General features: G+C 49.5%; 4 protein-coding genes across 4 annotated transcripts; 1 reads left to right on the top strand and 3 right to left on the bottom strand.

Annotated features, from left to right (window-relative positions):
* Positions 1-23,540: 23,540 nt before the first annotated feature.
* LOC132477001 (uncharacterized) lies at positions 23,541-25,534 on the bottom strand. Its single transcript, XM_060079261.1, has 5 exons — positions 25,486-25,534; positions 24,404-24,735; positions 24,232-24,303; positions 23,928-24,134; positions 23,541-23,735 (listed from the first exon to the last, which is right to left on the bottom strand). The coding sequence occupies exons 1-5, from the start codon at positions 25,532-25,534 to the stop codon at positions 23,541-23,543; spliced, it is 855 nt and encodes a 284-aa protein (XP_059935244.1).
* Positions 25,535-45,495: 19,961 nt separating this feature from the next.
* On the bottom strand, positions 45,496-49,042 carry LOC132477124 (probable cystatin-15). Its single transcript, XM_060079482.1, has 3 exons — positions 48,845-49,042; positions 46,572-46,682; positions 45,496-45,642 (listed from the first exon to the last, which is right to left on the bottom strand). The coding sequence occupies exons 1-3, from the start codon at positions 49,037-49,039 to the stop codon at positions 45,496-45,498; spliced, it is 453 nt and encodes a 150-aa protein (XP_059935465.1). The 5' UTR covers positions 49,040-49,042.
* A 10,131-nt stretch (positions 49,043-59,173) lies between these two features.
* CST11 (cystatin 11) lies at positions 59,174-61,748 on the top strand. Its single transcript, XM_060079330.1, has 3 exons — positions 59,174-59,398; positions 59,972-60,076; positions 61,665-61,748. Exons 1-3 carry the CDS (start codon positions 59,174-59,176, stop codon positions 61,746-61,748), a joined length of 414 nt encoding a protein of 137 aa, XP_059935313.1.
* A 4,649-nt stretch (positions 61,749-66,397) lies between these two features.
* Positions 66,398-69,688, bottom strand: CSTL1 (cystatin like 1). Its single transcript, XM_060079260.1, is given in 3 exon segments — positions 66,398-66,505; positions 67,164-67,277; positions 69,473-69,688. Coding segments are annotated over 3 exon segments (438 nt in total).
* Positions 69,689-69,939: the final 251 nt, after the last annotated feature.

Here is a 69,939-nt window from a genome sequence, read left to right as displayed (position 1 = left end):
GACACAGATGACACCACAGGAAGCAAAAAGTCAAACTCAGAGTAAGGAACATTCTGGGAGCCATTCGATCCACCCTCTTGAGGAAATCAATGGCATTAAATCAAAAAGAGAGATACGATTGCCATAGACTACATGGGACTTAAGATACATACAACCAAATGCAATGCGTGAATTTTTTAATCCTGATTCCAACAACCCAACTACAAAGACAACTTTGATAATCAGGAAAATGAATATCGACAGATATTAGATGATGTTAAAGGAGTTGTTATTAACTTTATTGCATGTTTAATGGCATGTTTTTCTTTTTTAAAATATTTTTATCAGTTAGAGAAGCATGCCAGAGTAGAAGAGAAATGCCATAGTATCTTGGATTTTATTTAAAACAATTCAGTACAGATAGAAGGGGGAACGGATAAAACAATACTGGCAAAATGTTGATAACGGTGATAATTTTTGTAGCTGAATGATGGGTATATATGGAATCATTCTAGTATTCTGTCTACTTTTGTATGTGTTTGTAATTTTCTGTAACAAGAAGCTAAAAGAGGAGGCAGAAAAGGGGTAAGTGTTCTAGTTCTGATTCTGTCACCACCCGTTTTAAGCTTCAGTCTTCTTATCAGCAAATCGATTAATCAAAATGACAAGCTTGCAGTCTGACCTCTGTGGTTCTTTATCCTCTCTTCGACTTGGAAGGCGCTTTTAAAATGCCTTCCCAGTTATGTCCATAACAGGAGGCATCCATAGTACAGGTTGTTTGGGAAGGGGAGGGAGGTTCCAGAGGAAAGTGGAATGCAGAACTAACCCAGGGTTAAGTGGTGAAAATCAAGTCTGTGTTTTGGTTCAGTTAACCAAGGAGCCACAAAAGGGAAGACAGATTCATCTGATACAATGTCCCTCTTTTTTGCTTTTCTTTCCCTCCCTCCCTCCCTCCCTCCCCCCTCCCTCCCTTCCTCTCTCGCTCCCTCCTTCTCTTTCTCTCTCTCTCTCTCTTTCTCTTCTGTATGCTCTTGGTTAATTACTGTGCAGAAAGCTCTGTGCTAAGGGTCTGGACAGGAGAACTGCTCATTCACCAGTTGGCCTAATGCAGAGGGAATGGCTTTTTTCAGCTGGAGTGACATGGCTGGTTGAATTCAAAAGGCTCTTACCCAGCATTTTACTTTTTGTAACAAAATTTTATGTATGCAGGGAAATATTTGCAACGAGGCAGGAGCAACTTGTGAGCAGGGTGAGCAGTGGTTAGAAAGTTCTCGATGAGTTGATGGTGATAGGTTCTCTGTTATGAAATGTAGAAACACCAGTCTGGCTTCTAGACCCTTGTACTCTCTATTAGCTGGTAGGTGTTCAGGGTAATAAAAGATTGAGCTAAATGTCAACAGGAAGATACATCGGCGGAAAAATCACCCTAAAAAATGAATTGGCTATTATTTATACCATAGTTATTCAGCAAACTATTGGGAAATAACTGGATTGATCTAGAATTTTTTGACCTCAGAATTCACATTCCATCGCTTTAAATACCATCTAGATGCTGAAGACTCTCAGGTTGATATGTATAGCCTCATCTCTCCTGTGAACTTCAGATTCCTACCACCAAGTGCCTCAAGATCTCTGTTTGGAAGTCTAAGAGGATCTTTGAACCTAACGTGTCCCAGTGTGAATTCATGCCATCCATCACCTCCACCCCAGCTTTGACTTGCAGTCTTCCCTTTTCGATAAAAGGCAACTCCATCCTTCCAGTTGCTCATGCCAAATCTTGGAGTCACCCCTGACCCCTCGTTTACTTCCATGTCTCGAAAAATATGCTTCCTTCAAAATATTTCTGTTTTCCCTGCCTCCTTTGGCAGAGTGAATTGGGGCCCCTGACTAGAACTGAATAGCCTTCTTCTCTCCAAAGAGTCACAGTTTCACCACCAGTTCCTGCCTTGAGAAAATCAGGACTTAACTCTTTAAGATGTTTGTCTCTGCTTTCTCCAGGCACCACATGAGGCCCAGGACTCCTTGGAGATCCCTCAGTCCCAAGACACCCATCCCCACATGATTGTGCTTCTGCCTCTCTGACCCCTTCTGGCAGCCCCAGCCAACCCCAGAAGTCTTTCTTTCTTTCTTTTTTTTTTTTTGCGGTACGCGGGCCTCTCACTGTTGTGGCCTCTCCCGTTGCGGAGCACAGGCTCCGGACGCGCAGGCTCAGCGGCCATGGCTCACGGGTCCAGCCGCTCCGCGGCATGTGGGATCTTCCCGGACCGGGGCATGAACCCGTGTCCCCTGCATCGGCAGGTGGACTCTCAACCACTGCGCCACCAGGGGAGCCCCCCCAGAAGTCTTTCTACTGTGTCTCCTGGAATACTTAGCCAGTTGTCATCTAAGTGTCCTATGTTCCCCATCTATTATCTAGGAGTTTCCTTCATCTTTCTCTAAGTTGGCACTGCTCAATAGAAATGTAATGTGAGCCGTATATGTAATTCTAAATTTTCTAGTAGTCACATTAAAATAGGTACAAAGAAGCAGGTAAAACTAATTTTAATAACAGATTTTCTCACACAACAGATCCAACATGCTAAAACATATTTATGTAACCCAACATACTCCATCATGCAAAAAGTATAAAAATATTAGTAAGCTATTTTACATATTTTAAATACTGACTTTGAAATCTGGCGTGTATTTTGCACTTAGAGCATCTTTCAGTTTGGGTTTTCAACAGTTAAACTGAAATGTAGTCCTACCAAAACAATAAAGCTGTATTTAACAGAAAAATATTTTATACTGCTTCAGCTTTTAACCAAATTGGAATTATTATTTTTTAACATCTTTATTGGAGTATAATTGCTTTACAATGGTTTGTTAGTTTCTGCTTTATAACAAAGTGAATCAGCTATACATATATCGCCATAGCTCTTCCCTCATGCATCTCCCTCCCTCCCACGCTCCCTATCCCACCCCTCTAGGTGGTCACAAAGCACTGAGCTAATCTCCCTGTGCTATGCGGCTGCTTCCCTCTAGCTATCTATTTTACATTTGGTAGTGTATATATGTCCACACCACTCTCTTACTTTGTCCCAGTTTACCCTTCCCCCTCCCCGTGTCCTCAAGTCCATTCTCTTGTAGGTCTGCGTCTTTACTCCCATCTTGCCCCTAGGTTCTTCATGACCAATTTTTTTTGAGTCCATATTTATGTGTTGGCGTACGGTATTTGTTTTTCTCTTCCTGACTTACTTCACTCTGTATGACAGACTCTAAGTCCATCCACCTCACTACAAATAACTCAATTTCGTTTCTTTTTATGGCTGAGTAATATTCCATTGTATATATGTGCCACATCTTCTTTATCCATTCACCTGTCAATGGACACTTAGGTTGTTTCCATGTCCTGACTATTGTAAATAGAGCTGCAATGAACATTGTGGTACATGACTCTTTTTGAATTATGGTTTTCTCAGGGTATATGCCCAGTAGTGGGATTGCTGGGTCCTAGGGTAGTTCTATGTGTAGTTTTTTAAGGAACCTCCATACTGTTCTCCATAGTGGCTGTATCAGTTTACATTCCCACCAGCAGTGCAGGAGGGTTCCCTTTTCTCCACACCCTCTCCAGCATTTATTGTCTGTAGATTTTCTGATGATGGCCATTCTGACTGGTGTGAGGTGATACCTCATTGTAGTTTTGATGTGCATTTCTCTAATGGTTAGTGATGTTGAGCATCCTTTCATTTGTTGGCCGTCTGTATGTCTTCTTTGGAGACATGTCTATTTAAGTGCAGGAATTTCCAGGATGGCAGGGGTGTTACCGGAGGACGATTTAATTGCAAAGTTCTCTGGGTGGAGGAGCATTGAATACTCTGTGCATGTGCTGCCATCTGGTGTTTTCTGGTTTTAGTTTTTAGGTTTTTTTTTTTGCAGTACGCGGGCCTCTTCCCGGACGAGGGCACGAACCCGTGTCCGCTGCATTAGCAGGCAGACTCTCAACCACTGCGCCACCAGGGAAGCCCCATCTAGTGGTTTTTTGAGGAACATTTCTCTGTTGTGTTCTGGCGCCGTTAGCTCACTTGGTGAGGTCTGCCCTTTCTGAGCATTGCATACCGCATACTACATACACATACATCTTACATAAACACCCATAAATCCACACACAAAAATTGTGCTCCGCTAAGTGGGCCAGTTTGCCCATGAAGTTATTCACAGGTTGTTCTAAATGTAGGAGAACAGATGACAAGGCACATCTCTTCCAAAGAAGGAAAACCACATGTCCCTCCATAGGCCTAGGAGGCAGCCCTATTGAGTCTCTGTTTCCTAAGTGCTTTGGACTGAAGCAGATCTGGGAAACCTAAGGCCTTAGAGATGTAGTTCAATATTTACTAATTATAGACTGAAGTATTCAGTTCTGCTAGTGTGTCATCATTGTTCTTTCCCAGCCTCCCAGCACACACCCTAACTCTGCCCCAGTCATGTACTCATTCTCTGGAAAGTCACAAACAATCCAAGTCTAAACTTCTGCCGTATCTGCCCTCAAACTTCTCTGGACATCCACCCACTGATGGACATCTAGATTGTGTTATTAGGTTGGGGCTATTATGAATGAAGTTGCTATCAACATCTGTGTACATAAGCTCTCATTTCTTTTGGGTACCGTAGCTTTGTAGTAAAGTCTGAAGTCAGGGAATATGAACCTCCAGCTTTGTTCTTTTTTCTCAAGTTTGCTTTGGCTATTTGGGGTCTCTTGTTCCATATAAATTTTAGGATTATTTATTTTAGTTCTGTGAAAAATGTCATGGGTATTTTGATAAGGATTACATTAAATCTCTAGATTTCTTTGGGAAGTATGGTCATTTTAACACTATTAATTGTTCCAGTCCATGAACACAGGATATCTTTCCATTTTTTTTGTATCATCTTCAATTTCCTTCATCAATGTTTTATAGTTTTCAGATTATAGGTTTTTCACCTCTCTTGTTAAGTTTATTCCTAGGTATTTTATTCTTTTTGATGTGATTTTAAATGAAATTGTTTTCTTGCTTTCTGTTTCTGATAGCTCATTACTAGTGTATAAAAAAGCAAAAGATTCCTGTATATTAATCTTTTATCCCGTGGCTTTACTGAATTCATTTATTAGTTCTAATAGTTTTTAGTTTACAGACTTTAGGGTTTTCTATGTATAGTATTGTGTTATCTGCAAATAGTGACAGTTTTACTTCTTCCCTTCCAATTTGAGTGCCTTTTATTTCTTCTTGTCTAATTGCTGGCTAGGAATTCCAACACTATGTTAAATAGAAGTGGTGAGAGTGGGTATCCTTGTCTTGTTTCTAACTTTGAAGGAAAAGCTTTCACCTTTGCACATTGAGTATGATGTCAGCTTGGGTTTGTCATATATAATTTTCATTATATTGAGATATGTTCTCTCTATAACCACTTTGATGAGAGTTTCTTTTATCATGAATGGATGCTGACTTTTTAAATGCTTTTTATGCATCTGTTGAGATGATCATGTGAGTTTATCCTTCCTTTTATTAATATGATGGATCACGTTGATTGATCTGCAGATATCAAACCATTCTTGCATCCCTGGAATAAATCCCACTTGATCGTGGTTCAAGATCTTTTAATATATTGTCTAATTTGGTTTCCTAATGTTTTGTTGAGGATTTTTGTGTCTATATTTATCAGAGGTATTGGCCTATAACTTCCTTTTTTTTTTTTTTGTAGTGTCTTTGGTTTTCATATCAGGGTAATGGTGGCCTCATAGAATGAATTTGGGAGTGTTCCCTCCTCTTCAGTTTTTTCTGGAATAGTTTGAGAAGAATAGACATTAGCTCTTCTCTATATGTTTGGTAAACTTTCTCTGTGAAGCCTTTCAGTCCTGGACTTTTGTTTGCTGGCAGGTTTTATTATTACTAATTCAATATCACTACTAGTGATTGGTATCTTCAGATTGTCTATTTCTTCCAATTCAGTCTTGGAAGAGTGTATGTTTCTAGAAATTTATCCATTTCTTCTAGGCTGTCCAATTTGTTGGCATATAATTGTAGTAGTATTCTTTCATGATTTTTTCTTTCCCTGTGATGTTGGTTGTAATTTCTCCTCTTTAATTTCTTATTTTGTTTATTTGTGTTCTCTCTCTTTTTTTTCTTTTCTTTCTTTTTTAAAATATGGAATGCTTCATGAATTTGCATGTCATCCTTGTGCAGTGGCCAAAGTGGTCTTAAATTACACATCAGACCAGTTGAACTTAATAGATATCTACAGAACATTCCATCCAAAACAGCAGAATACACATTCTTTTCAAATGCACATGGAAAATCATTCCAATTTTAGTATATGTGTTGCCAAAGCAAGTACTGTCTTTTTTGTTTTCTTAATGAGCCTTGCTAAAACTATCTTTTCAAAAGAACAGCTCTTTGTTTCATTGATATTTTCTTTTCTTTTCTTTTCTTTTCTTTGGTCTCTATATTATTTATTTCCTCCCTTTTGCTGATTTTGGAGTTTGTTCTTCTTTTTCTAATTCCTTTAGATAGCTGGTTAGGTTGTTTATTTGAGATTTTACTTGTTTCTTGAGGTAGGCCTGCAAACTTCCCTCTTAGAATTGCTTTTGCTGCATCCCATAGATTTTGGAAAGTTGTGTTGTTATTTTCACTTGTCTCGAGGTATTTTCTGACTTCTTCATTGACCCATTGTTGTTGTTGTTTTAGTAGCATGTTGTTTAGTCTCCACGTGTTTGTGTTTTCCCCATTTTTCTTCTTGTAATTGATTTCCAGTTTCATACCCTTGTGGTTAGAAAAACTGCTTGATATAATTTCTATCCCTTTAAATTTATTGGGACTTGTTTTGTGGCCTAGCATGTGATCTATCCTGGAGACTGTTCTATATGCATTTGAAAAGAATGTGTATTCTGCACTTTTTGATTGAATGTTCTGTAGATATCTATTAAGTTCAACTGGTCTGATGTGTTATTTAAGACCACTCTTTCCTTATTCATTTCCATCTGGATGGTTTGTCCATTGATGTAAGTGGGGTGTTAAAGTCCCCTATTTTTATTGTATTATTGTCAATTTCTCCTTTTATGTCTATTAATATTTGCTTTATATATTTAGGTGTCCATATATTAGGTGCAAATATGTTAATGCATGTTATATTCTCTTCTTGTATTGATCTTTCAATCATTACACAATGTCCTTCTTTGTCTTTTGTTGTATTTTAAAGTCTACTTTGTCTGATATGAGTATTGCTACCTTAGCTTTCTTGTCATTTTTATTTGCATGAATTTTTTTTTCCATCTCCCTCACTTTCAGTCTGTGTGTGTCTTTACCTCTGAGGTGAGTCTCTTGTAAGCAGCATATAGATGGGTCTTTTTTTTTATTGAGATATAGTTGATGTACAATATTATATAAGTTACAAGTATACAACATAGTAATTCACAATTTTTAAAGGTTATACTCCATTTATAGTTATTATAAAATATTGGCTATATTTCCTACATTGTACAGTATAACCCTGTAGCTTATTTTTTACATAATATTTTGTACCTCTTAATTCCCTACCTCTGTCTTCCCCTCCCCTATTCCCTCTCCCTACTGGTAAACACTAGTTTTTTCTCTACATTTGTGAGTCTATTTCATTTTTGTATTCACTAGTTTGCTTTATTTTTAGATTCCATATATAAGTGATATCATATAGTATTTGTTTTTCTCCAACTTATTTCATTTAGCATAATACCCTCTAAGTCCATCCATGTTACAAATGGCAAAATTTCATTATTTTTTATGACTGAGTAGTATTCCATTTAGAGTGTGTGTGTGTGTGTGTGTGTGTGTGTATCTTTATCTGTATAATTTGTTGGTGGACACTTGGATTGTTTTTATATCTTGGCAATTATAAATAATGCTGTTATGAACACTGGTGCACATGTATCTTTTCAAATTAGCATTTTTGTTTTTTTCTAATATGTTCCCAGGAGTGGAATTTCTGGGTCATATTGTACTTCTGTTTTTAGTGTTTTGAGGAAACTCCATACTGTTTCCACAGTGACTGCACCAATGAACATTCCCACCAACAGTGTACAAGGGTTCCCTTTTTTACACATTCTTGACAACATTTGTTACTTGTGTTCTTTTTGATGGTAGCAGTTCTGACAGGTGTGAGGTGATATCTTGTGGTTTTGATTTGCATTTCTCTAATGATTAGCGATGATGAGCATCATTTCATGTGTCTGTTGGCCATATGTATGTCTTCCTTGGAAAAATGTCTATTCAGGTCTTCTGATCATTTTTAAATTGGGTTGTTTGTTTTTTGCTGTTGAATTATATGAGCTGTTTGTATATTTTGGGTATTAACCCCTTATTGGTCATATCATTAGCAAATATCTTCTTCCATTTTGTAGGTTGTCTTTTTGTTTTGTCAATGGTTTCCTTTGCTGTGCAAAACTTTTAACTCTAATTAGGTCCAATTTGTTTATTTTTGCTTTTGTTTCCCTTGCTTTAGGAGGCAGATCCAAAAATATATTGCTATTATTTATGTCAAAGAATGTCCTGCCTATGTTTTCTTCTAGTAATTTTATGGTTTCTGATCTTACATTTAGGTGTTTAATCTATTTGAGTTTATTTTTGTATATGGTGTTAGAGAATGTTCTAATTTCATTCTTTTACATGTCGCTGTCAAGTTTTTCCAGCACCACTTATTGAAGAGATTGTCTTTTCTCCATTGTGTTCTTGCTTCCTTTGTCATAGATTAATTGGCCGTAAGTGTGTGGGTTTATTTCTGGACTCTCTATTCTGTTCCATTGATGTATGTGTCTATTTTTGTGCCAGTACTCAGTCTTGTTCTTTTAAATTTGATCAGCCACCCTAATCTTTGGATTGGAGCATTTAGTCCATTGGCATTTAAAGGGATTATTGATAGGTATGTACTTACTGCCATTTTGCTACTTGTTTTCTGGTTGTTTTTGTAGTTCTTCTCCTTTTCATTTTTTCCCTGTAGTTCGATGACTTTCTTTAGTGGTATGCTTGTGTTCCTCTGTCTCTAGTTTTTGTGTATCTATTGTAGGTTTTTGTGGGTTTTTTGGTTTTTTTTGTGGTACGTGGGCCTCTCACTGTTGTGGCCTCTCCTGTCGCGGAGCACAGGCTCTGGACGCGCAGGCCCAGCGGCCATGGCCCACGGGCCCAGCCGCTCCGCGGCATGTGGGATCCTCCCGGACCGGGGCATGAACCCGTGTTCCCTGCATCAACAGGCGGACTCTCAACCACTGTGCCACTAGGGAAGCCCCTATTGTAGGTTTTTGATTTGTAGTTACCATGGGGTTCATATATGTTGACTATATCTACTTGTTTTAAACTGATAATCATTTAAGTTCAAACACATTCTAAAAGATCTACATTTTTAATCCCCTTCTTCATGTTTTGTGTTTTTAATGTCATATTTTACTTCTTCATGTTTATCCCTTAACTGTTTATTGTAATTATAGTTGATTTTACAATTTTTATTTTTTAGTCTTTGTACTAGCTTATTCAAGTGGTTGATCCACAGCCTTTACTATATAGTTGCCTTTACTAGTGGGATTTCTCATTTCCTCTAAATTCTTACTTCTTGTAGCCTTTTCCACTTAGAGAAGCCCCTATAACACTTCTTTTAGGCTCAGTTTAATATTGACAAACTATTTTAGTTTTTGCTTGTCTGAGGAATTCGGTGTCTCCCTTTCAATTCTGAATTATAATCTTTCTGGATACAGTATCCTAGATTGTATGTTTTTCCCTTTCAGCACTTAAAATATATCATGCCACTCCTTTCTGGCTACAAAGTTTCTACAGAAAAATCAGCTGATAGCCTTATGGGAATTCCATTGTATGTGACTCTGTTTTTCTTTTGTTGCCTTTAGAATTCTTTATCTTTAACTTTTGCTATTTTAATTTTGTTATGTCTTGGTGTGGGTCTCTTAGTTTCATCTTGTTTTGGACTCTTTGTTCTTACTGTACCTGGGTATCTGTTTCTTCAGGTTCAGGAAATTTTCAGTCAAAATTTCATCAAATAGATTTTTGACCCCTTTCTCTCATCTCCTGTGACCCCCTATAATGTGAATGTTAGTACACTTGATTTTGTCCTAGAAGTCCCTTAAAGTATTCTCATTTTTAAAATTTGTTTTTCTTCTTGCTGTTCTGATTAGATGATTTCCACTATTCTATATTCCAGATCACTTATGCATTCTTCTGTATCACCTTGTCTGCTGTTAATTCTTTCTACTGTATTTTTCATCTAAGTTATTGTATTCTTCAGCTCTGACTGGTTCTTTTTATATTTTCTAGTTCCTTGTTAAAATTTCCACTGTGCTCACCTGTTCTTTCCCCAAGTTAAGTTAGCATTCTTATTACTAATGCTTTGAACTCTTTATCCGGTAAATTATTTATCTCTGTATCATCAGCTGTTTTTTCAAGTTTTTTTCCTTGTTCTTTCATTTGAAACAAATACCCTGTCTTCTCATTTTGTTTAACTTTCTCTGTCTCTATAAAATTAGGTGAAACAGTTACCGATTTTGGTCTTGAAGGGGTGTCTTTGTGTGGGAGTGTCCCTATGTAGTCTACAAGTGCCCAGTGGTTTTGGTGGGAGAGCTTGATGTGAAGTGAGCATGGGTTTCATCTTCCCCCAGAGTGTGTTGGCAGCTATCACCTTGGTGAGCAGTGGGCTAGAGAAGGAGGAGCTAGAGCCAGAGCCAGGTGGGAGCCAGGGCTTCTCCTATGCTCAGCAGCATCACCACCCTATTGGGGGCAGGGGTGGGTTCCAAGGTATTGGAGCAGAAGCCCTGAGGGTCAGGCTTGAGCTAGTTCCATTCTCTCTAAGTGTACACTCTCCCCCCTTCCAGCAATAGCACCTTTGCCTAAGGGGGGAGCAGTGCTGGATCAAAAGGGGCAAGAGTGTGTGCCCACTGTGCATTGGGATGGTCCCAGAATTCCAGTCAGAACTTGGGACAGCTCCCTTTCCACCACCTCTGTGAGCACCAGCAATGGCCCCTTGCTCCATTCAGATGCAGCCCCTGCTCTGTCCCCTCCAGTCCCAGCTCTGTCCACTTGAACTGTGTACTCTCCTCAGCAATGGCAGCCACCCTAGCAGGGAGCTGTGCTGGAGCCAGAGTGCCTTGAACGGATGCTCATCATGGGCTGGGGACACACTGGGGTGGTGGCAGGAAACCAGCTAGAGCCCTGGGCAGTTTCATCTGTTTCTTGGGAGTAAGCAAGCAGGTGCATGAACTTCATGAGAAAAATCTAGGTTTCTTACAGCCCTCCTCTCTAAGTCCCACTGGTTTTCAAACCAGCAAAGGGGACTCGTCTTCTATGTGTTGGACCCCAGGACTGGGGTTCCCAGTATGTGGTTCTAAATACTGACTCCCCAGGGAGGATTATCAAGCCTGTGTATTCCCCTTCCTCTTCTGTGTCTGCTGCTAGGGACTCAGGTCCTGGCTGATCACTTCTCCTCCCTTCCTACCCAACTCTGTGTGGGAGCCTTTTTCTTTTTCTTTTCTTCTTTTTCTTCTTTTCTTTTTTTTTTTTTTTTTGTACAGTCTTTATCTGGCTTTGGTATGAGGGTGATACTGGCTTCCTATAATGAGTTGGGAAATGTTCACTCCTCTTATTCTATTTTGGAAGAGATTTTGTAGAGTTAATTTTAATTCTTTAAATGTTTGCTAGAATTCTCCAGTGAAACCATCTGGGTTGAAGATTTCTTTTTCAGGAGGTTAATTATAAATTTCTTTTTCAGGAGGTTAATTATAAATTCAATGCATTTAGTAGTTATGTGGCTATTCAAATTATCTATTTCAATTGGGTGAGTCGTGGTAGTTTGTGCGTTTGTAGTAGTAGTTGTTAAATTTATGTGTGTAGAGTTGCTTATAGTATTCCATTATTATCTTTTGATGTCTGCATGGTCTGTAGTGATGTAATAGGGGCAGGGCAGGTGCATGGCTGTTAGCGAGTGACCAGTAGAGGTCCCGCTAAGCCATTGTTAGTGTCACAGTGGGCCCCTCCCCCAAGCTAGCAACCGTCAGGGAGCAACTGTTAGTGATCAAACGTTAGCAGTCCTGCTCAGCCATTGGTTGGAATCACAGTGGGCCCCTTACCCTCCCCTTCCTCTGTATAAAAGGAGCCTGAATTTGGATGAAGGGAAGATGTGTTACTGAGCCCAAGCTCACTCTTGTCCCCAAAACTATCTTGTCCCAGTCTGAATTCAGGCTTCTTTTATACAGAGGAGGGGGAGTGGAAGGGGCCCACTGCAGTGCCAACCAATGGCTCAGTGGGACCACTAATCGTTGCTTGTTGACAGTTGCTCACTTGGGGGAGGGGCCCACTGTGACACTGACCAATGCCTGAGTGGGGATGCTACAGGTTGTGCCTGCCCCGCCCTTATTACAGATAGTTTTTTTGAGACACTAGTCTGCCATCTTCTCCGTCTGCTAACTTTCTGGCTAAAGTCATTATTCCTTGCCCCAACAACTCGTCTGCCGATTTATTGGGCTGTCATGCAGTGAGAAGAGTGAGCCTGGGCTTGGTAACAGTTTTGGCAAAGCCAGCCAGGAGCCTTGCTGCTTGTGGCCAATTGCCCTGGCTGGAGAATTTGGGGGTGAGGCCCTAGCAGCTGCCTGAACCACTTGTCCTGAGGCTCTTCCCTTCAAAATTCCCTGAAGTGGCACCGGCTGCCCCAGTGCTTGGCAGTTGGAGCAAGGAATCAACATTTGGGAGCCAATGGGCTCCATATATTAGGGTATTCAGCTTTTTCGTTAGGAGAAAAGCCAATTTGTTTTGCATTCGATTGGGGTACCCTGTTGGAGAGGGGAATTGTTGTTGGACTCTACCTGATTTGCGAACTTGTTTATTTGCTTTTGTTTTGCATTCATTCATGATGGGATCTGTGCTTTTGGTATTGGAATTTGTTTGTGCTTTTTGTGTTTTGCTGTTTTTGAATTCATAAATTTGGGAAATAATCCATATGTCCCTAAGGAAAGGCCTTTGGGACATATCTTAAACAAGTGGGCAAAATATTGCTGTGGGCCTGTGACTAAGAAAGAGATGATATTCTATTGTAAGAGTGTGTGGTCCAGGATCAGGAGAGTGATGGACCTTGAATGGCTCACTTAATTATTATATGATCTTGAAATTAGAATTGTTTTGTGAAAGAGCAGGTTAAAATGAGATTCCAATATGTAGAAGCATTTATGCTATTGCATCAGGAGGAAAAGAAGTCAGATGGCTGTTGTCTTATGGTACAGCAGTCTAAAGAGAAAACCTGTTCTACAAGAGGGAGAGGGAGAAAATGAGACTGAGGACATGTTATTTCAAAACTTAAACCCCCCTCCAGCAAACCCAGCTCTCCCACTGGCTGAGCAGGCTGCATTCGCAGTTGTTCCAACTGCCCTCATGCCACCAATATATTCATTCCTTTCACCATCTCCTGTTTCCCCTACTTATGGGGATCAATTAGAAGTTTCTGTGTTAACCTCCAGGGCACAGGGGCCTAGTTTGGTGTCACCATCTAAGACATGACAGGGCACCCAATTTGGACTGGGAACCACTTCCAGAGCAGGCCAATTTCCCTTGTGCCAATATCCTGTAAGAGGTCTTAATGCAGATGGCCAACCAGCTGGGTTTCTATGGGTGCACAAGCCATTCTCAATTTCAGATTGGTTTAATTATAAAAATCATAAACCTACATACCAAGAGGACCCCCTCTGCATGACTGAACTTTTCACTTCTATCTTTGCCACTCAACATCCCTCTTGGGCAGACATTGTAATGGGTTGCCCAGTAATGGCACCCAGTGATGGCCACGTGCTAAGGGCTACTCACTACCCTGCTCTATTACACTGAGAGGCCTAGACAGCAATGGGTTTGTGAACCCTTAGAAGAGTTAAGGTTGCTCTTCGAAAAGGATAAGTATTGAGATTAAAATTTCATTGTAGAAGGAATTTCATCAGGTTCAAATAGTTGTAGATAAAGAAAGAATTGTATTACTTACTAAAAATTTTAAGGAATATTCCCAACACAAAGTTGATCAATTCCATTTCACAATCATCCCCTCCTCACCCCTGTTCAGCAGGAAGTAGCCAGAAAGATCATTGCCCCTTTCCCCACAAGATTGTGAAATGGACATTGACAGTGGGGAATTGTAATAGGGGCGGGACAGGTGCATGGCTGTTAGTAAGCAACCAGTAGCAGTCCTGCTCAGCCAGTGGTTGGAGTTGCAGTGGACCCCTCCCCCAAGCAAGTGACCATTAGTGAGCTACCATTAGGGAGCAGCTGTTAGTGAGTAACTATTAACAGTCCTGCTCAGCCATTGGTTGGAATCACAGTGGGCCCCTCCTCCTCCCCTTCCTCTATATAAATGGAGCCCAAATTTGGACTGAGGGAAGATGGTTTTTCTGAGACACTAGTCTGCCATCTTCTCGGTCTGCTAGCTTTCTGATTAAAGTTGTTATTCCTTGCCACAACAACTCATCTCCCAATTTATTGGCCTGTCATGCGGTGAGCAGAACAAGCTTGGTAACAGTGATATCCTCTGTTTCACTCCAGTTTTAGAAATTTATGTATTATAATCTCTAAGAAATATTATCAGAGAGATATTAGTAGTCTTTATTTCCCTTTGTCACTCTTGCTAGAGGTCTGTCAATTTTACCAATCTTGTCAAAGAGCAAACTTTTTGCTCCATTGATCTTCTCTATTTTTATGTTTTCAATTTCATTGATTTCTGTTTTTTATTATTTCCTTCCTTGTGCTAGTTTTTGGCTTATTTTGCTCTTGTTTTCCTAGGTTCTTGAGGGAGTGATTAGGTAAATGATTTGAGATATTTTCTTTTCTCTAATGTAAACATTTAGTGCTGTAAATTCCCCTCTTAGCACCACTTTAACTGTGCCCCATAAATTTTGATATGTCATGTTACCATTTTTATTTATTTCACTCTATTTAAAATTTTTTCCTTGAGACTTCCTTTTTGATCCATGGATTATTTAGAATGTATGGTTTAGTTTCCAAGTACTTTGGAGATCTTCTTGTTATTTGTTATGAATTTCTAGTTTGATAGCTGGGCAAATGTCTTTCATTCCCTTCTATGCCCTCCTGGCCATTCCTAGCTCCCCTCCTGGTGTGTGGGTAGGTGTCACAATGGGACCTTCATGACATCACTGCCCCTACCCCAGTTACTGTATTCTGGGAATTGCCTCCCAACCTGCCCCAGCCCAACTCCCAGTCTCAGAGGTACCAATCCAGCAACAGTGCTTCCCTTTCTCTAGCTCCTGTTTCCATCTTACCCCATCCCACCCCCATCTGTCCAGAGTGGTTGATTACACATCCCAAATTTGCAGAAGAAAAAAGTAACTGAGGTCCAAAGAGTATAATATTGACACAGGTTTATAGCCCAGATGCACAGATATGATGAGCAGGAACACAAAGAAATGGATCCTCCAGGAGAGTGCCAAGCCTTGAGGACTCAGACAAGGAAAGGAGAGGTACTGAAACCTGGGGCTCTGGACTTGAGTATCAGGGTGGCAGTGACAGGGAACACAGGAAATCAGGGTCTCAGCAGCTTTGGGGAACATGGGTGAGGTTTGACTGAGGGAGCCCATATATTCCTGGGTCCTTGGTGGCCAGCACTAGAACCAGTCTGAGGAAGATACACTGGGAGAGGTTGGGGGGGGGTGCTCTGTCTTTGGAAGACCTTGGTGCTTGATGGGGTTGTCCTGGAAGGGACCAGGCAGGTGGGGCGATGGTTGCTCTGGCTGTGTGAACAGAGTTCTGAGACTCCTCCTGCAGGGGACACCATCTGTGAGTCATCACTGGGTGATGGCCAGGAAATAGGCTCCTTTCTTCTTCTTTTTTTTGGACCATGCCATCTGGCTTGTGGGATCTTAGTTCCCCACTAGGGAATGAAACTGAGCCCTTAGCAGTGAAAGTACAGAGTCCTAACCACTGGATTGCCAGGGAATTCCCAGAGGTTCCTTTCTATTATTTTCTATTTTTTACATCAAACTTATTCATTCAACATAGATTGAACAAATAACCTTTAAAAGGTTTTATTTCAGGAAATAGGCACTTCCTCCCCTGGCCTGTCCCCATTGCCTGCCCCCTTAGAAAGCCATTTTCTCCTGTTTGAGCTGAGCCACAAAGATACTCTCTCATATTCCCTCCCTCTCCCCACGCCCCAGCATGGCCAGCTCTAGTTCAAGGCATCCTGCTGTCTCCAGTCTGCTGTGTGTGAGCACTTAGATCTCACAGTTGCTACACTGCCATTCGTTCCAACATTTTGGGTCATAGTATCTTTGCTCTAAAGCAGTGTTTTTCTGGTGAGTGTTTTCAGTAAGCCTCGCTTTGCCTTTTCTTTCCACTTCTTTTTATAGTTTTTTATATTTCTCCCCAGCTGCTTTTTACTTATTTTTGAATGAGGTTTTTTTCCCAGATTGGATTTTAGCAGGAAGTTCATCCAACGGAGGATTGAATGCTGTGGCCTAGGTTCTCATAAATGACTAGAAGCCAAGGTTTTTGTGCGTGGGTGTTTTTCTCTGTTTGAAGACATAAGATGCAGTAGCTAACAAGAAAAAACAAACAGAAAAATAACTAATTACAGAAGCTTTCCCAATGTAGCTATCCCTCAGCTCTGGAAACAGACCCTGTGTTAATTCTGCAGGCCCCATGCACCCTCCATGAGTCACAGTCTTGGAAACCACTATCTGGAATTTTATGGTTCTCAACTGATCGCCTTGTATATTTTTGAGTCTGTGAAGTATTCCAGTGCAATGTCTTCACCACAATTTATTTCTCCATTCTTCTGTTAACGTACACTTGGACTGTTTTCAGTTTTGCTTCTTTGAACAAGATTTACCTGTGTTCTGGGACACACATGCAAAGTTTTATCTAGTAGTGGAATTGCAGAGCCAAAGTTCACATTCAGCTTCATTGGATAAAGCCAAACTCTTTTCCAAACTCTTTTCCAGAGAATGAATTCCCTCTATTCTACTTCCCAGCAAATACATTAATTTTTGCATTACTATTAATCCTTCACTTTTCATCCAGCTGACAGTGACAGGTAACTGTAAGTCTGTTCACAAGAATAAGTCTCCCCTTCCTCCTCCATCAAAATGTTTTTAGTCATGGCTTCCCTGGTGGCACAGTGGTTAGGAATCTGCTTGCCAATGCAGGAGACATGGGTTCGAGACCTGGTCCAAGAAGATCCCGCATGCTGCAGAGCAAATAAGCCCATGCACCACAACTACTGAGCCTGCGCTCTAGAGCCTGCAGGCCACAACTACTGAGCCAGTGTGCCACAGCTACCGAAGCCCGCGTGCCTAGAGCCCATGCTCCGCAACAAGAGAAGCCACCGCAATGAGAAGCCTGTGCACTGCAACAAAGAGGAGCTCCTGCTCACCGCAACAAGAGAAAGCCCACATGCAGCAACAAAGACCCAATGCAGCCTAAATAAATAAATAAATTTATTTATTTAAAAAAATGTTTTTAGTCATAGCAGTTTTCACCACCCAATATCACTGTCTACATATATTTATTGTTGTTTTCCCCTCCCTCTTGAAATGTAAGTTCCAGGAGACAGAGATTTCCTCTGCCTTTTCAAAGTTGTTCTTCGGGTCCAGAACTGTGTAAGGCACATAGTCAGTGATCAGTAAATACTTGTTAAATGATTGAATAAATACATGAAATAAATCAGAGTTATTAAGATAAAAACACTAAAATATGTACAACCTTAAAATTAACATGGATGCTTGTGAAGAGACCCAACATCAAAAAGAAGTTTGCGTAATAACCTGGAAAGTGTTCTATTTCCCTCTCTCTCTCATATGGGCTGTGTTCTCTGTTTAGGACTCTTTTCTGGCCATGGATGGATAGTTTTTTGTCATCTGATTTTTTTCATCCCTCTCTACCCACTTTTCATTCCCTCTTCCATTCACAGGCAAACTTCTTGAGATGACAACGGCACATTTTGAACAGTTTTAGCCCAATCCTATCTGATCTCACAACCCACCACTCCATCCCAAGCCTGGTATCCCCATGGCTACCAAGTCTCCCATCCTCGTCTGACTCTTCACTTGTGGACAGGACCCCTGGATCTGCTACTCTGACCTTCTTGATCCCTCTTTGCCCTAGCCCTCAGTGGCACCACATTCCCAAAGCTCCAGCTTAACACATCGCTTTTCCACCACTGGATTCTATTCCCTCAATGTCTTTGTTTAGGATCCTGAAAGCAGAGCCTGGGTGCAGGACTTATGAGCATGTGCCTCACTGTGGGCTCCCCGGAGAAACTGTAAAGGAGTGAGCAGGTGGGGTCCCTGCTTGTGGCTGCGGTGAAATCTAGCTTCCACCTAACCCTGGGGTGTTGGGATTGTGAATTGCATAGTCTGTCCTGTCTCCAGACTTTTTCCCCCATCAACCCAGGCAGGCCTTTGCCACAGGCTTTGCCTTAGGCATTGGGGGAGGTGGCTGGCACAACTCCCTGGCCTGGCAGAAAGGAGGATTCAAGAATGATCCTTCAGAGGATGGAGGAGGAATGATCCACTAAGCTAAGCCCCCTTAGTCCCTGGGGGGAGACACACTGACCAAGACTGATAAACAGGACATCAGAGGTTCTGGGAGGGCACAACGAACTCTCTTTTACATGAATTTATATGGGAATATCTCCAGGACCAGCCCTGGGTTTTCTCCTTGCCTCCTTTTCTACTCTCCCACTCAACAAGCATGTCCCTACCATGGCTTCGGTTGCCATCTCTACACTGGCCACTCCCCAGCATATTCCCCTAGTCTACGACCTGAACAGTGGCCTGCTCCTGACCATCTCCTCTTGGTTTATTGAGCATGTCAAACTCAACCTCTCAAATATCTGATGTGTAGTGTGTGTGTGTGTGTGTGCGTGTGTGCGTGTGTGTATACATATTATATATATATATATATATATATATATATATATAGATAGATAGATGCTTTTTTTTCAATTTTTTTATGTGGACCATTTTTAAAGTCTTTATTGAATCTGTTACAATATTGCTTCTGTTTTATGTTTTGTTTTTTTGGCCGAGAGGCATGTGAGATCTTAGATCCCACACCAGGGATCGAACCCACAACCCCTGCATTGGAAGGTGACGTCTCAACCACTGGACTTCCAGGGAAGTCCCTATATAGGCTTTTTTAAGGTCCGTGAAAGGGCACAGTGGGCCCCGTTTGTGGCTGTATCTCAAGGTTGAGTGTAGTGGTTAAGTGCATGGTAGGCATTGAGCATATACGTGTACAGGGGGTGGTGGGGATGAGTGAAAGAGCTGAAAGGATGGAGAGGGAAAGCCAGGCCCCAGCGAAGGGAAAAACAAGCACCTGTGAGAGAGCAGTGTGCGGGCCTTCAGGGGGACTCAAGGAAGTCACTACAGGAAATGTGGTAAATGCACTGAAAAAATCTCTTCAATTTGAGTGGGGTCTCTGGGATTAGAGATGGGACATCTATAGGGGGTTTAGGGAAAAAATGGAGCTTGGGATTTGGAATTGGGATGTGGTTGATAAGGAAGTAGGGGATTGAGAAGGATACATGGGGGGATTGGTGGAAGAATCTTTAGACTTTGGTGCAAGGAACCAGGCTGGGCTTCTTGAGAGATTTCAAGTGGGGAGGCGGTAGCAGGCGAGTGGGTTGTGGGATGAGGTCTTTGGGGAAAGGGCTGGAGCTGTGGCCCTCGAGTATAGCTGCTCCGTAGAGACCTGTGTCTATACGATAGCTGATAGAATTGCTATAAGTGGGTTACAAGAAAAAAGGGGGCTTGAGTGTTGGGGTTACAATTAGGAGCCAGTGAGGATAAGTTGCTGGCCTGGAGGAGGAAGCGTGAGGCCCTGGTTCAGGGGAAGGTGAGGCTGAGACTTGGGATTTGTGTGTGGCAACTCGAGTGATGAGCCATCCTGATTTGCCCGGGCCTGAGCTGGTGTTAGCACTGGAAGGCCCACAGCATCGGAACCTCCCACAGCCCCAGGCAAACCAGGACACTTGGTGACCATAGTGGCAGCAGGTGTTCTGATGGGGGAGGTGCCAAGTGGAGCAGAAGGTTTCAACCACGTCTGCTCCTTGCAATAACCCGGGGGGCTTTAGAACTCCTGATATTCACTCAGCACCACAAAACAATTATCGCTGGAGCCGGGGAAGTGAGGTCCTGGTGGCAGTAACTTTGGGAGCAATCCCAGGTGGGCCTCATGTGCAGACAGGATGACAACCATGTGGCTACAGCAGGGTTCAAACCTTAAATTCCAGTCCAGAGACCCAAGGAAGTGAGCTTCTCATCAGTACTGCCAGTCAGCATGGGAGGGACTCTTCTGTGGAGTCGCCACCCTGCAGCCTTGTGAGAATCTCTGGGGGTTGTGATTTCGGAGGACCTGCTTGTTAGCAGAACACCCAGCACCTGTCCCTCCTGGCACATTAATGATCATGGGCAGTGTGCCAGACAGAGCCCCATGGAGCTTTCAGAAAGGAGGGTGGTGGGGGTCTATGGCTCCACTTCAGTGTGCAGACACTGCAGGTTCTCAGGGGTCCCTAGGGACATGAACACGCAGCGGTATCAGCTGTGTCGTGTGTGTGTGTGTGTGTACCTCCAGAGACACATGGGCCTGGATACATCGTGCTCTCTCCCTGTGTGCACACAGGTGCAGAGCCCTGCCCACCCCAGACAGCAGGGCCAGGTCTCTGGGTTCAGAATATGGGGTCTTGGCCCTGAACGGAGGTGGGAGTTCTCCGCTCTACTGGGTGTCGCAGACCCACAGTAAAGAGACACTTCCCTCTTCACAGCAGTGCCCCCCAGGCACAGGGACCACTCTGGAGAGATTGCCGAGCAGATGGCCTTCAGACTTCACCTACATTATTGGTCCTCCTGGGTCTCCAGCCTGCCCAACTTTGAACTGGAACTGACACAAAAGCTTTCCTGAGTCTGCCTGCTGGACTTCAGACTGGAAATACACCATCAGCTCTTGGCCTTCAAACTGAACCGGAAGATTAGCTCTCCTGGTCTTAAATCTGCTGGCCCAGACTGCAGATTTTGTACTCACCATCCTCCTAATCATGTGATCCAACTCCTTATAATAAATATCTCTCTCTTGCTTATATATATATATATATATATATATATATATATATATATATATATATAATATTCTGTTTCTCTGGTGAATATGCATTTTAACTTGAAAAATATGCATTGCTTTATATGCAGCATTAAATGCCGCTTCATCTATAAATAGCTCCTATTTGGACTCAATCTGGTACCACATTAAACTGCTCAAAACTGTTCCGTGATCCTGAAGACACTTGCTTGTCTGGGTCCAGGGTGGGCCAATTAAACCCCACATGTTAACGGGGGCTGGTGGGGCTGTGGAAGCCGCCGTCTCCCACCCAGCGACCCTCTTCCCTGCCTCCTGCCCTCCGTCTCCGGAGGAGAGCTCTCTGGCCAGAGTTGGGACTGATAATTCAAGCACTGAGTGTAGACAGGGGGGTGGGGAGGGGGATGAACGGGGGACCACACTGAGGTCCAGGCAGCCGGGCCCGCACCCCACAGCCCCGTCAGGTTAACACTGTCACACAAAACCTGGAGTTACACGATTTCACGTAACACTCCCGAGGGCAAGTGACACAGATTCTGAGCACCATGGCCTTCTGCATCGTTCTGGGCAAATAGCCATCAGGTGAGGCTCCTTCACAGGTGGCCAGAGGAACAGATTTCTTCCAGGTGTTTCCTTAAGCTCACTTCTCCCAGCCCCACATTGAGGCAAACCCGAAAGACAGAAAGCCCTGTATCCCCAGGGTCCTACCTGGGTCAGAGAAAGGAGAGACCGGTTATTCCACACAAAATCCTGATGGAGCTTGCGCCCCAAGCAGCCCGGGTACAGGGCCAGCCCAAGGGGAGGGCGCTGCCGGGTCGTCGTCAGCAGTGTTTGGTCTGGTGGTCTGGGCAGCGTCTCTTTTCACGGAAGACTGGGGCCAGAGTTGCATATATGCCAGTCACGCGTTTCAAGAATGCTGACTTGCCTTTCTCAAAACTAGAGGTTCGAATCTGAGGTATCAGTACAGTAGCAAAGCCTAAAAGCTTGGGAATGAACCAAAAAAATCACTTGGATGCATGTTGGAGAGTCCTGGGTGCAGACCCCTGTGCAGTCTGGTGTGACTTAGCGCTACAAGGTCAACTGCCCCGAGGCCAAGGGCCCACAGCCGTTCAGTCTCAGCATCGAGGCAGCTCCCGGGAGCGGTTCCTTCTGCTCTTTACATCCCCACGTAAGTGCGTACAGCCTGCGGTTGTCATTCTCGGACTCTGCTTTTGCACAGGGGAGGTGATGACCTCTCAAGTGTGCAAACGGAGGGAGTGCTTTTGCGGCTGGGACAGGGAAAGCAGGTGCTGCAGGGGAGAGACCCTCCACCGGAACAGCCCCTGTGGGCAAGGGGGTCCTGTGTAGTACATGCGGGGGTCCTGGCAGCGGAAATAAAGCTCCTAATAAAAAGGCATCTGTCACCAGCCCCGAATGTCCCAGCACCCAGTGCCTCTCGGCCGGCCCCCCTGTGCACCCTTGGGCCAGTTCTGCGACGTGCTGGGGCCCAGCTCCAGCCTGCCCTCAGCGCACAACTGAGCACCTCTCATTCAGCCACCAGCAACCTGACAACCTCCTGGTCGGCGATCTTCAGCAGTCCCACCACCAGTGCACATTTGGGGTTTTAAACTATTTACAGAAAAGCCTAAGCGCTCCACTTCTTCATCCCCCACCCCCCGCCTGCGCTTTTCCCTCCCCATAATGGAAGATCAAATCTCTGAAAACATGGAATAAGGTTATCCCTGTCTCCTTATATGTCTACTCATTTCGTTAAGAAATCTGGTCAAATTATTCTAAGCATTCGTTTTGCCAAGAAGTTTTAAGTAGTGAAGACAGTGGTCACAGCTGGTCTGAACCACGTGTTCAGCTGGACCACAGGACACTGCTGTCTGTGGGAGTCATAAACGGTCAAGCATGAGCACTTTCATGTGGTCCAACGTACACACTGTCTATCCTGGGGTTCAGAAGTTACAGGACGAACGCCCCAAACCGAAATTTATATTTTAACAATTCGCCTCTTTAGAAAGTATCTGTGGGACCACAAAGTCTGAGCTGAACGGTCCCAGAGGACTGGACTCCGCCCTGCCCCGCCCAGTGCTGGTCATCAAGGACACGTGCGCCTCCCTCCACCAGGAGCTCCCCTGGACGCCCCCCCCCGGAGGGGGCGCCCCCCCAGCCCCCCGGGGGCTGCATACGTGTACACATGTAATTGTTCTCAGTGCACAGTATATTCTTGTGTCCAGAAGTTAAATTTATAGCTGCCATTCTAAAAATACTACTGCTAGAGAGAGAGTATCTTTCATTAACATTTGAGAATATAAAAAGGCATATAAAAGCAATAATCCTATATATCTGAGAAAAAAAACTCAGTAAAAAACTGGTAGCTTTTCCTTTCCTGTTATGATACAAAACAGCGGCTTCCAGAACGGCGAACAGCGCCACAAAGGAGCACGTGTGACCCCGCGTCTGCCACGCGGATTTTCACGGCTGAACCACCAGGCGCAGCTGCTGGACGAGACTTCGAGAAGGATGCGCTCGGCGCCGGGAGGGCGGCGGGAAGGGACGACGTGAGGCCCCTCGAGTCCAGCTCCCTAAGGAGCCAGGCCGGGGGTCCAGGGTGTCGCGGGGAGGCCCCCAGTCACTCTTTGCTGCGGGGTTTGAGTTTACTTTTACCTGCTGCTCAGGCCAGGAAAAAGCTCTTATTTCTTATTGGCAATCCTCCTTTTCCTCGTGGCCAGCATGTCATAGAAAGGATCCCTGCTGATACTCGCTCTGGGGGAAAAATGAGAAAGAAACTCGGTTAGGCGAGGAGGGCCGGTCCTCTCCCGCGCGGCCCCGCCCCCTCTGCCCCCACCCCATATGACCCACCCAGAGCCCCGGGCCCCGCCCTCCAGCCCCGCCCCCGCGGGCCCGGGCGCAGCGGATGGACTTCATCCACTCCGCCTTCTCCTCGGGGCTGGGCGCCGAGATGCGGTGCACCACGTGGTTGCCCTCCACCACCCGGCCGTCCGCCTCCGTCTTACAGGCTTTGATGACCTGCCCTTTGTGGCTCGGGTTATAAAGCTCGAAACAGTTCTGGTGGAGACAGACACGACAGTCACCCGGCGCCGGGGGAAGGGAAGGGGAGGAGATGGGAGGGGAGGGAGGGCGGGCGGCAGGGAAGCCAGCTTACGGGTTTCCGCGGGTCTTCCACCTCCCGGATGCTCAGGTTCTCCAGCGGGATGATTCCCCGGGGCTCCTTATCCTGCGGGAGGAGAGCGCTCAGCCAGCCTCCCCCGGCACCCGCGGAGGGTCCTGCGACGCGACGCGGAAGACGGGCAGCCCCGCACTTGCCCTGCACTTACCGTCGTGTATTCAAAGTAATAGAGGCAGTTGTCGGTGAGGATGAACCAGCGCCGCTTCCAGGTCTTCACGCGCCCCCCTAAGAGCAGAGGGACCCCGTGAGTCAGGGCGGCGCGGGCCCTACACAAGTTAGTGCGCTTTTCAGAAATGCCACAGGGGCCGAGCTGGGTTTTAAGTTTCCTTCCTCGTGGAAAATGTTTCACATTCTGCACCCCACCCCCCGATTCCGCCCGACACTCAGCCAAATGCTGGCCGTGCTGTGCTGCCTGGCCTGCCCCGCATGCACCCCGCCCGCCTGCGCGGCACCCAGATGAGCGCTTCCCAAATCTATTTCCTGGAAGAGTTAGTCGTGATGAATGGTCTTACTTTCCCCACATGGAAATGACAACAGGATGAAGTCAGCGCCGCTGCAGGTCTGTCCAGGACTCAATCCCGCTACGTCTGGGCCATCGTCACATTACTGAGGACTGCAGCTGGCCCTGGGATCCATCCAAATCGATCACGCCTTGGCCCGGGGAATTATTAGATTGAATTAATCTCTTAAGATCTGGGACACACACGTGTACACACACACAGCACACACAGAGCTCATCTGCACTTACTCTCTTTACACTATGGAAAAGAAAACCTTTTACCCTCAAATATACAGCAGAAACAAACTGGTTTCCGTTTCCAGTTTTGCTCCTGATACAAAGTTTAAAAACAAAAACTGAAAGAGAAAACATGAGCCTGGCGACAGATGCCCACAATCCGCGGGCACAAGGTAAGCAGCGGCTCCCCTGACCCACTTCTTCCCAGGGGACGTGCAGGCAGGCAAGACCCTCATGGCCAAGGGTCATAAACCCGGTCCCTGCTGTGAGGAGCTTGGGGAGCCCAGACAGGGACACGGGGGGACATGAAGGGACATGAAGGTCACCCTGAGGGCCGAGGCACGAGAGCCCGACGTTTGTGGAGATCTGGTGTGGGGGGGGAAGAGACACGCATGAGGACACCCAGCTGCAGGGAGGGAACCCCGCCTGCAGGTTCAGTGCCACTGAGGGGTCCTCAGGGACTGAGACCCTCACCCCTGCGTCACTGATGATACGTCTGTCCTCGTGACGGCCGCAGGCAGGCTGGGTATACGGGGCGGCCATGCGGGGAGGCAGCCTCAGCCATGCCCTGAAGGAAGGTCCTCAGATTCCCCAGCTCCCCCCATCTCGCTTCCCATCCCCGTCAGCAGCCTTCATCCCCCCAAGGCCTCCATCCCCTTGAGGCACCACCCAACCCGTGTCTCTCAGACCCATGGTCTGGGTTCTCACTCCCCGAACCCTGCGTGCAGGCTCATCAGGGCTCTCTGTTCCCTGGAAGGCCTCTCGGATCTTCGTACCCGGGCTTCCACCCCACTGCGCCCAAGTTCAGTGGCAAGTCTGGAGGAGCCCTCCGTGGTCCAGCTCTTGAGACCAGGGGAGCCTCTCGGGCCGGGGGCTGTGGGCATCAAGATGGAGGTGTGTGGTCGGCGTTGACCCCTGAGCCCAGCCCAGCCCCGGGCCCCTTTTCAGGGTGGCTGGTGGTGACACTCTTGGTCTCCGAACCCCAGCAGGTTTTGATGCGGGAGACCGAGCGGCTCCGCTCATGCACGTGTTTGCGGCTGGACTTCAGGACGCGGAGACACATACACACCTATAGGAAGGAGCCTGGCAACACCTGACTAGTATAAGCACCCACTTTCTCTTTGTAAACACCCTGCTGCTGGCACGGCTGTTAGCAGCACGCGCTCTCGTGCACACTGCGCACACCTCTCCTCCACACCAGCCCCACTCTGACCGCACTCCTGTCTGCGTTAACACAACTGACTCGTTCTCAAAACGTAGTGACTACGTGGTACTTACTGTACCAGCGTTAAGCGACATCACCAAACTCTGCTCTGGCGGGGCACCCTGGCCTCCTCAAAGTGCAGTGTCCTCTAACTTTACGATGAGAAACCACCAAGCAAGGTCACACTGCGATCTCCATTCCTATCCCAGCACGTGCGTGGCCACAATTCTGACTTCTCTGCCCGTGTGTCCAGGCCATGCAGGGGCCCAGGGCTGCGTGTCCTCACCGAGTATAGGCGCTGCACCCAGGCCCAACCCAACGCGGCCTCCGCATCTGCTTCCTGCAGACAGACCGCCTCCTCGGTCCCTCGGGGACTGACACCCAGTGACCCTTCCCAGCAGCCTGGCCAGCGTCAGAACTGTTGGCAGAAGTCTGGAGTGCAGATGGGCCACCAGTGTGCTGGGATCCCCCTGGGGATGCTAACAGCCCTGAGAGCAGAGTGGCCTCGGGAGCCGAGGCTCCAGGCTCCAGGTGTGAGCTGTGCCATCACCAGCTCTGCAGCCTTAACGAGGACACAAGCGTGTGGCCTCGGGAGCAGGGAAGCAGCAGATTCTGGGTGCCAGCCAGCACTGTGGCTCGTGACGGTGCTCTGTGCACTGGCGCTGTGGCCCACTTATCTGCTCAACCAGGTCTCAGGCCTGTTGTCACTCATTTTGTTCAGTCTCCAGAGCCAGCCACATCCCCAGTGGCACTGGGGCACACTGGCTGCCAGGCCCGCATGTGCTCTCACCATCCCGAGGGGGGCACTTGCTGGCAACACAGCGACAGGAAGGGCCCAAGTGCTCTTCTGGGCACCTTCCTCTGCCCTCACCCCAGGACCACAGGCTGCATGGGATCTCAAAGTCTGGTGCCTCTGGAAGGTTACTCAGGCATTCAAGTCCAAGGCTACAGTTCTGGCTTTTTAGGCAAAGATCCAGAACTCTTCCAAACCCTGGCACAGCCAGAGAAAGGTCAGAACAAGACCCCAAATCAGAACAGCTGACTGGTGTTGCGCACCCCTACGCCTGCCACACTGTCACACTGTCACCAGGCCCATGTTTATCCTCTCTCAGTTAAAGGCACAAAATCACCAGAACTCTGTAGGCCCCAGTGTTTGCACAGTGCCTGGATGATATGTCAGATCTCTCAGGCTCCAATGTCACAGGAAGGTGGAAATCCCAACCCCGACCAGAGTAAAAAACCCCTACCAATTCCTAAAATTGCCCAGAAAATAAAAATGCTATTCTACTTGTTTGTCAGTGGTTATGAAGTCCTTTAAACGCTGCTGGACTCTACACAGGTGGTGCAAACATTCACCGCCCAGTAAGTGGGCGGCGGGTGATTTGCCGGTCCCGCGCTCAGGCCCTGAGAATGCGGAGGCGTGAGCTTGTTTCCCCTGGGCATCCCCACGTGCCTCCGGTCCCTCACTCCTCACCCAGCCCTGGGTGGGTGTCATGGCCACCACACCCTGCAAGGAGGATGAGGTGACCCCAGCACGTCCAAAGCCACAAGGGCCAGATGGATGACAGCCAAGTCAGAGCTTCACACAAACCGACAGAGAGAAAGGAGAGGAAAGAGCAGCTGGGAAGGGGCAGGAAGCCACCGGGTACGTACCTCCTAACACAGAACAAGCAGGGACCACGTTTTTTTCTTCCTTCTTGATGTTCCAGGGTTCCTTTTTTTAAAAAATTACTTCCTTTTTGTTTAGAGAACTTCCTTAAGTCATTCTTTTAGGGTAAGTCTACTGGTAACAAATTCTCCGTGTTTTGCTTCATCTGAGGATGTCTTAATTTCACCTTGATTCCTGAAGGACATTTCCACTGGGTATAGGATTCCGGGTTGACAGTCCTTTTCTTTCAGCAGTTGAAAATTATTCTGCTACTTCCTTTGTCTTCCATAGTTTTTGATGTGAAATCCATTGCCATTCAAATAGTTTTTCTCTTATAGGTAAGGTGTTTTTTTTTTTCACTACTTCCAAGATTTTTTTGATGTCTTTAGTTTTCATAAGTTTAATTATGATGTTTCTTGGCATAAGTATCTTTGTTCTTTTTCCTGTTTGATGTTTGCTGTGCTTCTTGAATCTATAGAATCATATCTTTTGCCAAATTGGGGAAAATTTCAGCCTTCATTTCTTATAATACTTTCAACCCAGCCTTCTCTCTCCTCTCCTTCTGGGATTCTGATAGCATGTGTTTAGATATTTTGTTAAAGTCCTGAAGGTCACTGAGGCTCTGTTCATTTCTCTTTCCCAGTCTGTTCTTTCTGTATTGTTCAGAGTAGGTAATTTCTGTTGTTCTGTGTTCATGTTTACTGATTCTTTCCTCTGTCAGTTCCATTCTTCTACTTAGCTCATCCACTGAGCTGTTTATTTCAGTTACTGTGTTTTTCATTTCTAAAATTTCCATTTGGCTCTTTATATCTTCTATTTGTTGAGTTTTTCTATATTGTTTTATTTGTTTCTAGTATGTTCATAACAACCTGTTGAGGCATTTTTATCATGGCTGCTTTAAAACTGTTAGATAATTCTAACATATCTCCTATCTTAGTGTTGGCATCTATTCATTCATTGTCTTTTTTCACTGAGTGAGAAATTCTTGGTTCTTAGTATGATGAGTGATGTTCAGTTGAAACCTCGACATTTTTGTGTTACGTTATAAGGTATTGGATCTTATCTAATATGTGTTTTAGCTGGCTTTCTCTGACACCATTCTGGCAAAGGAAGAAATACTAGGTGGAGATAGAAGTCCACATTCCCCATGCAGTCTGTTGACACCCAGGGTGGGGTTTGGGGCTCCATGTTCTTCCTGGGTGGGGGTAGGAGTTTCTTCTCCCCACATGATGTCCACTGATACAGCAGTGGCTTTTTACCACTGGGTGATAGTGAAAGTCCTGATTCTGACGCTACCCACTGGGGAGTTCGAGGGTTGCTTCTTTCCTTCTTTTCTCTCTCTCTTTCTTCCTTTCTTTTTCTCGCTCTCTCTCTCTTGAGGTATAATTGATTTACAATATGATATGTTACAGGTGTACAGTATAGTGATTCACAATTTTTAAAGGTTATGCTCCATTTATGATTATTATAAAATACTGGCTATATTCCCTGTGTTGTATACTATATCCTTGTAGCTTATTTTATACATAATAGTTTGTACTTCTTAATCCCCTACTCCTATCATGCCCCTCCCCCTTCTCTATCCCCACTAATAACCACCAATTTGTTCTCTGCATCTGTGAATCTGTTACTTTTTTGTTATATTCACTAGTTTGTTGTATTTTTTAGATTTCACGTGTAAGTGTTATCATACACCCTTTGTCTTTCTCTGTTTGATTTATTTAACTTAGCGTAATATGGAGGGATGCTTCTTTATTACTGGGTTTGTGGGTGGAAATCCAGGCTCTTCATTTGATCTTCACTGACATTGTGGGATGGGGGGTGTGGTTTGTTATCACTCAGCATGGATGAAAGTTCCCATTCCTAATTTACCTTTTCTAACACCACCCCAGTGGGTAGGTGGGGATGTAAGTGGAAGACTAGGCTCCTCACTTGGCCATGGGTAGGTGTGGCACCACAGTTTTTCTGTGTGTTTGACTAGGGTAAAGCAGTGTTTGTAAGTTTTCTGCCTTGCTAGGCTGCCCCTTTCCTGGTCCTTTGGCTAGAGATAGCAGGCTTTCACTGTGGCTTTGTTCCCTCCATTTGTTGATGTTTCCAGGTCGGTGGCTTCTTCAGCTCCAAGTCCTGGAATATATGAAGCACAAAGAAATCCCAGGGAACTCACTGCCATGTCATTCCTTGGGTTCTGAAATTGCTAGCTTGTCTTTCACAGCTTTCTTATGTTTGCTTCATATACAATGTCCAGGATTTTTTGCTGTACTTAGTGGGAGGAGTAGGGAAAAGTACCGCTAATCCATCTTCCAAGAAGTGGAAGGTCTCATCTTTGGTTTTGAAAGATGTTTTCATGGGGTATGGAATTCTCTGTTGACATTTTTCTTTTAATACTTGACAGTTGTTACTCCACTGTCTTCTGTCTTGCATTGTTTCTGACAAGAAGTCTATTGTCAGTTTTACCTTTGTTCCTATATACATAATGTTTTATTTCTAACTGCTTTAAAATTTTTCTTTTTATCACTGTTTTAAGTAGTCTTTTGTTTGGGGTTTGTTGAGGTTGTTAGATCTGTAAATTTACTGTTTCAGATTTGTATACCTTTCAGTCATTTTAAAAAACTCCTATTGTTATAATTAACATAAAGTTAATTTCTTTAGTGTACAGTCCTATTAATTTTTTGGGGGTCAGTTTTACGAATTTTAATACAGGTATAGGTTCATGTAAGTCAGAATACAGTCAGAATAAGTCAGAATACACCTCAGTCAGAATACACAACTGTTTCGTCACTCTAAAAAAACTTCCTTGTGCTCTCCCTTTGTATACAATCATTATTTCTTAAAATATTTGTTCTGTCTCTTCACCTTCAGACTCCAGTTACATGTACATTAGGGACAACTTGAAGTAGTCCCACAGGTCACTGATATGCTTAATTTTTGTTGTCATTTTGAGAGGTTTTTTTTTTTTTTAGGTTTGTATGTGTGTGTTTCATTACAGATAGCTTCTGTTGCTAAGTCTTCAAGTTCACTAATCTTTTCTTCTTTTGTTTCTAATCTGTTATTAATTTCACCTGGTGTGTTTTTCATCTCAGAGATTCTACTTTTCCTCTGTAAAGTAGATTTGGCTCTATTTCCATATCTCTCCTTAACATGCTCTTTTTTCTACCTCGAGCACAGAAATTATATATATATTAAAAAATGTCTTTTTTAATGTCCTTATTTTTGAGTCTTATATCTGTGTTATTTTCAGGTCTGTTTCTGTTTATTTGCTCCTTGTTATTGGTCATTTCGGATGTTTCCGTGCCTCATCTTTGAGTATATAACTCAGTTGTACTCTTCAATTAGAATTTTATGTTGTTGTATGCTGGATTTTCTTTTTACTCCTATAAATATTTTTGAGCTTTATTCTGGGACACAGTTATGCTAATGGGAAATAGTCTAGGACTTTCCTGGTGGTGCAGTGGTTAAGAATCCACCTGCCAATGCAGGGGACATGGGCCTGAGCCCTGGTCCAGGAAGATCCCACATGCCACAGAACAACTAAGCCTGTGCACCACAACTATTGGGCCTGTGCTCTAGAGCCTGTGAGACACAACTACTGAGCCCACATGATGCAACTACTGAAGCCCGCGTTCCTAGAGCTTGTGCTCCACAACAAGAGAAGCCACCACAATGAGCAGCCCGTGCACTGCAAAAAAGAGCAGTCCCCAGTTGCCGCAACTAGAGAAAGCCCACGGACAGTAACGAAGACTCAACACAGCCAAATAAATAAATAATAATAATAAAAAAAAAAAAAAAAACAGAGGGCTTCCCTGGTGGCGCAGTGGTTAACAATCTGCCTGCCAATGCAGGGGACATAGGTTCATGCCCTGGTCTGGGAAGATCCCACATGCCACAGAGCGGCTAGGCCTGTGAGCCATGGCCACTGAGCCTGTGCGTCCAGAGCCTGTGCTTCCTCAATGGGAGAGGCCACAACAGTGAGAGGCCCACGAACCGCAAAAAAAAAAAAAAAAAAAAAAAAAAAAAATTAAGACGGTCTCAACTCTCAAATCCAGAGTTGTGATTGTTACTGTCTCCTTTGATGGATTTGGAGAATTCACTTACTGTGGATCCTTATTTGTTTAAAGGAAATAAAGAATACAGTGGGATTGCATTAAACACACTTAGGTTCAGGTGTGCTCCAGGTTGATTCTGTCTTTTGAAACGAGGTTCAGTGTTCTGGTTTTCTGCCAGAACATAGGGTGCAGTGCTCTGGGGTCTCCTGTGCCCGTGCACATGGGATGACCTGCACCTTCAGAAATGACGTTCTTTTTCCTCTTTCCATTCCTGTGTAGGATGTGAAATATCCTAAGTATCTTGATATTCGACCGTATATGTCTCAGCCAAACAGAGAACCGATCATTTATGATTTGTATGCAGTACTGGTACACACTGGTTTTAATTGCCATGCTGGCCATTACTTCTGCTACATAAAAGTAAGCTCTGTGGATTTTGCTAATAGCTATTTTTACAATACACTGTAAGATAGCCCTGACATTTTGGGGAGGAAAGGCGGGGATTTTACAGTTAAAATGTGAAAGCCCATTTTTCTTACGTCTCTGGATTGGTGTTCCCTATTTACCTAATTGTATCTAATATCTCTTTTATTGGCTGTTTTGCAGGTTAGCAATGGCTTCTGGTACCAAATTAATGACTCTATCGTATCTATCATTGTATCTATTTTATGATTTTAGGCAGCCTCTCTGCTAATGGGTGGCGTTGTGTTCCTATCTTGCTAGTTGTTTGGCATAGGGTGTCCAGCACTGTAGCTTGCTGGTCGTTGAGTGAAGCTGGGTGCTGGTGTTGAGATGGAGATCTCTGGAAGATTTTCGCCGTTTGATATTATGTGGAGCTGGGAGGTCTGTTGTGGACCAGTGTCCTGAAGTTGGCTCTCCCACCTCAGAGGCACAGCACTGACTCCTGGCTGCAGCACCAAGAACCTTTCATCCACACGACTCAGAATAAAAAGGAGAAAAAGTAGAAAGAAAGAATTAGTAGAAGTAGAAAGAAAGAAAGAAAGGAGGGAGGGAGGAAGGAGGGAAGGAAGGAGGGAAGGAAGGAAAAAAGGAAAGAAGATAAAGTAAAATAAAATTATGATAAAATATAATAAAGTTATTAAAATAAAAAATAATTATTAAGAAAAAAAACAGACAGATAGAACCCTGGGACAAATGGTGGAAGCAAAGCTGTACAGACAAAATCTCACACAGAAGCATACACATACACACTCATAAAAAGAGGAAAAGGGGAAAAAATCATAAATCTTGCTCTCAAAGTCCACCTCCTCAATTTGGGATGATTCGTTGTCTAAAGGAGGGAAGGAAGGAAAGAAAGAAGGAAAGAAAGAAGATAAAGTAAAATAAAATAAAGTAAGATAGAATAAAATAAAGTTATTAAAATAAAAAATAATTATTAAGAAAAAAAATTTTAAAAAAAGGAGAACCCTAGGACAAATGGTGGAAGCAAAGCTGTACAGACAGAATCTCACACAGAAGCATACACATACACACAAAAAGAGGAAAAGGGGAAAAAATCATAAATCTTGCTCTCAAAGCCCACCTTCTCAATTTGGGATGATTCATTGTCTATTCATGTGTTCCACACATGAAGGATACATCTAGTTGATTGTGGAGATTCAATCCGCAGCTTCTGAGGCTGCTGGGAGAGATTTCCCTTTCTATTCTTTGTTCTCACAGCTCCCGGGTCTCAGCTTTGGATTTGGCCCCGCATCTGCGTGTAGGTCGCAGGAGGGCGTCTGTTCTTCGCTCAGACACGACAGGGTTAAGGGAGCAGCTACTTCGGGGACTCTGGCTCACTCAGGCCAGTGGGGAGGGAGGGACACGGAGTGCGGGGTGAGCCTGCAGCAGCAGAGGCCGGCGTGGCGTTGCACCCGCCTGAGGCACGCCGTGCGCTCTCCCGGGGAAGCTGTCCCTGGATCCCAGGACCCTGGCAGTGACGGGCTGCACAGACTCCCCGGAAGGGGGGTGTGGACAGCGACCTGTGCTCGCACACAGGCCTCTTGGCAGTGGCAGCAGCAGCCCCAGCATCCCACGCCCGTCTCTGGGGTCCGCGCTTTCAGCCATGGCTCGCGCCCTTCTCTGGAGCTCCTTTAAGCAGCGCTCTTAATCCCCTCTCCTCGCGCACCAGGAAACAAAGAGGGAAGAAAAAGTCTCTTGCCTCTTCGGCAGCTCCAGACTTTTTCCCGGACTCCCTCCTGGCTAGCTGTGGCGCATTAGCTCCTTCAGGCTGTGTTCACGCCGCCAGCCCCAGTCCTCTCCCTGTGCTCCGACCGAAGCCCGAGCCTCAGCTCCCAGCCCCGCATGCCCCGGCGGGTGAGCAGACAAGCCTCTCAGGCTGGTGAGTGCCGGTCGGCACCAATCCTCTGTGCGGGAATCTCTCCGCTTTGCCCTCCGCACCCCTGTGGCTGTGCTCTCCTCCGCGACTCGGAAGCTTTCCCCTTCTGCCACCCGCAGTCTCCGCCCGCGAAGGGGCTTCCTAGTGCGTGGAAACCTTTCCTCCTTCACGGCTCCCTCCCACTGGTGCAGGTCCCGTCCGTATCCTTTTGTCTCTGTTTATTCTTTTTTCTCTTGTCCTACCCAGGTACGTGGGGAGTTTCTTGCCTTTTGGGAGGTCTGAGGTCTTCTGTTCTGTAGGAGCTGTTGGTGTAAGTCTATTTAAACGCTAGAGATTTTAGCTCCCACCTTGGACTTCCATTCACTTAATGGATTAAATATTTGGGGATTCTTGATTAATGCTGGCCTCCAGGAAGGTGATGCTTTTACAGAAAGAACACTTTAGTCGCATCCGTTTAGCCCTTTCAGGAGTGTGGCATTTTCTCTCTGCCGTCCGGCCGGGTCTGATCACGCTCCCTCATGGCTTCTCAGGGGGAATGGAAGGTGTGCCTGGTTCGTGTGAAGCTCCGAGTCCTCAGTGGAGGCCTGGCTTCTGCTTGACGTAGGTGTTGAGATTGCGGACATGTTGGACTTGTTGGAATAGCCTGTATACACCTTGGAATAATCCTTTCACCTGTGCCATAGTGTCCTAACAGCCTTCAGTTTTATAGGGAGTCACAGATTCAGTGCCTTAGGGAGCTGGACAGGCAGCAGGTCCTGCCCTGGGCTCTGCCTGAGTGAGACCTCAGGACACGGCCAACTGGAGATCACATGCCCTGTGTGGAGGGGCCACTGCTGTTGCTTTTTCAAGAGGTTTTTTTTGTTTTTGTTTTTGTTTTTTTAACTATGAAGCCTTCCAGTGTTAAGATAGCAACTAATTCAGATATTTAAGAAAACATTTTGAAGACCAAACAGAATTTATCTGTGAGTCAGAATTCACCCATGACTACCAGTTTGCAACTTCTGGGTTATAGCAGCAAAAGTTGGGATCTGGAGCAAAATAACTGCTCGAGTAGGAGTCGGAGAAGATGGGGGCAGGGATGGCTTAGTGTGTCTGTCCACGTGCCTGTCTCCCTTGCTCCCTCGGCCCGTGGGAGTTCCCCGTGGCTGGCACTCCCTTCTGCCCGGACTGCGGTGGGCTCCCAGGAAACCATCCAAGGAGAACCTGTGTGACTCCGTGCCCAAAGGGACCTGCTTCTTTCTGTCAAATTGGAGCAGGAAGAATTTGGTCTGGGTGTTGTTCTCTGACAAAAAGAGTGGTCCCTGTTCACCAGAAATTCAGGCTCAGAAAACTGTGCCCTGTGAAAGGTCTGTGGTGGGCAGGCCCACAGGAGAGGGGGAGGGCTTTCTAGGTGCGTGAAACTTGTTATTCACAAAAGAAAAAGATAACCAAAGTGGGAGAGGCCTATGGCCTCAGGTTTCTGAGTCTGCGGCTGTTTCTGGAGCTCTCACCTGGCTGTGGTCTGCTTGTTTCCAGAACCCACCTCATCTAAATGGGACGGGACCCTTGAAGGAAACGCCGAGCAGCTCCATGTCAAGTCCTAATGGGAATCCCAATGTCAGTAGGACTGGCCGTTAACGCCTCAACAGTTCTAACAACAGTTCAGAACTGGTCGGTTAACAGGCCCTCAGTTATTCCAGAACATCCCAAGAAACAGAAAATCACGATCAGTGTTCACAACAAGTTACCTGTGCGCCAAGTTCAGTCTCAGCCTGCGCTTCCCAGCAGTTCCCTGGAGAGCCCTAACAAGACTGCCCTTTCGTCTACCATCACCACTTCTTCTGCAATACAGTCCACCTCGAGTGCCGCCATGATGCCCGCGTCTGGTAAGGTAACAAAGCAGATCACCCTGAGGGCGTCCGGCCCTCGGCCTGTGATGAACGGCAGGTCCAGGCTGAGCTCCGGCATGCTGGTCCCCTACGGCGCCGAGTCGTCCGAAGAGTCCGACGAGGAGGCGAAGGGCCTCGGCAAGGAGAACGGTCTCGGCCCCGCCCAGAGCGCACGCGCCCCTGCTCCGGTGGCCCAAGATGCTGGGGCCTCTCCGCACGAGCTCCGAGAGCCCGTGGCTCTAAACGGTGCTACCAGTACGGACGCCGACCCGGAAGAAAACGGCCTGCCCTTGGGTGCTGCCCCCTGCCAAGGCCAGCCTGCTCGACACTCAGAAAACCCCTTTTCTAAGGCAAACGGTCTCCCTGGGAAGGTGAGCCCGCCTTGGGTGGGGCCGGGGCGGCCTTCGCTTCCGCCCTCGTGTCCGGGCGGGTCACGTGGCTGGGTTTCAGGTGGCCCCTGGAGCTGAAATCTCTCTGTTTTTTTATGGTAGTTGATGCCTGCTCCTTTGCCATCTCTCCCAGAAGACAAAATCTTAGACACCTTCAAACTCGGCAGCAAAGGGAAGGGCTCCACAGATGAGATGAGGTAAGATACCGTCCCAAGGCCATGGGACGCAGGCCGGGGAGTCACAGCAGGGCCTGTGGGTGCGGCCGCTCGTGGAAGTCTCAGGGTGAACCTTTTGGACCCTGGAATGATTTGAATAACGATCTGTCGAACTCGTTCATGTTCCTTTTAAGAAAGTAAACATGTACAAGGTCTGTTAGTCCAGCTGACGCCCCCCCTCCCACAGTGCCCCTCCTCTCTGGGGCTCCTCCTCAGCCCCCGGCTGGTCCTCCCGCCGGCACCGTCCCACTCAGCCCCCTGCGTGACAGGCACCTGAGGAGGTGTGAAAGGGTGGCGCAGGGCTTCTCGACTGTCCAGCAGCGAAGACTTTGTTTTGCTCCCTTTAGAATTCTGAAATGAAATTCCTAGTTAAGATAGTCTGTCTCCACATTTAAAAAAAAAAAAAAAAGTCAGTGCATTGACCTCAGCGTCATGTAACGGGAGTAGAAGGAAGGGTCCGAAGGCAGTGGCGTGTCGCCACGTGAACAGCCCGGGAGACGGTGCCACCGCAGGACGCGGGGTGGGCCAGCAGCTCGGCGCCACGCACAGGTCACATCACGCGTGTCAGCACCGTGACGTTCTCCTGGTAGACGACTTATGGCCAAGCTCTGACCAACCTGAGATCAACACCCTAGTGGTGTCTGTGAAACGGCCAGTAATAGAGCCAGAGTTTTCACCCACGTGAACGTTGGGACATGGGCTGTTCTGTGGGACCGCCTGCCTCGCCCCCGCCCACTGGTGCTTCTGAGGCTCCCCCATCATGGGGCTAACCCAAAAATGCACCCCACATTTCAGAAGGGCCCTGTGGGGGGCGTGCCCTCACCAAGAACCACTGTTAGGAATGCTCACTTAGAGAAACGAGCAAAGAGCACGCACTCTCAGTCGGCCCTAAAAAGGGGGCACTTGAACACTCAGTCCCTGGCAGGATGGCTGTCCTCCTTTCTCTATCCTTGTCCAGCTTAGTTGGGCTTCAAATGTAACGTGCGTGAGAATGACGACAGGTGATTGTATAAGCAGTCAGTGCCCAGCTACGCACGTTTCCTAACCTCACGTGCGGCCTTGAACACGTCACTGCCACGCTGTAGATCACACGTGTCTTCTCTCTCCCAGATATTTTCCCACTGCAAAGCGGGCCCGCTTTAGGGTTTTTCTTGCTTTCTGGCAGCTTTCATTAACTTCGAGACTCCATCAAAAAGCAAGGCAGAGTTCTTTTACTACAGAAAGTGTTTCTAATGCCTCACTGATTCCTCACAATTTGTAGGTAATTCAGGGAGCTCTTGGCTCTGTCTGGAGGTAGCTGCTCCAGCTCCGAGGCTCCAGGAATTAATTGGTGAGGGTGTGGCCAGTGCAGGAGGGGACTCACCAGCTGTCTAAGGAAGCCCACTGACGCCTGGCCCCGAGCACCACGCCACAGACAGCATCCCAGCTCTCAGGCCTGGCTTAGCGGTTTGTCTTCTAATTGATCCCTTGGCTCCCTAAAGGCGGTGATCACTTGTGTCCATCTCAGCCCCATCTAGAGCGGCTGGCATGGAAGGGCTGCATGCCCATGATGCATGGGTACCAAAGGGGAGAACTGTGAAGGGGCTGTGGAAATTACAGGACCTGGGAGCCTTAACTTCAAAGGGCGGCGGGGTTGCCCCTGATGGAGTGTGCGGGGTTGCCCCTGATGGAGTGTGCAGCCATCAGTCTCGTGTGCTGGGAACACCGTGTTGATGGCTCATTTGTGCCGGGAGGTGGGGTCACGTATAGACTGGCCCCTCTCTTGCCAACGGAGGCAGTATGGAGTCCAACACCTGGGGTAAGTCTTTCTCAATGGCCGGCCTGCCGACTCTCTTTACAACTCATCCCTGCAAACCTCCTGTGCAATTATGCCCCAACCACCTGACTGAGGCTGGAAGTCAGCGGAATTTCAATGCCGAGGGCTTCTTCTTGGACTTGGCAGGCGGGGCCATGTGGAGCATCACCTACATGGGAATCAAGGGAGCAATGTCTCCTAGCCTTGGGCCACCTGAGTCCCTGCGAGGAGCAGTTCTGTGGACAGAATGTCTCCACTGCCACTAAAGAAATGTAGGACTGACAGAATGAAGGAATCCAGGAGGAGGCACTTTATGAGCCTATCTATTCGATATCAATCCACATTACATGGGATGTGGATAGATTGAATGTTGCCTGGGGCTGAATTATTACAAAATATTCATGGCGCTCAACTTGTCTCCCAGCCTTAGCAAACACGGATCACAGACGTGTGATTTGCAGTTTGGGATTTAACTGAGTTCACAGGTTGGGGCCCCCAGGGCAGAGGTCACAGCACGTGGAGAAAAGACGCTGGGCGTGGGGTCCGGCGCTCGAGAGTCCAGAACCGCTGGGTCCCAGTGATGCTCACACGCCCTCTCTCTCAGCCTGGCTTCAGTCTGTGCTGCCAGGAACAAATATGCAAATTGAGAGGAAGCACCCTTACCTGCAGCTGGACCTGCAGCACCTTGACCACCTGGAAGAGGATTTGTCCTTGCTCTCCTTGGTGTATTCCTGCATGGCGAACCGCAGACACTGCTTCACGTTGCCACTTGAGGTGCTGACGGTCCTTGATTCCCTCAACACCTTGTCTGTGTTCTTGGATAGGAATGTGCTATCCACCAGGACCCCCAGAGTCTGGTCATGGTCCCTCCTTCCGGGGGCACAAGTGAACGTTCTCGTCCTCCCAGGGCTGGAGCTGTGGGTAGGGTGGGGTGACCATGGATGCCACTACAGGTCCAGAGATCTTACCCTGAGAACATCAGCCCAGCTGGATGAAGACAACTGTCAGCGTCACCTGGTGGGGCTCCCCCTGTCTTCCAAGGAACCCTGTTCACGAGAAGCCAGTTCAGGAGTCCCCCCCCACCCGCCGCCAAGCCTCCTGCGTGGCTCTGTGGCTCCAGGAAGAGTGCTTAGTGCTGGCGGGCCTGCACCTACCCTGTGAGCCTCTCCTCCCACTCCGGTATCTGTGTCTCAGGCCTGTAAGATGTGGTTGTGAAGGGTGTGGCTGCCCTGAGGTCTCCTGCCCTGGCCCTGTTTCCAGTCTGCCCCCCTTCCTGTGGAGTTGGGTGCCCCAGCCCGGGGTTCTCCCGCAAACCCAGAACTTTCAGCTACATCTACGCCCTGGTCTGGGGCCTCCTCGCTCCTGAGCCCTGGTGTGTGGTCACCTTCTGAGTCCATGCCCTGCAGGAAGGTCCCACTTTGTGATGTAATCCCACACTGGTGACCCTGTCTCGGTGAGGGTACCTCTCCCCTGTCAGCCACGGCCCGTGGTCCTGGCAGCTCACACAGCAGACAAGCCCCTCCTGCTTCTGCCCTCGGGGCGGAGGGCCCACCCACGCCGTGACCCTGGCTTCCTAAGTGCCTGGCCTCTGACTCCCTCCTCTGGAGCCCCAGCACTGCCCTCTGCTGTCCCGTCCTCTGGGGAGCAGTGGCCACAGCCCACCCTATGGCTCAGGTGTGCACCTTAGTGGGAGGGGGCGTGGGCACCCCTGGGCTCTTGGACGTTCCTGGAGGGACAGAGAGGTGGGCATTGGTCCCAGGATGTGAAGGTTGATGGGCTCCTGATACTGGGCCATGTATGGGAAACCACAGCCCCGCTGCATACATCCGGCTACTGGAACCATTGCTGGGTGGGAACCCTTCCTCCACGTTGTACTTAAACTGTCGGAGGTTTGGTTGTTTCTCATTTTCATCTGCTACAAACAGTGCTGTAGTGGACAACACTTTTCCAATATCTTTGAAAAATTATGCAAGTATTTCTGTATAATAAAAGACAGAGAATTGATGCAAAAGCTTTACCCGAATTTAAATTTAGTATAAACGGCTAATTGCCGGTCACTTACTAGTACAGTTGACTCTTGAACAACGCAGGGGTGAGGGGCGCCGAGCCCCAGTGCAGTCGAAAATCCACGTGTAACATTTGACTCCCCTGAAACTTAAATGCTAATAGCCTACGTTTGACCAGAAGCCTTACCAATAACCTAAACAGGTGATTGACACATATTTTTCATATTCGATGTATCATATACTGTATTCTTGCAGTAAAGTAAGCCAGAGAAAAGAAAATGTTATTAAGAAAATCATGAAAAAGAGGAAATTCATTTACAGTCCATATATGTATTTATTGAAAACAATCCATTTATAAGTGGACCCGCCCAGTTCAAGTCCGTGTTGTTCTGAGGTCAACTCTAATGTATTCATGATTTTTGAATTTTTCTGCATATTAAAAGCACCAGGGAAGTTTAAGAGGTTCCCACCTTTAGTAAATATACAAGTGCACTATGATATGAATAAAAGAAGCCTATTACGTTGACTTATAAACTAAAGAATTCTCAGCAATGTTGGAAAATGCTTATAAAAAAAGTGATGCACAAGATGCAAAACACTAAATACTGGTGAATATCTTTATTGCCTGTCCTTCCCCACAAGAAATAAAACGGACTTTCAAAGGGTAGGGAATCCTTCCTGTCACGCATCATGATGCCCCCAGAGCCTGGAGCCAGTCTGAACACAGAGAGAACATGTCAATATTTGTGGACTGAGTGAGAAATGCTTTTGCTTTGATGAAAAAACATTCATTTCTGACTTTTCTTTATATTGTTTCAAGTTTTCTATATTATATATGCATTACTTCAATAATTAGGAGAAAAAGGAAAATAACCTTAGCAACGGTATGATGGTATGTAAACAAAAACGGGGTTAGAGCAAAGGGCAGTTCCTGTGCTCATGGCAGAAGATCGAAGAGGAACCGGGCCTGAGGGCTGACAATTTGTCACCTCTAGGGATTTAGCCACACATGCCCCTCTGCCCCTGGGATCAGGAGGCCTCAGGCACCATAGCACAAGGTCTGACCCAGGGGAGACCCTGCTCTGGGGGCAGATTAAGCTCCAGAGCCCACAGTGGCCTCTTCCTTGGGCCTCCACGTGCCTCCTGGGATCGGGGCACCTGGTCCCCCTCCCAGTTCTGTCATGGCCGAGAATGTAAAGCAGACAGGCCTTCTCCTACGCTCAGTGGTTCCCACGACCCAGGGAAACAGAGGTGAGGGAGGGCCCTCGGGAGGGGAGCCCGTGCAGGCTGGAGGCGCCCGAGGCCCCCTCAGGCCAGGGTGTCATGGAGGGCAAACCCCAAGACCCAGCCTGGCAGATGCAGAGCCCGCTTTGAGGGTCATCAGTGCATGGAGTCCCCCACCCCCGTGTCCTCCAAGGCTGGGCTGATGGAGTAACCCCACCAGCTGCCCCTCAGCCCTTTCCCCGTGAACTCCCAAGTTCAAAGCATCTGCTGGACTTTTATCTGACTCTAGGGTGCATTTGAGGGTTTTGTTTGCTGGCCCTTTTTTTTCTTATGAACCCTAGTTGCCCAAAGTCAGCTTAAACATCATCTGTCTTGGTTTGTGGCGCTCCTGGCATTGGTCCACGCATAGCTGTATGACGCAATGGACACCCATGAATCCGTCACCCAAGCCGAGAGCTGGAATGTTATCCGTCTCTGACATGTACCCCTCAGCTGCCCTGTGACCCCACTCTGGATTTTGTGCTTCTCAACCCTGCCTTTACTCAGAGCTTCATCACCAGTGTCTGCAACCCTGACATGTCCAGTTCTGCTGGGTTTTGTACTTTGGGAAAAGATGAGTATCCATCATGGCACATGCAGCCCTGGGACCTGGGCTGTCCACTCAAGGTTATGGTACCAACTGTTGCACACAGAAGCATCACTGTGGTCCTCAAGCCCTCCCTGGTTAAGACTAGCCCATCTGCACACTTCGCCCTGACTTCCCAGCCTCCCACTGCGGTGGGCCTGGCACATGGCTGGTTTCCACCTGTGCCATGGAGGCGGAGTTGACGGCGTCAGGACGAGGTGTGAAAATTCCTCCTACTCTCGGGTGGTTTCTCAAGGTGAGGGGTGCCCTGGGGGCACCTAGCCTGAGAACATGTGGTATGGGAGCTCCTAGCGTCCGGCAACCTGGTTTCGGAACTATTAAAGGTCCAGCTATTTGGAAACACCTAGTCGGGGCCCCAGAACAGGTGGAACAGACCTGTCCCCACTCCAGGGTGAGCCCAGCTGTGCTGATCTGAAGGGAAGCCACACAGCCACACCTCCGGGTCAGCCTCAGACCCATGACTTGATAATGGACTCTTGCTGTGACGCACTGCTGAGGTCAAGGGGGGTTTGTAGTGCAGCATTTCTGTGCCAAGAGCTGATCAGTACACCAAAATTCACCAAACGGAAGCGATATTTCTAGGGTTTGGATATTTTGTAGAAATATGTGGTTACTGTTGTTGATTTTGTAAAAGAACCAAATATTATGCCCCTAACACTCTCATAAGCCTTTGAACTTCACAAACATGTGCAAACACACACACACACCATCAGCACATTGATATTACCTAGAAAAGTTTAATTCTGGGCAGCTCTGAACATAATAATCCCCCTATCCTGCATGCCTGTCAGGAAGGAGTAATGCTTACTGCTATGTGTCACTGATATTTTGAGGCTGCTTCTTATGCAGCAAGAGCTGATTGATACAAAATCTTTGCATTGTGTCTTCCTTTAATTTTGGAAAATGTATCTCCATTATTTCTTCAAATATTTCTATCTTTTTCCTTTTCTCCTCCTTTGATGTTCCTAGGTTCGCAGTTCTACAGATGTTTGTACTTCTCTGTCCTTAAGTCACCCGACGTTTCTCTCTCTTACCTCCTCGTCCTTTCCTGCCGCCTCTGCACGCATGCCCCAGTGCTGAGACTTGGATGAAGGGGGCGTCTCAGCATGTGTTATCCCAAAGGGCCCTGCGTCTCCAAACCAGGTAATCCCAGAAAACATTCTGGGTTTTGTGGAAATCAAGAATTTCTAAAATACGTGTCCATTTTTCTATTGTGTGCTTCTACTGTGTATATTTTCACTCCCTACTGATTTGGGATGACTAGTGACTAGACTAAATCTGGAGCGGTTCCTCCAGGACATGGTGACACAGGACAGGCCACTCCTGGTTGTGACTGACCTTAAGGAGTGGGCCATCATCCCCAACCTGCTAACGTCGGCTTGCCAATGACAGCAGTGGTGGGCATAAAATTCACCAGCCCCACCAAGACCCTCACACGGCCCAGGACCCTGAGCCTCAGCTCGGGGAATGGGCCATGGTTTTAACCCCATATTCCCAGAGAGTGGGAGCCAGAGGCAAGATGCAGGCCCCAAACAAAATATCCTCACTGCGGTTCACACACCTCGAAATATTGGGCGCTTTCTTAGGAAGCATTTCCCAATCTTGGGCACAAGTGCCAACCACCTGGGGACTTGGTGTGTTTCTGACAACAGGTAGCAGAGATGGGAGAGTGGGTCTCTAGGAGGTGAGAGAAATGAAGTCACTGGGGTTTCCAAGGTAGAAAACGACTGACTTGTAATGAAACAGAGCAGATGGCAGGCCTTCCCCAGGGGAATTGGGGTTGGACTGAAGATGCTCACCTGTGAGCAGAGCCCGTCGGCCCTCAGGGCAGGGCTGTATTTCCTGGGCCAGTGCGCGGCCCAGAGCAACGACCCTCAGAACTAACAGCTCTAAGCCAAGGGTGGGCAACAGGCTAGCTTTGCTGACCATAAGACTCACCCTGTCAGTGTGTACATGCCCCTAGCAGGGCGTGAAGATGTTACAGACTCTACATACAGACTGGACAAGGAGGCAAAGGTGACCCACGCCGCTGTCTTTGTGACCTGCCCAGTGGAACTGTCCTCAGTGGTCCTGGGAAATGCTGTCCCATCAGCACTGATGACAACTTCAAGGGAACCAACTGGCCAGGAAAGGATAGACTAACCACCATGGACATGCAAACCAGATCCCCGAACTGAAAAGGTGGAGGGAAGACCCCTCAGCCCCTCCCTCTGAAGTCCTCCTCCAGACAGCGTCCCATGGCCTCTCTGTCCCACTTAGGGCCCCAGGCCCCCATTCCTCGGCCCCTCCAGGGCTGCCCCCACCAGGACCCGGGAAGAGAGAGGTGCTCATGGGGGGCTCTGTCACCTCAGGGCCTGTCCCAGGGCTAGTGGTCAGTGTTGACGGCCATGGAGGCCAGGCTGGGTGCCGATGGGGGGCGCAGGGGTCAGGGAGCATGAGGGGAGGGGTGACTGGAGCTGCCATCTTCTGAGCTGACCCCAGACGCCCTGAGAAGACTTCTCGTCAGGCAGGCAGCTCCAGGGCAGACGCCCCGATGGCGATCCACAGAGGACAGAGCCTTCTGTCACCTTTGTCACCCACCTGCCACCCCTGTGCCTGGGCATCAACCCAGCACCACCACCACAGAAGGGCCACTCACTGTGAATCTGGCCTCAGAGATGGACACAGAAGGGACACAGGTGGCTGTCGCCTGGCAAAACTGTCTGGATTCCTTTTGAGTGGAGTGGATGGGAGCCTGGAGAGACTGGAGGATGATGAACAAAGGAATGGAAGAATGGATGCATGGATGGATGGATGGAAGCATGGATCATGGAAGGATGGATGGACGGATGCATGGATGGACAGATGATGGACAGATGGAGAATATATGAATGAATGAATGAATGAGTACACACACCAACCATGAGGACCCTGCAAGAACCAGGAAGGGCACCCTCCCATGAGCTGAGGAGTTTGACTGACTCGGCATCCGGCACCCACAGCCAGGGTGAGAACAACAATGGTAAATTCTCCATCGCTTGTCACTGGCAGCAACATCCATGGACATAAACCATCAGGGAGAATGCAAAACTGACAGGGACCCAAAATGTGCTCTGAGATGCCTTTAATTGCTCTGGTGCCATGCAGACCTAGGACTCCAGACTCTCATTCTTCAGGAGAAAAGGAGCCGCTGTGGGAGCCGGGAACTCCTCCCCCCATTTCTGCTGGCAGGTGCTGTTCAGGAGGGTGAACTGGGTAATCCATGGCCGTGAGTCCACAATGAAAGTGCAGCTCACCTGAAAAAAGTAATTTTATGTAAGACATAAAATCAGAACAATGTACACAACAGTAAGAGCACTTAGCAGGAAGGACTTACCAGGAGCTCAAGGTGCATTAAAAACTAAAGAGGAAAGTAAAGCAGAATCAAACAGTGGCCTGGGGCTGGGCTCCAGAGCTCAAGTCTCCACCATCAAGGCAGGGGCTCCTGAGAGGGTGCCTGGTGGGGCCATCACCTGCCCTTCAGGGTCCCCCCAACCCAGCGCACGTGACGCTGCCTGAAGGGTCTCTGCCCTGTGAGCTCTTGGGGGAGCCAGCAGACTGCCCAGGAGATGGTCCAGATGGTGCCCACCCCGCCATCAGCTGCAGCTGCAAACCCACCCCAAGGAGAGGCTGCCCCAAGGCTGGGGTCCAGGGAGACCCCAGCCCCACTGAGGGCATCACCCTGACTGAGGCCCATCCCCAAGGTTTCAGTCAGTTCATAGGGTGATGACAAGCGGTCTGACTGACCAGGACTCCTCCTTGCCGCCCAGGAGACCAGAGGGAGGGGTGGGGCGACCAGCAAACTAAACTGTCCTCCTGTCCAGAAGAAACGGAGCAAAGGAAGGAGAGGCCCAGAGGGAGAACAGCGTCTTCCTGGACCCGAGGTCTCAGGAAGCTGGAGGCTGGGACCCAGGGAGGCTCCATCCAAGAGGGAAGGGCCCATGGGGGTCTGTGGGGTTCTCTGGTGGGCCAGCCGGGCTGTGAGCACAGGGCCCAGCTTGTTGCTGTGCTGGGAGCATCTCTGTACAGGGGGAGCCCTGGGACCTGGCGGGGAGGGGCCAGGACCTGTCATTCTGCCCCACAGTCATCCCTGTGAACTTCCAAGCCTCCTCTCATAGACCCTTCTTGACATTATTTTTCATTCTCTGAAGATTTGTGATGCTTTTGGTTGATTTTATACTCAAACCTTTTTCTCTTCCGGGCCTTCTTGCAAGGGGCAGTTGTCAATGTCTTCGTCGTGTTTTTTACAAATTGTGCGGCCCAGCTCCAGGTCCATTAAATATATCCACGTATACGTCTGACAAGGAAAGATTGTAGAAACTTCTGTGAAATACTTACTTTGCAGTAATGGGAAAAACACAGAGAACCAAGTAGAAAATGGGCAAATGGGTATGAATGTACACATGTGTATAAATTGGAACAAACCTAGGTGCATTTTTCTTATTTTTACTTTATGTATTATTTTACTTTTTCATTTTAATTCTCTACTCTTCCTCCAAAACGACGTCCCTGAGTGCAGCTCCAGCCCTGGACTCTTCCCTGCCGCCCTCCTGATGGCTGCTACCCAGGAGCCGCGTCACGAGTACATGGAGAGGAATGTAACCAGAAACTTCCATAGGGAGGAGCACGGCCCTGACCTTGAATTGTCTAGAAAGCTGGCTTCCTTAGGGGCTCAGGAATGCCTGCAGCTGATGCCACCAGCCACACACACACACACGCACGCACGCACACGCGCGCCCAGCCCCTTGCACTGCCGCTGGACCCTGGGCAAGGATAGGCTTAGGGCAGGGCAGGGGTGGCAGCTCAGTCCACAGTGATGCTCGAGGGGCCCTCGGCCTCCACAGGTCCAGAGCTGGGCACAGCCCAGAGGAGGGCCAGCCGGTCAGCAAATGAGAGCCCTTGAGGGAAACCAGGGCCGTCTGTGCAGGGAGGGGACCAGCCTCCAGTCCCATTAGGAGTGTGTGCAGCGGGGGACCTTCACATCAGAGCCCCGCTGACCTGGGCCAGCTTGGGGCTAGCCATCTGGGGCCAAGAATGGGTCTGGGTTCAAGACTGTTGGACAACAACTAATCCAGACAAAGTATCCGGGGCGGGGGAGGTATGAGCATCGGTGGGAAAGCGCTTCACAGCCAGGTGCTAAGGACACCCACACTCCCATCAGGTCCCCCCTCCTCCCCACCCTGATGCTCTGTAACCCACGGCCTTCTTTCTCAGAACTGCCTCGGGAACACTGACTGTGACGGACTCGGCCCGGCCATCTTCCTGTCTCCCCCGCCCCTCACTCTGCTGTCTGCCCACCTGCTCGGGACAAAGACCTGGGGTCTGTGCCTGACCCCCGCCCCACTACACGCCACGTCAACCTCCAAGCCGACTCAGAAGCAGGTCTTCCTCTGCCTCCTGACGTCCAGGGCCCAGCTCCTGCACCCTGGTCTCAACTTGCCCCCAAGCTGTGGAGCCCACTGCCCCGACGGGGTCCAGAGAGATGCTGGACAAAGCTGAGCGACCTCCTCCCGCGAGTCCCTGCTCCTCCGAGGGTCACATCCTGACCCAGCGCTGGCACACGCCCGCCTCTCGGAACCTCCTGCCCTGAGACACGGGCCCATAGCCCTCAGGCTGGCCCCGCCGGGCACTCGCAGCTCACCCCGGTCCAGGGCCCTCTCCGGGGCTGCCCGCCCTTCTTGTCCCCACCCCGGGTCCTTCCAGGAGTGCCCGTCATGAAGAGCACTTTCCAGGCCCCCCACCCTGCCCCTCCCCTCAGCCCTGCGGTCCTACACTGACCGCTCTTGTCCAGGTCTTCCACTATCTCACCGGAAAAGTTGGGGCCTGTGTGCTTCTCACCACCGGCGTAACAGCCCCACGAGATCACGCCCTGTCTGCCTCCCGCCAGGCCTGACCCACGGCGGCCACGTGGTCGAGGCCGGCTCACTTCATGCGGGGCCTCAGCCCAGCATCCAGGCAGTTATCCTGGCAGCGGAGGCCTGCGAGCGGCTCCACTCTGCGCTGTCGGCCCTTCCTGGGCTTTGATGTTGGGGCGCTGCCTCCCCTCCGTCTCCCTCCTCACCTGCTCTCTGCCTCCCTCTCCTTCTCTCCCTGTTCCAAGCGCTAAGCTAACACATCAGAAACTTGGAGCCCTTCTATTTTGGTACCTTGTATTTTTAAATATCCTTGACCAAATGAAATATCCCTTACCTTTTCCTGCAGACCGTGGACGGCCCCTTCCCCCGACCCCAGGCCCGGTTTCAGGGAGAAGGTGGAGCCGAAGACAGGGAGCCTCCCTCACCTTCTGGCCCCCAGGCCCCACCCTCACCTCCCCACTCCCACCCCACCCCCATCCCCCACCCCCATCCCCCACTCCCACTCCGACCCCCACCCCCATCCCCCACCCCCATCCCCCACTCTCACTCCACCCCCATCCCCCACTCCCACCCCCACCCCCACCCCCACTCCCATCCCCCTCACCTTGCGCTGGCTCCGTCCTACCCAAAGCAGCTTGTAAGCGTACTCATCCAGCTCATGTTCATTGAAGTAAAACACAGCAAACTCCACACACAAGCGGAAGTTTTGCGTACTCTTACTGATGTCCTCAAACTTCCAGCTGCAGACATGAGGCCCCAGAGCAAGAAGCCCCAGGAGCAGAGACAGCTTCAGGAACATGCTGTCCGGCGTCGGCCTGGAGGCCAGCAGTACTCGGTGGGCAGCCCTCCCCAGCTCCCCAGCCAGTGCCGCCCTGCCCTGCACAGTCCTGTGCTGCTGGCCAGGCCCTCTGCCTGGCTCCTCCTCTCTGTCCCTCCCATCATCACCCAACGGGAGGCGGTGGCGGGGGCGTGTCCCAATTTCCACCCCTTATCTCGTAAGCCTTGGGCCCAAGGACATGCAGGCTCCGTTCCCCCTCATCTCCAGGGCATCCCCAGGGCATCCCCAGCCTAGCTTCGGTAGGGCCTGGGTGAGGGTCTCAAGCCCACTAGGCTTTGCCCTCATGGCTGTGCCTCCCTGGGCTGGCAGAGTCACGGGCACTTAGGAATGCTGGTGGGTCCTGAGTCCCGGGAGCCAGGAGAAAACCAGATCTACCTCTGACCTTGGCTGCAGCCGACGACCTCAGGGCACAACGGGAAGGTCCAGTGAGGGGCGGCGCAGGGGCCGGGGCACCATTCTCTCCACCACAGCTGGCACCTGCTGACCTACATGACAGGAGGCCTGGCCGTGCTTGGCCTTGGGCAGGGGACAAGGGGTAAGCCAGCCAAGGCAGGGGCTCTGCTGGAATGGATGTGAGCGGTAGCCATGGGCAGGAGGGGTTCCAGGGCTGGGGAAGGTCAGGCCCTGCCTTGACCCAGCCAATGTGCATTCTCACGCAGATCTGCCAACTGTGGTGCTGTGGCCTCTGCCGTGTGGCTGTGTCAGGCTCTTCTCACGGGAACCGTGTTACTGATGTGCCCTGCCTGGGATGCACACCACGCCGTGGGAGGGAGCGGGCCGGGAAAGTGGGATTGCTGCCTGTGGACGTGAGGATGCTCCACACTGGACATGGGGGAGACGGACTCCTGTGTGTTAATGATGATCCCAGAAAGGATGCGGGGCCTGGGCCATCGCCGTGGGCACAGGTTGTAGGACAGGACTGGGGCTGGCCCAGGAAGAGAGGGGAGTATGGACACAGTGGGGACACCCTCGTCACCACCCTCGCAGTCACACCTCTGGACGACTGTCAGCCTGGGGTCTAAGACACGGCAGGGTCCCGTCAGGGCAGTCCCGGTGAGGATGTAGGAACCTGCTCCGAGGTGTGTGCGGGCCTGCTCGTTTCCTCCACAGAGAAGCTGCGGCCCCCACGCTGGTTCGCCACCCCTGGCAGTGGTGACTGTAGCATCTGTAGTCTTCCGAGATCTGCAGAATCTGTCAGGAGGCTCTGTTTTCCTTCCCAACTTCTCCACGTCTAGATACCTCCTGCTGGAGGAGCAGCCTCATGAGACGTTGCGAAGGGTCGGCCGTTGGATTCCTCGATTGTCTCCAACAGGCTCTGTTTTCTTTCCCGTTCCTTCTGCTTCCTTGTGATAGTTTCCTTCCACTGAGGGAGGGACAGGTCACCGGCCACAGCCCTGTCCATCCTCGGGCGCCTGTGATGTCCAGATCTCACATTCCTTGGACCCAGACCTCAGCAGCTTCTCGAGTATGTTTCCTCATAAAGTTTTTCATCATTTACTTTAAACATATACCCCAACCGGAATCGAGAGGGTTTCTCCAGCCCGCATGTTACCTAGGGGTGTGTTGCTGAATTTTCACTTTCCTCCTTAATTTCAACCTAAACTTCACTGTGCCTGGAGAACTCATTCTATATGATGTAGGTTCTTTGAAATCCACTGAAATTTGCCTTACGGATCAGAATGTGCTGAATTTGGATAAATGGTGTATCAGCTCAAAAAGAATATGTGTTCTGCAGCTGCTGGTGAATGTTCTACGTAATTGTTATTAATTTGTCAAATCAACACTGAGGTGCAGCCCAGGGAGCTTGGTGGTGAGCCGTGGCTCAGCAGAGACAACAGAGAAACTGAAACAGAGACGTTTACTGCTCACAGGCCCTGGAGGAGGTACCAGCGGTTTCCACATGGTGTGGGCTGGAGGTGGTCACAGCCGGAAGCAGACAGAGACCAAGAGGCACACGCCACCACCTGAGGCCTTGGGCTCCCGGGTAATGCCAGACTGGTCAACTCAAGCCAAGAGAGCAGGTTCTGAAAAGCTCTGCTGGGGTCTTATCTAAGGGCAGGACAGGGATGGGCCCTGGGGGACAACCTTCGGGGGAAGTCACACAAAGCCTTTTATTTGCTCTCTCGGGCACGTGCTCATATGAGGGGTTGGTGTCAGTGTAAGGTCCCCACAAGCCACCTGACCCTACAAACTGGACGCCCCATGGAGTAGCTTAGTTAAAGTCTCCAAGGTAATCAAAATCAAATTTGTTAAATGAATTCTTCTGTTTTTGTAAATATCATCTGATTTTCACCTGGTGGGCTCTGTCAGTTATTGAGAGGGTGCTTTCACTCTCCTCCTGGGACCAGACATCTGATTGTTCTCCCCCTGGTCCTGTCACGTGTGACTTTACTTCTGCAGAGACCAGGAGAAGAGGTGGCCCCCTGAGAGACCTGTTGTAACTTCCTTAAGCAAGCAAAGCTGTGACAGTCAGTTCCCCAAAGGCCACGTTTCCAATCCTGTATGTGTTTAGAGCTGCAACCAGCAGACAAAGGCTGCAGTCAGCCTCTGGCACCTGCATTCGTACCCTGGTGCCCCACGGGAGGCTCGTGGTGGGTTTTAAATCACCCCATGACTGGCTCTGAATGCTGAGGGACATGTGCAAAGCCCCCCGGTGTAGTTAAAGTGCATCTGAGGTCAGACCACAGAAGAATTGAAAAGAGCAGGACACAGACCTTCCGATGGGAAACAGGAGTTGAGGTGAAGGTGGCCACTATTGCTCAGGGGGTTCTGTCTGGCCGTGGCCAGCACGGGGCCCAGGAACAATGGCTCCACCCCTCTGAGCCCAAGTGCCCTCAAAGGAAGATTGGCTGACCACACAGCCACCCTTATCAGTTTGTATTTGCACTTATCAGATTGTGGGGAGATGTTAGAAATCCCAAACACAGGTACTAAAGGACCAAAGCTGGCTCAGGCCAGCGGTACTCAAGGAGCTGCCCAGAGCTGGGGGGCAGGGAGGGGGACGCCTCTTTCACCAGTGCTTATGGGCACATCATGGCAATAGGTCAGTCAGGAAAGGGACAGCCTGCCAACCACGGGACATGCAAACCAGATCCCCGAACTGAAAAGGTGGAGGGAAGATCCCTCAGCCCCTCCCTCTGAAGTCCTCCTCCAGATAGCGTCCCATGGCCTCTCTGTCCCACTTAGGGCCCCAGGCCCCCATCCCTCGGCCCCTCCAGGGCTGCCCCCACCAGGACCCGGGAAGAGAGAGGTGCTCATGGGGGGCTCTGTCACCTCAGGGCCTGTCCCAGGGCTAGTGGTCAGTGTTGACGGCCATGGAGGCCAGGCTGGGTGCCGATGGGGGGCGCAGGGGTCAGGGAGCATGAGGGGAGGGGTGACTGGAGCTGCCATCTTCTGAGCTGACCCCAGACGCCCTGAGAAGACTTCTCGTCAGTCAGGCAGCTCCAGGGCAGACGCCCCGATGGCGATCCACAGAGGACAGAGCCTTCTGTCACCTTTGTCACCCACCTGCCACCCCTGTGCCTGGGCATCAACCCAGCACCACCACCGCAGAAGGGCCACTCACTGTGAATCTGGCCTCAGAGATGGACACAGAAGGGACACAGGTGGCTGTCGCCTGGCAAAACTGTCTGGATTCCTTTTGAGTGGAGTGGATGGGAGCCTGGAGAGATTGGAGGATGATGAACAAAGGAATGGAAGAATAGATGCATGGATGATGGATGGATGGATGGGTGGATGGATGCATGGATGGACAGATGATGGACAGATGGAGAATATATGAATGAATGAATGAATGAGTACACACACCAACCATGAGGACCCTGCAAGAACCAGGAAGGGCACCCTCCCATGAGCTGAGGAGTTTGATTGACTCAGCACCCTGCACCCACAGCCAGGGTGAGAACAACAATGGTAAATTCTCCATCGCTTGTCACTGGCAGCAACATCCATGGACATAAACCATCAGGGAGAATGCAAAACTGACAGGGACCCAAAATGTGCTCTGAGATGCCTTTAATTGCTCTGGTGCCATGCAGACCTAGGACTCCAGACTCTCATTCTTCAGGAGAAAAGGAGCCGCTGTGGGAGCAGGGAACTCCTCCCCCCATTTCTGCTGGCAGGTGCTGTTCAGGAGGGTGAACTGGGTAATCCATGGCCGTGAGTCCACAATGAAAGTGCAGCTCACCTGAAAAAAGTAATTTTATGTAAGACATAAAATCAGAACAATGTACACAACAATAAGAGCACTTAGCAGGAAGGACTTACCAGGAGCTCAAGGTGCATTAAAAACTAAAGAGGAAAGTAAAGCAGAATCAAACAGTGGCCTGGGGCTGGGCTCCAGAGCTCAAGTCTCCACCATCAAGGCAGGGACTCCTGAGAGGGTGCCTGGTGGGGCCATCACCTGCCCTTCAGGGTCCCCCCAACCCAGCGCACGTGACGCTGCCTGAAGGGTCTCTGCCCTGTGAGCTCTTGGGGGAGCCAGCAGACTGCCCAGGAGATGGTCCAGATGGTGCCCACCCCGCCATCAGCTGCAGCTGCAAACCCACCCCAAGGAGAGGCTGCCCCAAGGCTGGGGTCCAGGGAGACCCCAGCCCCACTGAGGGCATCACCCTGACTGAGGCCCATCCCCAAGGTTTCAGTCAGTTCATAGGGTGGTGACAAGCGGTCTGACTGACCAGGACTCCTCCTTGCCGCCCAGGAGACCAGAGGGAGGGGTGGGGCGACCAGCAAACTAAACTGTCCTCCTGTCCAGAAGAAACGGAGCAAAGGAAGGAGAGGCCCAGAGGGAGAACAGCGTCTTCCTGGACCCGAGGTCTCAGGAAGCTGGAGGCTAGGACCCGGGGAGGCTCCATCCAAGAGGGAAGGGCCCATGGGGGTCTGTGGGGTTCTCTGGTGGGCCAGCCGGGCTGTGAGCACAGGGCTCAGCTTGTTGCTGTGCTGGGAGCATCTCTGTACAGGGGGAGCCCTGGGACCTGGCGAGGAGGGGCCAGGACCTGTCATTCTGCCCCATGGTCATCCCTGAGGACTTCCCTAAGCACCCTCCCCTCGGCATGCTCTGAGATTAAGAAAATATGTATATTGGTCTCTGCCTGTATTCCTGGCACAGAACACGTGGATCCATTGTAAATTTCTAGGTGATAAGAACACCAGGAACGTGTTTTGTTCTATTGAGGTGACTCTGGGTGGGCCCCTGGCTGGGGGATGATCAGCAGAAAGACCAATGATGACCAATGATGGGGCTCGGGATAGTCCTGCCTACGTGCGGAAGCCTCCCTAGAATCCTGATGGTGTGGGGTTCAGAGCATCCATGTGGGTGAGCACATCCACATATTGGGGGGAGGGGTGATACACCTCGATCCTCAGAAGCTCCTGTGCTCAGAACCCTCCCCCACCTCACCTTGTGTATCTCTGCATCTGGCTGTTCATCTGTATCCTTTACCATATCCTTTAATAAGATGGGAAATGTAAGTATTTCCCTGAGTTCTGTGAGCCACTCTAGCAAATTAATCAAACCTGAAGAGGGGGACATGGGAACCTCCAATTTGTGGTCAGTTGAACAGAAGTTGTGGGCAGCCTGGGGACCTACTCCCTGCGACTGGCATCTGAATGGGTCGGGGTGTCTCATGGGCCTGAGCCCTTAACCTGTGAGACTTGATGCCACCTCCAGGTAGGTAACTGGTATCCCCGAGAATTGTTTTGTGGGGGAAAAACCCCACACATTTGGTAACCAGAAGGGTCAGAAGTGAGGTGTTCAGTGTGGGAAATAAAGGAGATGCATGGGCACTATGTGTTTTCCTAATACACCCTCCTTGATATGATTTTTCCTTCTCAGATTTGTGATGCTTTGGGTTGATTTTACTCTCAAACCTTTTTCTCTTCCGGGCCTTCTTGCAAGGGGCAGTTGTCAATGTCTTTGTCGTATGTTTTACAAATTGTGCGGCCCAGCTCCAGGTCCATTAAATATATCATTGTCCAGTTCTGTCAAGGAGAAATTAGAAAACAGAAAGGCAGAGAATCCAGTAGAAAAGTGGGCAAAAGACTACAATGTGCACATGAATAGGACACACAAACCATGTGCAATTTCTCTGCAAGCACATAACCAACAAAAAGATGTCCCTGAGTGCAGCTCCAGCAGCCCTGGACTCTTCCCTGCCGCCCTCTTGATGGCTGATACCCAGGAGCCACATCACCAGTACATGCCAGTGGTGGAAGGGGGGTGGTCACGGGAGGTGGGGTCCCGGCGCTGAGAGCACACACACAGCACGCCTGACACGAGACCCAGCTCTCAATTGCATCAGCCAGACACACGGAGGGCATCACCCGGCTCCTTCTAGGGAGGCGGCTGGGGGTGCTTGTCCACCGAGCCGCCCTCAGAGCTGCCCTGTCCCTTGGGGGCAGCATCCAGACCAGGACGGGGGGCTCGGGGCTGGATGCTCTGTCTCTCCTGGGACAGCTGCAGCACCAAAGGGCTCACCTTGTAAACCTTCATCCAGGTGGATGTTTGTGAACCGGGTGCTGCTCTGTGTGTCCATCAGCTTCTCTAAGAGGTTAACACAAGATAGGATTTCATCCCCTACAGAGAGGTTGTGAAAACTCGGAAGAACTCCAACACGGAGAGGAATGTAACCAGAAACTTCGATAGGGAGGAGCACGGCCCTGACCTTGAATTGTCTAGAAAGCTGGCTTCCTTAGGGGCTCAGGAATGCCTGCAGCTGATGCCACCAGCTACACACACACAGACACACATGCCCAGACCCTTGCACTGCCGCTGGACCCTGGGCGAAGACGGGCTTAGGGCCTGATGGGGGTTGGGGGCAGCCGAGTCTGCAGTGATGCTCGAGGGGCCCTCAGCCTCCCCAGGTCCAGGGCTGTGACGCAGCCCAGAGGAGGGCCAGCCAGTCAGCAAATGAGTGCCCTTGAGGGAAGCCTGGGCCATCTGTGCAGGGAGGGGGCCAGCCTCCAGTCCCATCAGGAGTGTGTGCAGCGGGGGACCCTCACGTCAGAGCCCCGCTGACCTGGGCTGGCTCGGGGCTGGCCATCCGGCGGCCTGGGCCCGCGACTGCCACTCACCTTTTGCTGGGCTGCCTGACCTCCAGCAGCTTGTCAGCGTGCTCCTCCTCATGGCCACTCTTGAACCAAGCCATGGCGAACTCCACAGACACGGCAAAATAATCGTGGTCCTTATTAATGTCTACAAATTCTTTTTGAATGATCCGGATGTGAATGCCCACGACAGTGAGCCCCAGAAGCAGAGCTGCCTTTGGGAACATGCTGTCCAGAGTCAGCACAAAAGACAGGTGACGGGGGGCGGGGGGGGGCCCTCCACAGCCCACAGCCCACGCAGCCCTGCGCTCTGGCCTCCCGCTTTGAAGACGCCTGTGCCCACCTCCTCCTCTGCATCCCCTGCCTGTCCCTCCTGCTGGCACTCCTGCCTCATCACAGAAAGCCTGACTGCAGGGACACACATGGAGCAGGCTCTGTCCCCCTTGTTTTCAGAGCTTCATCCTGACAGGGTCCCACTCCGCAGGGCCCTGCATCCCCCCTGCTTGCCCTGGGGACTGTGCAGGCAGGGACTGCCAGAGTCCTGTGATTTCCTGGGAGCTCCAGGAAGCCAAGCCTGTCTATGACCTTGGCTGGAACCAACACCACCAGCCGGGCACATGGTAGTACAGGGTGTGCAGCCAGCAGTGGAGGTGTCTAGGAGGAGTTGCCCTCATTACTGCCCTGATAGGAATTACTAACCATGGTTGATTTCCTAATTGTCTTTTCTCTTATCGACTTCCAGCTCAAGTTCACTACAGTCAGAGAATGTACTTTCCATTATATCTCTTCTCTGAAATTTGTTGAGATTTGTTTTATGGCCAATATTCCACAGGTTCTTTGTTTTTTTTTGATGTAGACCATTTTAAAAGTCTTCAGTGTATTTGTTACAATACCACTTCTGTTTTAGGTTTTGTTTTTTTGGCGGCAAGGCACATGGGATCTTAGCTCCCCGACCAGGGATTGAACCCACACTCCCCTCATTGGAAAGCAAAGTCTTAGCCACTGGACCGCCAGGGCAGTCCCCACAGGTTCTTGAAAAGACTGTATGTTCTGCATTTTTCAGGTGCAGAGTTAGGTATTGACGTAACTCAGGTTGCCCATGTGACCAAACCTTCCACCTACTGACTTCTTTACTTTGTTTTGTTTTATTGAGTTTTCTTTGGTTTGGGTTTGGGTTTTGGTCTGTTGTTCTGTCCGTTTCTGAGAGATGCATTAACATCTCTCACTGTGATTATGATTGTGGATTTGTCTGGTCTTCTTTTCTCATCATTCTTGCTGTATGTATTTGAGACTCTGTATTAAGTGCTTTTGTACAAACAGAACTGTTAGGTCATTTTCTCCTCATCCATCACACCTTTGCATCCCAGTGATGCTGTTGCTCTAGAATCAGTTTTGTCTGACATCAGAGTAGCCACATCAGCAATGTTCTCATTAGCGTTTCCATTATGTATCTTTATCCATCTTTTTTTTTTTTTTTTTTTGCGGTACGCAGACCTCTCACTGTTGTGGCCTCTCCCGTCGCGGAGCACAGGCTCCAGACCCGCAGGCTCAGTGGCCATGGCCCATGGGCCCAGCCGTTCCGCGGCACGTGGGACCTTCCTGGACCGGGGCACAAGCCCGTGTCCCCTGCGTCGGCAGGCAGACTCGCAACCACTGCGCCACCAGGGAAGCCCGGGAATTCTTTAACAGAGAGAAATTTTTTTGGTTCTTCATATGCTGAATAATCTTGGATTGTATCCGGGACATTTGAAAATTGTGTTATGAGACTATATCCTACTTCCATCCTATGGGAAATGTTGATATTTTTGTTTGGGGGGATGGAGGAAGGGGGCCCAGGCTGAGCCATGCCTCTGGAGGCTGGAAGAGGCAAAGAAAATGTTCTTCCCTAACGCCTCTGGAAGCAGTGCAGCCCTGCGCACACCGTAATTTTAGGACCTCCGATCTCCAGAACTGTGAGATAATAAGTGTGTGTCGTGTTAAGCCACCGTTGGTGGTCACTTGTCACCGCAGCCACAGCACACTAACCAGGTGCCAGCAGAGGAGAGGTCACTGTTGTGGAAGCTGGGGCAGAACAGGGAAGGGACCCGCTTGGCCGTCGGCCCCAGAATCCCGCCGGGGTGGGCGCCCCGCCGCTGGAGCTTCCCAGTCCCTCCCCTTCCTCGCCTCATCCAGACCAGGAAGGTCCAGGGCCCGCGGGTGGTGAGACGGGAAGCAGGGCAGACAGAGGGCAGGGGAGAATGACAGAAACCATCTCTCCCTCTCCAGGCAGGCCTCCAGGATGGAGAAGAGCAGCTCCAAGTGCCTTCTAAGCTCTGGGCATCTGAAGACCCTGGCCCCTTGGTACTGGACCGAGGGCGCGTGTGTTGTACGAGTGCCACAGAGGGTCGCAGGGACGGATAGCATGGCTGGTGCATCCACAGGGACAGCAGGACATGAAGACAGAGCCGCGTCGTGGCCACACCGCAAGCTTCCCCTACGGGGCACACCCTCTGTTTTCTGGGGAGTATCAGCTTCTCCAGGGAGGCTCAGGTACCTCCCAGGGTTAAGAAATATTAGCAGGAGGAAGATGCCAAGGTTTGGGCTTGTGGGCGAGCTTGCATCCCAGCCAGCCTGGGGAGTGGGGAGGAGACGACCAGAGGAAAGTCTGAGGAAGATCACAGGGACAGGGGGACGAGGTGTTCAGGGCTCCGTCTCGCCCCACCGCCCTGGGATCCAGCGCCCCCAAGTACCCATCGCTTCCTGCCTGCTGCTCAGGCCTCCCACGGCCCGGCTGGGCCAGGCTCAGCGGACAGAAACCCCCGGCCTGGCTCCCACCCAGAGATGCTGGGGCAGCAGGAGGGTCTGTGCTGCTGAGAGAGCAGCCCCCCAAAGAGAGAGGGGAATTCGGTGTGTGTGTGCATGTGAGACACGGAGGCCTGCGAGGAGGACACGAGTCTGCCCTGGTCTCCCTGCAGCTCTGGCTGCAGAAAACGAGGTAGGAGGACATGCATGGGTGCCCCCCGGCTGCCTTAAATCTGTCTGGGCAGAGCAGCCTTGTCAGGGTGAGCCACGATGGCCAGACCCCAGCAGGGTCCCCGGCTGCTGCTGGCCATCATGGGGGCCCTGGTGGCCCTCACCTACCAAACAAGGAGGAAAACCTTCATAAGTGTCCACGAGGTGCCCGTGTCAGATCCTGTCGTGGTGACCACCCTGGACTTTGTGACCAAGGACTTCAACAAGAAGAGCCAGGACACGTACAACTTCCGGATTGTGCGCGTTCTCAAGGTCCTGAAGAGGGTCAGTGTCCCCCTCCCATTGCGCCAGGCCACCGCAGGCTCGGGGTGGCCACACAAGTGAACTCAGCCTTGCTTAGCCCAAAGTGGAGGCTTTAAGAGAAGCAGAAATCCCCTGGAGTGGATGAAATGGAGCTGCTTAACCGATACCCAGGACCAGGGCTGCACACCCTGGCCTGAGGGCCCGAGCCGCCTGTGGCCCCGCGTGAGGGGTCTCCAAGGTGCCAGGCACACCACATGTGTGCACGTCGGGGGCTGTTTCCACGTGGGGCGGCAGCGCCAGGACCCGCAGCTGAGACGGGCTGGCCCTCAGCGTCTAGGCTGCTGCTCTCTGCCCTTTACAAACCGTGAGCATCACGTGGGTCACCCAAGGGTGACTTTGCCCATGGAGTGGCTTCTGGGGAATTCTGCTCCAATGGCAGAAAGGGGCACGGGAGGCAGACAGGGGGTGGGGGGAGCCCACAGGTCTGTCCAGTGCAGGCCCTCGCCCTGGGGTGCCACACTAGGAGTCCCCAGCCCCGGAAGCTACAGACAAGGGAGAGGAGGTCCTTTATCCCCCTGTCCTTGCCTCCGACAGCTGACTGACCACATGGAGTATCGCATAAACCTGGAGATGCGGCGGACCATCTGCCTCAAGATGGAGGTGAACAACTGCTCCTTCCAGGAGGGCGAGCTCTACAAGGTACTGGTCACGTCACCCAGAACGAGCTTATTTCTCAGTGCCCTGCTCCTTTGTCGTTGGAAGAATGATGAAGCAGTTGGGGGGTCCAGAGGCAGAAGCCAAGGTGGCTGAGCTGTGGGGGAGTGGGGGGACACTCTGGGCCCGAGGGAAGTAGCTGATTATAATAATATTTTCGCAGCCGGGGGACCTTGTTGGTGAACCCACTGAATATCTGAACCTCAGCCTGACGTAAGACACAGTCGCTGGGCTGCAGCCTCTGGTTCTTTCATCCAGCAGTGTTTAGGCAAAGAGGAGGAGGAAGAGGTGGGAAAATGCGTTCAGAAATAGTTCAACCGGTGGTGGGGTGGGTCAGAGAGGGGACAAGCCTGCAGGCAAGTGACCCGATGCGGGCCCACCTCCCCAACAGTGGCTTTGTCCCCACCCAGTTTTGTCACATCGGGGAAGCCGGCTGGACCATCACCACTGCAAGTGGTGGACCATCACACACACACGCGTCAGGTGGGCCCAAGTGCTCAGGAGCCTTGAAGGTCCCAAGTCCTACAGGCCCTGCAAATCTCTGCTCTTTACCCAAAGGAACTAACATGGCGGTGATCACATGACCCACCTTGCCTAGAACAGTCCTGATTTGTGCCCAGCTTCTTAGTGTCACTGTTAACAGCAGCCCCAGTTGCCTACAACACGTCCTGGTTTGATTCATAGATTCCATGGTCACCCTAGTTCTAATGGCCTAGGTGTTCTCAAGACAAACACATGTCCATCCACGGGCTCCCCCCTCCATAGAGAAGTCTTCAAAATCTAGCAAGTTAGACGTTTTTGGTTCTTCCCTGGAGAAGATCATGAAATCTATGAAAAGACTAGATGACGATAACAGTAAGGTAAACTTAGAGAGTCTCATCACTGTGAGAGATTAAATGGTGGGGTTAATATTCTGAACTCTACTTTAGGAGAAATGTCAACGTTTACGCCTCCCACGTCACCTCATCCCCGCCCTGGCTTCCCAGCGAAGAGCAAGAAAGCAAAATCGCACTATGAAATGATAATAATGTGCAAAATATGTTGATTGATCTTTCCTTGTGGGAGAAGAAAGGGGATCTTGGGCTAGAACAGGGAAGGGGGAGGAGAGGATGTGATGGTGGGTGGACGGACAGATGGATGAAGGAAGGAAGGAAGGAAAGACAGCAGGAGGGAAGGAGAGGGGATGGGTTGGGTGGGAGGAAGGGGAAAGGAAGCAGGAGGGATGAGGTGGAGAGTGGGAGGGGGGAGAGAGAAAGGGAGCCAAGTGAGGGTAAGTGTGGTCACTGTATGAACAGCACATGAGCAGAAAAGAAGAGGAAGCATCAGTCATTACCATGGTGATGTGGGCGGGTGGACACTTGATTTCCAGTCTCCAATTCTAACCACAAGCAGAAGGACATTTTGTGGGGTGGTTTCAGCAGTGACACTCTCAAGTCATTGAAATCAAAATAAAGATGGACCCACCTGTGGACTGGAGGCAGGTGAGCCAGGGTCATTTTCCCCATCTGCTTGTCTTACACCTTCCTCTTTCCATGGTGATCTTTTTTATATTTTGTTTTCTTGTCTTTTTCAGAAAATCGATTGCTTCTTCTCAGTATTTGTTATTCCCTGGTTTGAAAAGTATAAAGTTCTGGCCCAAAACTGCACGGATGGCTAGGTGTCTCAGACTGCAGCCCACACAGAGTCACTGTGTGAAAAAGAACCCTGCATTAAACAGGAGTTCTCAATATAGAAAATAAACGTTGGTCAGCCTATACTCTTAACGCTTTGAATGTTTATGTTTCCACTCCTTTTTTCCCCCAAATTCTTCAACTCATAATAATATGATCTGAAGGTCTTCTGGGCTAGGGCAGTTTGGGGGTCCAAATGAGGTGATATGTGTAATTTTTGGTTTTATAGCCTATACCCGCAGGATAGCAGACCTTCATTCTCATCCTTATATCAAGTAAGATTCTTTAGATTTTAAAATAAGGAGATGAGAAAAGGGAGAAGGGGAACGAGGGAGGATGCTCTAATGACTTAAATGAACAGCTAAGAGATATTGGCAAGAATGCCTGTGATGACATCTCTGAGGGACCCAATGAATCTTCCGTGCCTAAAGTGTGAAACAAGGGGAAACGAGGAGAAATAATGCAGGTAATTGAAAAAATGGAGGGCCTTTGTGACTGGTAAGAGCTAGGTTGGGAGATGTGCCTTATTTTTACAGGCACGTGCACTTTCTGATACCAGACTCCAGAATTAGACTCACACCTCCAGCATCAGCAACACTGGACCAGAGCAGGTCTCTTCCCAGAGAGATTCCTCTCCCAGAATTGGCGAGGAAAACGTGGGCGCCTGTGAGAGGAGGAGGACGTGGGTATAACGCCCCGTTTATTCTTCCCAAACAGACCCATCTGATGAATTCCTGCAGGAGGGGAATGGTCGAGGGCAGAGTGAAACCAGGCATGCTGCATTGAAGTGGTGTCCTTTTCATGGATGTCACATTCGCAGTGAGGAATAAGCATCCCTCACCCACCAGCTTGATCAGTGTTTCAAATAATGTCATCAGGCTCATCTCTCCCCTCGACTTCCTCCATGTGGTCTCAAGATGGTGCCAGCAGTTCACTGGGTCACATCTGCCCTCGTTCACATCCAGTAGGGAAAGGACGAGCCCCTCCGCAAGAGTTCGGGCAAAAGCCTTGGGGTTTAATATCACAGGGGAATTCTAGGGACTCTCTGGAAAACACACGGGCACACACAGCGTCCATCGACCGGCAGAGAGAGGGAGCTGGGGCATTGATCCCCAGTTACTGGCTGCAGGACAGCTCCTGTGGGGCATTAATTCCCTGGAACCTCTGGCCTGGGGTGGCTCGAGGGCAGAGCAAACAGCCAGAGGTGACAGGGCACAGGTGTTGGAACCTGGAGCTGGTGTGCACAGAAGGATGAGATGTGAGAGGACACAAGCAGAACACCAAAGGGACAGGGGACTCGTGAGCCGACAGCGGCCACCCACGTCCCCACCAGCTGGAGGAGGCTGGAGCTTTGAAAGAACAATGTTTTTCAACTTCTACTCTCCCTATGAAAGTTCCGGCGTCCTCAGGACCCCATTTCAGGTGGGACCCAGGTGAGAATTCCCTCCGCCAACTGTCTGGGAAAATGCTAACCTACAATTTCTTCATCTTTTTTTTTTTTTTTTTTGCGGTATGCGGGACTCTCACTGTTGTGGCCTCTCCCGTTGCAGAGCACAGGCTCCGGACACGCAGGCTCAGCAGCCATGGCTCACGGGCCCAGCCGCTCCGCGGCATGTGGGATCTTCCCAGACCGGGGCATGAACCCGTGTCCCCTGCATCCGCTGGCGGACTCTCAACCACTGCACCACCAGGGAAGCCCCAATTTCTTCATCGTTAAACGAGAATGACAGTACCTATTTCTTGGAAGAGTTGCAAAGATTAATGATGATAATGCTTGTAAGTTGCTTAACACAATGCCTAACACAAAGCAGATATTCAAACAAACAGTGATTCATAAGAATACGGGCATTAGCAGCATACTTTAATATTAATCAGCCATGCAGCTCTCTTCCGGCACTTTGGTTACTATGTCTGAAGGTGAGGCTTGGAGGGGAGAATAAAGGAAAGGTAGGACATTTGTGCTCATTGATTTTGGATTTCTCAGCCCAGTGGGTTTTTGAAACTTTTTTTTATTTTGAAATGTAGATTCCCAGGAAGTTACAAAGCGTACAGAGCGGTCTCTTGTACCCTTCATCTAGCTTCCCGCCATGGTTACATCTTTTGTAATTACAGAAAAATATCACAAGCAGGAAACTGACACCGTACAGTGTGTATGTGTGTCATTTTGTCATATGTGTTGATTTGTGTGGCCACCACCATGAAGACATTCTGCACTAACCCCTCTGTAGTCATACCTTTCTTTCACCACCTCAAACTCCCAGCAACCTCTCACTTCTCCATCTTTATTACTGTGGCAATTCAAACATGTTGGGTAAATAGAAACATACAGTGTGTGCCCTTTAGAGACTGGTCACAATGCCCTTGGGATCTATCCAAGTTGTTTCATGCATCAGTAGTGTGTGCCTTTTAATTGCTTAGTGGCATTCCATGGCATCCTCAGTACACAGTTAACTATTTACCTATTGTAGGTGTGTTAGTTGTTTTCAAGTTTGGGGCTATTACAAATGAAGCTTCTACGTACAAGCATGTAAGGTTCATGTGTGGACCTAAGTTTTCATTTCTCTAGGTTAAATGCCCAGGAATGCAATTGCTGACTTGTGCGCTAAAGTATATTTTAGGATTTTTTTTTTAAAGAAACTGCCAAACTTTTCCAGAGTAGATGTATCATAATGTTCCCCTCTATCCCTGGTGATAATCTTTGCCCTGAGGTCAACTTCATCTGATATTAATATAGGCTCTCCTGCTTTCAATTAATGTTCGCATAATATAACCTTCACTTTTTTACTTCCAACCTACCTGTATCGTTATATTTAAAGTAAGTTTCTTGTAGACAGCATACAGTTGGGTCACTTTTTTAATCCACTCTATCATTATCTGTCTTTTAATTGGCTTGTTTAGACAATTTATATGTGGTTTGTACATACTATGCATGACATTATTAACATGTTAGGGCTTACGTCTATTTTACTATTTGTTCTCTGTTCTCTCTGCTTTTTATTTGTGCTTTCTTTATTCTTCCTGTGAGTTTCTTGAACACTTTTTTAAGAATTCCACTTGCACCTATCTATACTGTTTTTGAGTGTATCTCTGCATAGCCTTTTTAGTGGTTGCCTAGACATTACATTATGTATATATAATTTGGTCTACTGGTGTCAGTATTCTACCAGTTTGAGAGAAGGTTTACCTTCCTTTGCATTCCATTTCTAGAAGTTCAGCCAATAGGTCAACCTCGGCTGGGATGTTAGGATCTGGACAGAGTTCCCTTTGGAGGCTCCTGGCCTGTGATGTGGGGATAAGCTGCCATTTTATAGGGCTGTCAAGTAAGGTAGTGAGGGCAGCAGGCAGCACCAGGCCCCCAGGCAGCCCCCAGTGACGTCAGATTTGCAAAACCAGATGCTTCCAGCTTCCCTCTTTTTTGCACAAGAATTTTACCACCTTTATCCCTTCACCTCCATCCTCCACTCTGCCTCAGGCCCCTCCGGCCAATGTGAGTTTCTGGTTTGTGTTTACTCTTCCCCCTCAGGAAACACTCTCTCGAGTTGCCATTGTGACTGATGGTGGGACTGCTCCCTGGGGAGGAGGCCAGCTGGTCTGGGGGCACATCTCAGCCCACAGCCACTCCCTGTGTGTGGTCCAGGGCACACCTTCTCTGCTTGACTGTGAGTCACATGACGGAAGACACCGTGGGCTTCACTCCACCAGCAGTGAGCCCGTGAGCAGCTCGAGAACTCTGTCAGGAAGACCATCCCACGGCCAGCCCAAGACACGGGGTCCTTGGAAAGGCCTGCTTGCAAAGTCGGCCTTGGCTGGAGTCTGGGAACTGGGACAGTAAACCATTCCCGATATAAAACTTTCCCTAAGTGATAAGAGGGCCTCACTAGGGCTACAATGTTTATACAAACAATGGGATTTATGCTGAGCACCTGCTTTCTTTCCAGAAATCTAAAATTTCGGTACATGCTGGGCAGAGGCTGCCTATGTGAGCAGCTCCAGTGAAATCCTGGGGCACTGAGTCCCTGGGGAGTTTCCCTGGCACACACTTTATCTAATTCCTGGAGGAATGAGGCATGTCCTGTGTGGCTGCCCCCGGAGGGGACCCTGGAATCCTGTGCCTGGTTTCGGGGACTTCTCCCCACGAGCCTCTTCCCTTGGCTGATTTTGTCCTGTATCCTTCACTGTAAAATTCACAGCCTTGAGTACGACTGTACACCTGCCAGGTCCTGGGAATCCTCCTAGTGAATTCCTGAGCCAGAGGGTGGGCGTGGGGACCCCTGACACACTCACAAAGGCAGGTGTCAGTCACAGAGTTGTACGTGCGTGGGACAGAAACTAGGCTCTCCAGGCTCAGGCCAGAGTCAGGATGTGCCTGACTCGTGAAAAGCCTCAGAGGTGTGGGCTGGAGGTAGAAACTAAGGGATGAGCTTCCCCCGAAGGATTAACAACCTTCTGCTCAAACCACATCAGCCGCCTAAAGACCACTGACTATGGGCATGAGTGTGTGAGTGCACACGTGTGAGGTTTGGGTGGCTGTGAGTGTGCATGTACGTGTGAGCGTGTACCGAGATCCTGATGAGGGATTCAAGGGCCTTTTAGATTCTACAATGCAAAGCACACAGCACGACCGTCCAACGTTTCATCAAGGATCTCTAGACATATGCACCTAGGCATCTAGACAGGAGTTGTTCCACAGCTGGTAATGGTTCCCCCAGGGCACAGTATATACCAGAAAATCACAAATGAAACTCTGTAGAAGGAGAAAGGAAACGGACAATCAGCTTTCTGGGAAATACTTTTTTTGAAGGCAACAAAAATTCCTGCCTCCACCACCAGCCCCTGCCTGGGGAGTCTGGACCCGGCCTGACACGTGGGCAAGGCCAGATCTGCTCACTGGCACATGCTGGGGCTGAGAGGGTCAGCCAAGCCGGCACAGGAATGTCACCCTGGGCTCCCCACCCCCGCAGTCCTCCTGCACCTGCCAGCTTGCAGGAGGTGCTGCCAGAAGGGACCAGAAGGAAGACATAGGTTGGAAGGCAAGGAGGTGACTGGACAATCCACAGGGACCCAGCGGTGCAGACCCAGACAGAACAAGGTCCCCAAGGAAGGTAAAGCCGCTTCCACCCAAGGGCCGGGGAGTATGCCAGGTGGGTGAGGCGTCCAGCGGCCGGGAGGCCTGGGGCCAGGGCTGTGCCAGTGCAGGGTGGGGAGACACCCAGTCAGAGGGCTTCCCTTCCCCCTCTCCCGGCCCCAGGCACCACCGGTGGCATCAGGCAGCCCTGGGGCTGCATCCTCACTGTCCCAGCCACACGGCTGCCAGAGCTTCCGACATCCTGTCCATGTTTCCTTGTAAAACGTTTATTCCCCCCTTGACTGGAGCGCCTTCTCAGACAGCTGCCGGCACACACCTTCTGCAGCTTCTTCTTGCTCTGAATGGGGCACCAGGAGCTGTTCGTGCTGCTCCTCTTGCACTCGGTCTAGCTAATTTTCACGGTGACTAGGTACTCCACGCCTGTCGTCAGCTACCAAGAAGCAAAGGCTATTAGATTTGTTTGTTTGTTTGTTTTTTAAATATTTATTTTGGCTGTGCCAGGTCTTAGTTGTGGCACATGGGATCTCTAGTTGCGTCATGTGGACTCAGTTGCAGCATGCACGCAGGATCTAGTTCCCTGACCAGGGATCGAACCTGGGACCCCTGCATTGGGAGCTCAGAGTCTTACCTACTGACCACCCGGGAAGTCAAAAAGGGCTGTTTGATTTGACTCCAAGCATGGCTGATGCTCCCCAGGAGGAGCTGGGTTGGAGAGTGAAATCCCAGGAGTCTCTGTCCCCATTCCCTCCTCCCCTCCTGGCTGGAGGTTGCCCAGTGGTCCCCGGTCAGCGCCCAGCATGTGCAGAGCCCAGTCCCTGCTCTGCACCGGCTCCACTGCTGCAGCCACAGGTGGCTTCTCACCTGTCTCCCTCGCATCCTTGGGACCAGGGAGGCAACTTGGCTGCAGCCCCATCGTATACCCTAGTCTGCACAGCGGTCCTCAGAATGCCAGGATGGAGCCTCATCGGTTCCCTGGGCTCTGCCTCTGTCCTCTTCCTCCCTCCCCACTGCCTTGCCCCAAAGTCAGTGGTCAAACCAGTGAGAAGGCTGGGCACTCTCTGGGGTGGCCCCCGGGAGGACAGCCCCCCAGAAAACCTCAGGGCAGAGCAGCAGGGGAAGGGGCCTGGGGCAGGACCACCGCCCTGGTCCCGGCAGCCACTGGAAGGACCTCAAGATGCAGGGCTTCTGGCTCTCCACTGAAGGACGGCTGTATCCAGCTTGCAGGGCTGGTGCCAAGAGGTTTCACACTGACCCTCAGCACACCCCGCATGTGTGAAGAAATGAAAACACTGCTGGCCAGTTTAACTAACATTTCAGAGTGCACAGTGTTTTCTTATTCATTGTTAGGCTCGTTAGTTAAATAATAAGAAGAATAATCATGATGATACAAGTGTTTTCATAGATGCCGCTTCACTCTTATTCTGCCCACTTTGCAGGTCAGGAAACTGAGGTCTGGAGAGTATAGATGGTGCTTGACCAAGACTCCACGATTAGGAGGAGCTGGGTGTCAAACCCAGAAGGGGGACCAGGAGCCCAGCAGAGACGGCCACCGCATCCCCTCCCTGCCCTCTATGAGGTACAGACGGACACAATCACGTGGCAGCAGGCGATCGTCACCCAGCTACCCAGGGGTGCACCCGCCCTGTCCACTAATCCTGATGCATGACATCAAAAGTTTGCTTATAAACAATGATTTCAGTTAACTGTTAGTGACAAAGGACCAACTCCACACGACTGGCCTCCTTGGGCTCCAGCTTCACCCCAGAGACTGATGGGGGAGAAAATGCCAACTTGTGCAGAATTTGGTGGATGGCCGCCACCTTGTGGCCATGTCACCTCAATGTCCTTGGCGCCGCAAGCCGCCGTCTTGCAGCAAGAGTGTGTGACTCAGGCAGACAGGATGCTGTCCACACCCTGTGAGGCCCCTTAGTGTCACACTAGCACTGCCCGCCTGCCCTGCCCCACCCTGGCTGGTTTCTGTGTTCCTGCTGACCCTCTCTCTAGCCAGAACCCTTTTCTCCTAGTCAGTTTTTTTCCAAATCCAGTTAATTGAACGAAGATGCATTATTGCCACTTCCCTAACTCATATAGTTTACTATCTAACCTTGAGGGCAGGTTGGACCAACAAAAGTGGGTTTTTAACAACTTTTCTTTCCTCTGTTATCCTTCAATTGATGTATTTCAGAGACACTTTATATGTAAAACAAAATGAGAGATGACGTGTACCTCCAGGTTCCTACAGGACCCTGCTAGAGGTCCTCTGTGTCATTCCAGCTTTCTGAAGGACATGGCTAGAACATCCAGACTCAGATTTTACAACCCTGGACACGGAAAATCTATCGCTGAGGGGAACCCACAGAGAACACTTAGGTTTTGCCAAACGAGAGGAATAATAAAGGAGACGAGACCAGCCTCATTTGCTGTCCTTCTGGCAAATTTCTGAATGAAAGCGATTCTTCCCTCGGAAGAGCAGCTGAGGAGCTCGGGGACATTTCCGTTCAAATGAGAATAACCTCGGTGCTCAGGTGGCTCTGAGTCTGAACGACCCTGCTCCTGGGAAGGCGCCCCCTGGTCCTCTCCGGGAGACACACCTGTGCCCACGAGGCCCTGCTCACCCGCTCTCACCTGCACCCGGCTTCGGAGCAGCTGGTCTACGCAGAACAGGTAGGAGTCATGACTGTTGTTGTTGTACGTCTCCATGAAGAAGGCGACGGTGGAGTTCACGTTCTTTGGGCTCGTGGACTCCTAGAAGCCACTCCACTGTTGCAATTGACCCAGCCTGGCCACCAGGGCCAGGGCCGCCAGCAGCAGCAGAGCATTCCCCCAGGGTCCAGCTCCCATCTCTGTGGCCTCAGAAGCCTCCTCCCCACCAGGCCTTCCAGGTAGAAAGGTGCCAGCAGCCGTCACCCACGCAGCTGTCACCCACGCAGGCTTCCCCAGGAGATGCCCGCCTGCCATAAAACAGAGACTGAGGCCCCAACCCCTTCCTTCGGGTCCTCCCCATGACTTGACCGGAGGACCCGCTGGGGAAATTTTCCTGCGCGGCTGCCCAACCCGCCGTCAGCTCGTTCTCCTTTCTTGCCCCTTGGGTT

Source organism: Mesoplodon densirostris, chromosome 16 (assembly GCF_025265405.1).
Source record: "Mesoplodon densirostris isolate mMesDen1 chromosome 16, mMesDen1 primary haplotype, whole genome shotgun sequence".
Lineage (NCBI taxonomy): Eukaryota > Metazoa > Chordata > Mammalia > Artiodactyla > Ziphiidae > Mesoplodon > Mesoplodon densirostris.
This window is presented reverse-complemented; position numbering and strand designations above follow the sequence as displayed.

Bases quoted from the DNA above. Each gene is read 5' to 3' on its own strand.
- LOC132477124 (XM_060079482.1), bottom strand. From the start codon at position 49,039: ATGTTCCTGAAGCTGTCTCTGCTCCTGGGGCTTCTTGCTCTGGGGCCT. The intron at 46,683-48,844 runs GTGAGGGGGATG...TTTCCTTGTCAG, and splicing joins TAGGACGGAGCCAGCGCAAG to ACGTATACGTGGATATATTT. The intron at 45,643-46,571 runs GTTTGAGTATAA...TACTTTTTTCAG, and splicing joins AAGGCCCGGAAGAGAAAAAG to GTGAGCTGCACTTTCATTGT.
- CST11 (XM_060079330.1), top strand. From the start codon at position 59,174: ATGGCCAGACCCCAGCAGGGTCCCCGGCTGCTGCTGGCCATCATGGGG. The intron at 59,399-59,971 runs GTCAGTGTCCCC...TGCCTCCGACAG, and splicing joins TTCTCAAGGTCCTGAAGAGG to CTGACTGACCACATGGAGTA. The intron at 60,077-61,664 runs GTACTGGTCACG...TGTCTTTTTCAG, and splicing joins AGGAGGGCGAGCTCTACAAG to AAAATCGATTGCTTCTTCTC.
- LOC132477001 (XM_060079261.1), bottom strand. From the start codon at position 25,534: ATGGCCGCCCCGTATACCCAGCCTGCCTGCGGCCGTCACGAGGACAGA. The intron at 24,135-24,231 runs GTAAGCTGGCTT...TGTCTCCACCAG, and splicing joins TGGAAGACCCGCGGAAACCC to AACTGTTTCGAGCTTTATAA. The intron at 23,736-23,927 runs GTGGGTCATATG...TGGCCTGAGCAG, and splicing joins GGCGGGGCCCGGGGCTCTGG to CAGGTAAAAGTAAACTCAAA.